This window comes from Haemaphysalis longicornis, unplaced genomic scaffold, assembly GCF_048455015.1.
Source record: "Haemaphysalis longicornis isolate Haplotype H1 unplaced genomic scaffold, Haemaphysalis longicornis Haplotype H1 scaffold_4, whole genome shotgun sequence".
NCBI classification, from domain to species: Eukaryota; Metazoa; Arthropoda; class Arachnida; order Ixodida; family Ixodidae; genus Haemaphysalis; species Haemaphysalis longicornis.
This window is the reverse complement of record NW_027526361.1, coordinates 146,631,728-146,703,816: the sequence shown is the minus strand read 5'-3', so window position 1 is coordinate 146,703,816 and position 72,089 is coordinate 146,631,728.

The window sequence follows — 72,089 nt, the reverse complement described above, 5'->3', positions numbered from 1 at the left end:
GTGACCATTAAAGGGAGAAGGTACTTTTTCGTGAATTTTTTCACAGGCGTACGTTTGCTCTAAACCCTAGAGATAAAAGGGCCGCTAGAAAAGGAGCAAAAATTTTTTGGACAAAAATACTTTCAGGGAGCATTGTGGGCCTTGCGAGGATGACCCACAATTTTTACTGAGCAATTTTTACCGTGATGGTCGATTTTACCGCTGGGACGTTTGGCATGGAATGACCCTGTTAGCTGAGCTAAGCCGCAGCCATTTTTTTTAGTCTTCTAGAGGCCTTCGTTTAGGTCATTGCGATTGCTTCGCATGAGAGTGTGTATGTCTTTTTGGGTTCATGCAACCGATTTACACCCTTCGTTTATTGACATATCAGACCTTTGAACCCCGCCATATCAAGCCGTGCTTTATTATTTCTTTTATTCGGCGTAAAAGAAAGAGCGCCCTCGGTCTGTTTCTCGGCATGTTAATGATATCTTGAATAATGCTCACATCGCTTGTGGTGTGTTGTGTACCTGAGAGCGCAAATGAGAGCCATCCAGAAATGGATATTCAACGCAAACATCCGCAGAGAAGGTCGCCACATTCCTCGATGCACTCATGTCCGTCTACGTTCTTTAAAGGTGGAAGCATTGCGAAATGTATTACAACTCGTTTACTGCTGCATCACATTTGCGCCTCTTTCTCCTCTTTTCTTTCTTCTCTTGTTGGCGCGGAAAACTTCGACACGCATCTTTACTGCTACGCGCCTTATTCCTCAAATCTGTCTAGTCACCTTACGGCACGAAAATGCCATCAAGCAGAATTACACACACCACAGCTCCACTAGAATCAGGGCTGTGTACTGCTCGCGCTCAGACGTTACACTCACGTGCTCTAATTTCACGAGGCACGCGGTACGCGCTCTTAAATAGTCTTTAAGTTTCCCATTCATACTACTTATGGGAAGCTGGTGCATGAGCTACTTAAATCTCCCAATTCTTGTCCAATCTACGACTGGGTATGTGAAAGCACCAACAAGAAAGTACCAAGAACCAGGGAGAATTATCACTGTTTTGTTGACTGCAGAGATGCTGTCTTTCCTGGGACATTTTTCAGGGAACGCTCTCAAAAAATACAAATATCAGGCCTTTTTATTTGGTTTTTTTCCGGTCGGTTGTCCTGATGAGCCACCCTATGACAGGTGTGTTCTAATTGCTTTTTACAGTCTGTGGCGGTGTCGAGTATGTGCTAGGTGGGCACACCAACCTAAGTGAACAAAGTCGTATTTCTGAGAAACTGAGGCGTTTGTACATAGTGCATATATATTCTTTACACCTGCCACCCGAATATACCCTGTTTCGAATGATTGTGTGTGTGTGTCTGAATTTCGGTGTATCTTTCCTTGCCCTAATGATAGAGAGAGAGAAAGAGAGAGAGAGAGAGAGAGAGAGAGAGAGAGAGAGAGAGAGAGAGAGAGAGAGAGAGAGAGAGAGAGAGAGAGAGAGAGAGAGAGAAAGCTCTTTATTAGAGGAAAGCAGAGAGGTTTGCCGGCATGTTAACGCCGACTTGCTAGTCTGCGGGGTACGGGAAAAGGGGAAAAGTTGCGATAGAAGAAAAGGTGGAAGGGAGAGAAGAAAGAAGAAAAAAAAAGTGAAAAAAAAGGAGGAAGCGTGTGCGTTGGGGACCGTCAGTGCGACACGTGAAAAGTCTATGGACGGTTGTTTAGGATGGCGTCGCTGAGCTGATATAGGACCAAACCATCCTAATGATAGTTTACTCTTTGCTGTCTATGCAGTGTACTTGTACTGTTGTTATGTTTCAGCGGATTGTTCGATACAAAGAAAAAAACTGGCAAAGCTTGAACTAAGTCGTGCAAACCTTGAACCATAGCGAAGCTGCACGATTTGGTCAATTGCACATCACGCATTTCTGCAAGTTTGAAATTGTTTGTTTACACGTTCCGTCGTCGCTTTGTACTGTGCTAGTAGTAGTTATTGACCTATGCATCGGTAACTTAGTGTTTCTTATGCGAAGCATTACATGGGCTGTAGCGCTTGACGACAGCTGGGGCGCAGCGGCAGCCCGTACGTGCACGAAGCATGCGCGGTGGTGTTTGTGGAGTTGTGTCCAGGTTCTGTGGAGCAGGTGTGGCGCCAGCTGCGGCGTTGTTGGTTGTTAGGCAACGCCATACGCTCCTCGGAGTTGTCACCAGTTCTTTTTTTAGCTACAGCCAGTGTGCGAGCCGGGGACGATCGTCGGTCGCTGCGAGGCACGAGCTCACGGGCACGCTCGGCATTTTCTTGGTAACTTTAACGCGTTAGGCATTACGCGATACGTACACACACTAGTGCTAGCTACAACAGCTCCGCTATGAAAAAAGCGCACATAACAGTGTTCTAGCGCATCGGGATACTGCTACGCATAGATGAGTTAAAATCCCTTAGGATCACACATGTGTATTTATGCACTCTTTACAGCACGCGCCACTTTAGAACAGCAGAGCTGCTTATGCTTTTAGTTCCGCCGTCGTACGTTATCAGAAAACTGAACCCGGTCAAGTGCATGTGAGCATGAGCCTCGTAAGGAGCGCCCGGCATCGTCCAGGCTTGAACATATCCTTGCGTCAAGTCAGGAGCTGCCGAGAAAGAATTAAAGAAAAATACCCAAACACCGAGAGCGCCTGAGCATGCGCTTCGTGTGGAGTGCCCGCCTTTGGCCAACTCTAACTCTAGAACGATCTACAGTGGCGTGATCTCTCACTCGCTCTTCTCCTGGCCATTAGGGGCGTTCGCGCCTGATGCGAGGAGCACGGACGCTGAGTTCGCGCTACAGACGCCGAGTTCGCGAAGCCGGTTGCCGACGGTTCTAGCGCGTGCTAAGGCGGTCGTCTTGAAGACAGAAGTAAAAGCCTGCGAACAAAATTATCCGGACCTGCCAGTCATGGAAAACTCTTAGCGACAGGTTCGGAAATTTATGTGATGTGCAAAAGCCGCGTCTCCAACGAAGGGAGACGGCTAGCCAGATCTGCTGTTTCTCCAACGTTGCACCACTAGTGCAAGGTGCGCCAATTTGTCTGAGCAAAGAACTACTACTACTACAACAAAAGCGACGCTTTTTCACTGAATGTGGCACCTAAGGCTTTTGCCTCATTAACACAATACGAACTTTTGGCATACATATACTCTTACCTGCAGCAATGTTATCGCTGTTTCTCCTGCACCGTCCATGCTTCTAGGTGCGAAATAAAAACCCCACAGCGCTCCTGCAAGGGAAGCATAAACAACACAACCTTTGTAGCATTCGGCACTCTAAAGCTACACCAGGGATTTTTGGAGCACCGTGAGCGAGAAATAATAATAAAGCTAAGAATAAAAGTAAAATCTTCGCCTCTAAAACACGTGGTAAAATACAAAAAGAAATCAGCCATTGCGAAAAGTACAAGCCCTCGCTATATAAACACCGGCGCCTTGCTTCGGCCCCCCGTCCGGTTTCCTCCGCTTCAACCTCTACCATTTCGCATTACTTCTCCCTCAGTGAATTCTCCGCTTCTTTCTCTGCTCGAATGAGCATTGGGCCATGCTTCCCAAGCTATACAATACTGTGCACTAATGGTGTCTGATACCGTAAAAATGAAGCCGCATTTATTCGTCTAAGCGCGAGAACCCACCATAACATACCTTGAGCTAAAATTATTGACTTATTTTATTCATTTCCAGTCCTTCTGCGGAACCAGTGATCTCTTCTACGATGAAAATACGTACCACTCATAAGCGTGCCATTTATCACTCTTTCTTTTGCCAACCTTTTTTACCGAATGAAGTCGTTTATTGTGGGTTTTTTAAGCAACAAATATACGGTGCTTTATGAGCCATATAACCCGCAGATTTTATGGTCCCAAGAAATAGATATCCTTGCGCCACACAGTGCAAGACGTTTGCACAGGCAATGTTTTAAAACATCGAGTAAATATTTCTTACTTTCTGACAACGGTTTCTTTTGCTTAGGTGAACAATTTTTGCAGTTTTGTATTTTTGGTGCTTTTGAGGTGTCAGGATGGTTGCACAATTTCTGTGTGCTTTTGACTCACACACGGATTTTTCGAAAAGCGATTATGGCATCGGCTGTTCAGACATTCTTCGAGGAGGTAGCAGAGTCAATTCCGCTGCATGTTGTTGAGGGCACTGTCGGAAAGTGTTCCCCGCAACGGCATCCCTGAGCACGCACTTTCTCCACATAGAAGTAATTGGTTTTAAAAAATATGCGAGAAATAATTAAAGAATACGAAATCGAGAGACCTGGCAGTAAATGTGTAAGCCGGGCGTCAATCGCGTTGTCCATAAAAGCGATAGAAACCCTGTCGAACTTGGGCTGTACTTCGGGCGTGACTTCGTTTTGTGTCTATTTAAGATTGCACCAAGTGCGGGAACACGTTGTTAATATTGAGGTGTGATAGCAGATGATTATACGTCTATTTTCTGTTGTTTCTTTACTGGTGTTCACGTGAAGAGTGCGTATAAAAGGTTCAAGGTTTATCGTAATAAATTTAGTTGGAAGTCAGCGCTCGGCCAGTGATCTTTCTGTGTTCTTTTTTCTATTCGCGCTGTAGCAATTATGTTTAAATGAACTACCACCTAGCCCTACCGTACACTTTGATAAGAGTAACTGAGCTCGAGAAGTATCAGTATAAAATTATTCCCTTCGAGAGGGACGTCCAAAAGGGACTGGGAAAACAGAGGCATAAGAAACAAGAACCTAATTAGGTAAGGTGTACATTAGGAATGCACAATGGCCGTCCGCGTCCGTGCGCATAGCATATACAATCGCAAAAAATCACGCAGGCACCAGTAGGATTCTAGCCTGTGTCTGGTACACCAGACAGAGTTAGTGTCAGTCGCCTTACCCATTAGGCTATGACACTTTTTTTCGTCTTTTTGTTTAGTGCATGGAAAACTGCACTTATTACAGCCTACAAAAGTAATGAGTCGTACAAGAAGATGCACATCACTGCAGCTAAAATAAGCCGTCCGTCAAACCTCCGGCAAGCAGACGCACGCGTCCAACAGATGCAGCCATTCTGGTGGGTCATTTTGCGCCTCATAAATGCTCCGCACCAACGCAGCTTGCTCCCGAAAAATGGACTTCGTTGGGCGAGGGGGTTCCACGTGCCTGTCCGCCATGCGGCACTTCCACAAGCTATACATTCCCATCACAACAAATATATCATAGGGCACTCCAGTAACATCTCGAAAAGACAAGAACCGAATTGTATAAGGGATTAATGTCCATGTCCCTTTTTAAGAGTTCTTTGTAACACATCCCAGAAAAACACCGCATCCCGGCACAAAATAAAACAATGATCAATGGTTTCAGGTTGACTGCAAAAACGACACTTGTCACACCAAGGAATAGACATTCCTTTCTCACGCAACAATGTTTTCACAAGGAGTGTTGATGTATGCAGCTCTAAGAAAAAACGTTTTTGCATTTGGAGGAAGACGCATGCGTGTGACACGCTTCAAAACACTGTCCTTATGGTGGCCAATGTAAGTCTGGCGATAAACCGGCACTGGAAACCGGCTCTCTAATAAAGTGTTCGTCAAAGCCTTCCTGGAAAGGGTAAACAGATGTTGCTGGGAAAACATCGCAGTAAGAAAATGAAAGGTGTAGACCGCCTCCTTTAAAAACCACATGGCGGCTTCGTACTAACTTCACCAGTGGAGTCAAGCAAAAACGGTAAACGAAAACCAATGCGCTATTGAATAACCTTCGCAGGAAGTGGATGATGCGCCACCATATAGAAGAACAGCTGAGATACAAGCCGGTGTACAAACAAATGTGTCAGCCCAGCACCCTAGCACACTAACGGAGAAAACAAATTGTCCCTACGCGTGGGTTTCTATTGAGACCACCACAAAAATGTTGCGAAAACTCTATGTACAGCTTGTACGCTCTACCGCGCCGTAACGCGCTCTAGCTCTATGTACAACGCGCACACTGAAGTACTTGCAGCACATAAACAAGCTTTGCGACAAGGAATACATTACAAACCTGCGCACGCTCAAACACTGAAAGTTGTCGCCACATTCATGCCTGAGAGGCTCGCTTGATGTTTTGGAGTGCCAATGACCAATGCCGCCCGGTGTTTTATATTTCGTGCAAAGGTACACTTAGGTATTGAAGTGCGTCCTTACCCCAAGTAATGCCAGCAAATAAGGAGGGCTTCACACCGCATTCACCAAACCAAAATTCCTTTGTTTTTTTAAATATTCACAGCCGCTCCACACGCGGCACAAAACTGCCTCGTCAGATTAGGAGCTTCTTGAACGCTTTTTTATCATCAGAAAAATAGGCAATGTCATCCGCGTAAGCAAGGACCTTACCCTCGAAGGATATTGAGGAAACACCTCGTACTCTTTGGCTCTGCTGAATACTAAGGCACAGAGGGTCGAGGTATAAGGCAAACAACAAGGTTGAAAATGGGCAGCCCTGTCTAACAGACGACTGAATCGAAACTGGCTTAGACAGAACGTGGTTGACAACCAGTTGTGTGGTGCACTGTTTGTGACAAAGCTGAATGCCTTTTAGCAATATATCCCCTCAATTGGCCGCTGCCAATAGTGAGAATATAAAATTATTAGAAACGTGATCAAACGCATTTGAAAGGTCAATTTGGATGAGGGCCACCTGCTGTGCTAAATCATACACACACTTCAATATAGAGCAAGCAACATGCATGTTTGCTTGAATGCTCTTACCTCGAATACCGCAAGCTTGGTGAGGTCCTACTACACTAGTGACGACAAGTTGAATGCGCTTAGATAAAATGTTTGACAAAATTTTATAACCTACATTGCAGTAACATATTGGCCGATAGCCGCCAACCCACCCTGAGTTAGTACCCGAAAGTCAAACGGCTTACTCCCTCGCCTCTAACGGTGCGGAGTACCTTAGGACCTCCCAATGTCCATCCGCGTTCATCCGTGAGCACACCACCATCAAGCGAAAATCAAGCGCAATTTGATTTGAGCCCTGAGTTGCAGTTTCATTTAGGGAATAATCGAGGTGCAACTCACGGCTCAAATCAAATGAAGGTCGGGGCGCCAATCAGATGTCACTCTGGGCGCAACTTGTATGTCATTTCAAGTCCCCGTACTCCGCACCATCGCCATCGTCCACGGAGTGGAGATGCTGCCATTTTATAAAACGTTTTTTAGAAAATACCCCTGGCATTTTTTTTCTTTATATATTTCAAAGGACGAGCCGTAGAAGAAGAAATTTGTTCGGCATAAAGTAATTCATTGTTTTGAATAGTTTGAAATATTTATCTCAGACTGTGATGCTTTGTTGAGACGAAATAGGTGTTAATTAATATAATTTTATATTATTTTTTACATAGAATGTCAGTAGAAGCTCCCTAGGAGTTTACACTCATTGTGTAGGTAACCATTATAAAAAGGTAAACCGCAATAATCAGGAAATCTTACTTCAGAAGTATAAAAAAGACAGTAATCACGCACATTTGAAGCATCGCCGCAGCGTCACCGGCAACCTCTGCCACTATATGCCGGTAAGGTTGAGGAAAAGCGCTTTTTGACGGAACCTTGGGCCTGTTTTGTTGTAATCCAAACTGGTAGTACTTGTACTTTATTAAAATTAACGCGATTACGAAGTACGTACGATAAAACCCGTTCGTTAGGTTTGAAGAATAGATGGCCAAGTTTAACTAAAGTCACCAGCCTTCTACAAACTCAAGGTCATAGAAACGACTTCAAATATTCCATCAAGCTGTAATCTATCCGTAATTTAAAACGGAGCAATACGCCTGAGGTCAGGCTAGGGAGAAAGGGCTGAATATACAGCTTGAATGATGAGTTGTACTATTAAATATCTGTCTTAGTTTTCCTACTCTTCAATATTGGTGGACATGCTATCTCCGAAATTTCAGAACTACTAGAAAGTAAAGACGCTGGCATATTTCTAGGTATTAGTTTTACGCTACCTTACCTAACTCTAGAGCATGCAGGGGAAGCTGTTACTGGGATTTTTCATGCATTGTACTTAAAACATATCACATGAAATGCCCCCCGTACGCACAGTAACGCTTTACAAGAACGATGAGCATAATATCTGGGATAATCACATTCGTAGTGCCAAACCTCGTGCAAGAACTAGAGTGACGGATAAAGTTATTTAACCCCGGGAAGTGCCCAAGCCAATTCAGACCACTGTAAACTATTGAGAGTCACGTTTATTTCTTAACAAATGAACTTTGAAATAATTACAGGCGTGTCTTTAACGGTCTGAAGATGAAAGCAAGACACCACTATACTCAGGGATTACCTAAACTTCACTCGTCACTGAAATTTGCTTCTGAAATGCTCGTAAGGTATCTTTAACCAAATGCTCCCTCCTGCCCTGATTTTATCTCTATGTCTATACTTCGGCTTAATAAATAGACAATGCGCGTGTGCTATAATGTCGATTCTTAAAGAACCTTCATTACAATTTGTTTGCTCAAATATTTTTATCGTAGAGCGCTTGGATCGAACAACATTTAGTCTCGTACAATGACGCGCAATGAAATTAGAGGTTATGGAACTGTGAACTTTGCTGCCGTATTGAAGTTTACCTTAGTATTACCCACTAGTGTAAAAGGGAGCCGTATTTTTATGGCTGTTATACAAGCTCCGGAAGTTTCTTAGTGGCTAAGGCGTTGTACTGCCGAGCACAATGTCGCGGGCTCTAATCCCGCCGCGATGCTGCTTTTCTGGTAGGGGCTAAAAGGGAACACGCCCGTGCGTCGAAATTTTGGCGCACGTTAAAGATCCTCAGGTGGGCAGAAATGAATCCGCCGCCCTCCAATAAAGCGCGCCTCAGCATTAAACCCCGAAGTAATCAATAAGGTCAGTAACTATGAACCTCGTCGGAGTGGCTTCTAATTGAACTGGTGGCTATCCTACAGTAACTACCAGTGCTTAGACGACTGAGAGAGGAGGGAAGGAGGTTTGGACCTTACCCTTAATAGACTAGTTCGAATCTCAATAAATGTGATAGTTGATATTGCCGCGAACCATGCATTGGGTTCGTTTATTTGTGTTTTGTTTTACCGCCCGGCTGCGCCGATTCTGCGCCCGCCTGCGCCGCCCGGCTGCGCCGATGCCGGGGTATCCGATTCTGCGACGCTCGCTGACGCACATCACTGTGTTGACTGCTGCTTCGCCGCCTGTGTACTTTTGAGTTGTTAGGGGAGCACAAGTTCGCTCCAAACAACGTGTTTTTCCTTCAAGAAGACTGCCAAATCTTTGGCTCCGTGACAATATATTTAACCGTAGTACAAGACCAGCGTGCCTATTTCTTCGCGTTCACAGAACTCCTACTGCGAATTGTATAGCGCACGAAGAGAAACATGCCTGAAGTAACAGCATCTTCAATTTGCGCAAAGCTTCTGAATCTTTCACTGCGATATTTTCCCTAGCTATTGCATTGACGCTGTATACATACGGGCAACGCCGCCTGTATTAACATTGCCTGACGCGTCGCGCGCTTTTCAATGGGAAGGCTAAGAACGCTTAGTTCAGGCACTGATCCTCTATGTGGCGCGTGCCGGCGGACATTTCGCCTTACGTCACTGCTCGCGAGTCGCGAACGCTGCACCCACTTCTACGACGTGTGTCTGTCAGCTTGCCTGTTGGGCTTCAAGGGCCGTTTCCCTTACATCATAGCCGCGACGGGGTGCTAGTTCTGTGGCGCACTGGGGATCTCGTTCAACGTGTCGCTCGCTTCATACTTGCTGCATTTTTCCAAAGATAAAGACGGAGGCGGACTGAAATAGTCTAAGAACATACTGATTGTCGGGTAGACATATAGCTAACAGAAAAACGATTTTTTCGGATGGGGCAGCCATTATTTTACTGATATTTTTCTTTCTGGAGTATTTACAGAAGAAAAAATTGCGTGCACGTTTTTTGTTCAGGCACGTACTTCTACGATTACTTTCCAATAATATCACGTGCTTGTAAACTTCAGAAAATTATAGGAAACAAAAGGATAAGCAGCTGCGATCCCGCCACGCTGTCCGGGCGCTTCTACAGTATAGTCCTCAATTTCAGAAGTGCGTACCGATGCGGAGTGCGAACAGGGGGGGTCAAAACAATACCTAAATGCGGAGGGGATAGAGGGGGGATGCCCCACTCAGAAAATTTCAGGGCCTGTGATCCGAGTAGATAAGCGCGCAAAGCCGGCATCAGCCTGCGGCAGCGCAAGAGATTTTGCTTCGTGACAAAGGAAGTTTTATCAGTGACAGACCAAGACAGACAGGCATGGTGAAAAACAAGAAGGCGTAGGAGCGCCGCCTCGGGAACGCTAAACAAACTTTCCACTATTTTGCATAGTTTCCGAGAAGCGGCGCTGGCTGGCGGACACGAAAGCACGCTGGAAGGCTATGGAGCGGGGAAGGGTAGGAGAGAGCAACAGGAGAGTGGCTGTTTGGCCATTTTTCGCTCACGCGTTAGGCACTGTTTACACAGGCGGCGTTGCATACGGGTTATTACTTCATCTTAGCGCGGTATGAATCGTGATAGCTTACATCGGCTGCAGAGTATCCTGTTAAATGACTGCTTGACGACTCTTTTCATAGGACCAGAGTTTGCCCGAAGGATAACACACCAATGAAGTTAGGGTCAAGAAATTACCCACACTCTCGTTCGAGAACCCCAAAAATGATCATTTTATGCGACGCTGTATTTTTCAATTATCCTCCGTGGTGTTTTTAATTTCGGAAGACTAGTGGAATTGAGCAATAAGTTCCGAATTCGACTTGATGCCGCGGCGGCTGTTTTTATAGCGAAGGCGAAATACAGAAATACAGTCGAACACGCATATATCGAACACGGGTATATCGAATTATTGTCTATATCGAACTCATCAATTATCCCCTTTAAAATTCTGTGTAAAAGTATAGGAATTCGTACGTTTATATCGAACCGCATTTTTCCCGACATTGGGTATATCGAACGCCGCGCGAGTTGGAATGTGCTCTTCGGCGGTCGCTGCACTCCCGATTGAGGTTGAGGAGGATTAGGAGGAATGCGGGGGCATGGCGAAGACTGGCTCGCGTAACTAATCCCTCCTACCGGAACGAATTTGCGCTTGCCCAGTCGGGCCCCGCTACCGGCCGCCGTAGCGTTAGCGGACGGAGCCCGGTATGCTAAATCTCTCTAGACACAATCCCGAACGCTCGGAAAATATGACAGTGCGAGGTAGGCATCTGCCCCGACTGCACACGTCCTTTTTTTTTCGGCTACGTACGTTCCCCGGCTTGCCGAAAAAGAGTTTTTTTTCTCTCTCTCTGGATGTGTCTTCCCCCGATGTCGTCTCGGGAAAGGGAAGAGGGAACGAAGGCGCTGGCGGCCTCCTCCTTCTTTTGCATTTTGCTGCTGTTGCTGCTGTTGCTGCTGTTTGGCGAGTTGTCCCGCACCTTTCGGAGATCACTGTTTCTCTCGGAGATGACCATCGCGAGTGCTTTGTTGGAGTCCGTTCAGAGAGCCTTGGAATTGTTACCTTCAAAGTTCTTGTGGTACGTGCACGCTGTTCTTCTTTTGCGTACGTGTTGTGCATGGTGTGCGAAGGCGCAGCGTGCTGCTGGAATTTTCTAGTTGTGCAGCCTCGAGAAGATCGAGACCAGCGTCTTTAATTTCATTTCCAGGACGAAGATGCAGGCCAAGATCAGCGATTTTTTTTTCACGGAAATAAAGCGTCCTGTTGCGTCGTGAGTGCTGAATTAGTTGTCATTCTTGAATGCGACGATCATCCGCCATAGGTGAGGTCTCAGAGCCCATATTTTTTATATCGAATTTTTCATATATCGAACTAATTCGCGATCCCCTTGGAGTTCGATATATCCGTGTTCGACTGAATCACCAGATGTAGGAGTTTTTAAGTAGCCTAAATTGACACGTCCCAATTCCTACATCGTGCCTCATAAAGCCAATGTGCTTCGACAGGGGAAACTTCATATTTCTTTTTTATTTTTATCTACTCGAGGACATACCAAGATTTATAAAGCATGTGTTTTACACCTGCGTATGAAACTTGCAATATCTGACGTGACTCGGGAATTCTGAAACGTAATTTTTGCCACGCCTGTCTTTCCTGCCGTTGCTGGGTACGTCTCGAGGAAAGCAGCCAGTTACCAAAGCTCTCTCGCTTTTCACGCTAGAGCGCGATTACTTCGATGACAAGTTTCCGGCATGCGGTCAATTTATGCTTTTTGAGAAAATATGATCGTAAGTGCTCTCTTGTATTTGCCTGGTATGTCAGCGACCGTTCCTTATCCATTCAATGATTTTGTGCAGCAAGGACGCATGCGGGTTAGAACCTCTTTCCGCGGTTGCAATAGCAAATAGGGCCCACACTTTCGTCAGGGGGACTCGCTTTACAGCTTTTATCTGGCTGACGCTCTGCGCTGACGTTCTGTAGAAGTGTCACATACCCACGGCACCGCTTCACGCTCTGGGTACCATTCCGATATTCCAAAAAATATTGGTAGCCCGCCTACCCGTGAAAGAAATGTCGTTGCTGGACACGGGTGCCGGTCATGTGGAGAATATATGCTTGGGGGTTAATAGTTCGTTTTCCCATGGTCTCTGACACATCGAATTAGTTTCCGCATAGGCTGCACTGAATAACAGTAACACCTTGTGTAAATCCTACGTCTACCTTTTAAGCTGCGAGTAGTTTCTTTCCGTTTTTATTAGTGTATCGGAGAAAATTGAGTTCGATATTGCAATTGTAATTAAAACATAAATTCCGGACCGCTGAATTTTCATATTAGACGTATAATGGCGTTACCACCGCTAACATTTGATTCCGAAATTTTCGTTAGAACCCATTATACCAAAGAATGTTCCCTGAATTATTCCACACAGCAATATTGGTTCTTAAGAGTGAGGATAGTTTGGAAAGTCGAAACTTTATTTTCGCAAATACTAGGCAAATTTCACAAATAACAAAAAAACGGGACATCCCCCCTAACGTGAAAGCTTGCACCATGCAATGTATAGTGTATTTTTGGCACTTTGGCGTTTTTGCCCACGGAGAATAAGTCGTTTGGGGTAGGGGCATACAGCTTTGCTGTAAAAGCGTCGTGTCTTTGAAGCACGAAGCGTTCCAGCGTGAGACGTTGGGAAACGAGTGCCCCGGTGTGCTCTTTTAGTACGCGTTTTCCCTGCGGATAGGAAACATGCTGGCGCGAGGCGTTGCAAAACGGCTTCCCCGTGCTTCCTTTTAGTATGCGTTACTTTTTAGCGCGAAGTATTGGAAAACGAGCGTCCCGATGTTTGAGTACCGTGACTAGATGAAACGCCGACGATGACAGGAGACCCCGACAGCCCGAGCACCTACGGGGCTTGGCCCCTAGAAAAGAAATTTGGGGCAGCTTCGTACGAGTGGCACGAAAACTAGGAAAGTGCGAATCCGGCGACCACAATTAGGTTATCCTTGGTTCGTCCAAGTTTATGAGTGGTTATGCTTTCAGACTCGGTCACGTTTTCTGCGTGGTTATGCATCAGGGCTCGCTCATGGTTTCGGCGTGCATGGTGTCATTGTTAGCCCCGAAAAGAGCAATGAACACCCGTCATTAAATTATGTACAACGTACGCATGTCCACCTGCTTTGCGGGGAAGCTCCAAGAGTAGCGGACGGCGCAGGACGGACAAGCGTTTCGCAAAAATGTGCGAACTCGTTCGGTGGCCACCGTTTGGCTTGTGTGGTTTCACGTGTGGGACGCTAATTAAGAAGTTGATTATCGTTATCGCATCTTGGCACTTTGTCTTCCTAAATTTTGGTATTGTTCCGTCAGTTTGCACCGTGAAACCTACACCATTTGTCGCAAGAGGAGCCCGCAACGCGATTTCAAACTTGCTATTGCACCAAGGGTACCGTGATTCTATCGCCGCCGTACAGGGTGGAGACACGCTTTCAACGGTCCCGGGCCGCCGCTGTTGGGTGAAACGGCTCAAGTTTCCCCCAAGACCCAGCAACGCTAAAAATAAAAGATGATTAAAACTTCGCGAGTAAACCGCGTTGCATGGAAGATTAAAGCACGTCTTGCTACAGTGACTTGCTGCGGTGACGAGCGAGTGAGCAAAAATGGTGGCGCAACGTATGCGTATCTGCACCCTATATGGCGGACATGCGTGAATCCGGGTACCCTAATCTACCAGCTGTATCGCATTACCCCGCCACGCGTTTCCAAAGCCCTGCTTGTACCAGTTGTAGCCCGCCTCCGACAGGTGGCGACACGACTCTCGCCCGAGCGCGAGGAAGCAAAGCACCGGTACGGCTTGCTGTTCCGGCGCGCGCCATGACATCACCACTCGGCGAGGTTTCCCTGCGTACTTTCGCGGCCCCAACACCAGCTTAAGCAGTATCGCTGTGAAAACTGATTCTTTGTGGTTTTCCCGCTTTGTGTTTTCGCGATATATTTTCAAAATACTTCATTTTTCCTGGCGTTTTTTTTTCGGTGATCTAATGCATTGGAAATGTGACTTATTCTTGAAAATTATCCTCTTCCTTTGGTTTACTTCAAGGCTACGCCTTTGTAGTAGCTACCAACTTTTGCTGATATTAAATAGACACACTCGTTTTATGCCTCAACAATGTCGTCAAGATATAGTGCCCTTACAAGGTGAGAACAATTCCTTACTATGGAAGAATATTCACCACAGTGCACAGAAGGCTCCCAATTGTCTGTATTTTTCTCAGTCCTCTTGAGCCTTCCCAAGCTGCGGATACTCCACATTCAAGTTTGCAGATTAAAAATACGGAGTTCCCTAGTCTCGACCTGCTTGATTCAGATTTATTTTAAATGCAGAGCATTTCAGTAACTCACGATGTCACCCGCGTTGACATCCGTAGTCGTAGTCCGCACCCCTCCCCCTACACTATATAAAAAAAAATACTATCCGGCGCCTGGTTTCGATCCCTCGACACTGCGGGCGGAACGCAATGTACATGGTGCTCTACCCACTGCGCCACAAAGCCGATACAGAATGGGAGGCTACGAGCGCGCCTTATATCCTTGACTCATTCAAACTACGTCAAGAAGCTGCTGATACAACGCATTCACTACCACCAACTCCCCAAACACTAAACGTTAACGCAATACACCCACTCCCTATGCGACGCATTTACTCGAGTCTCCCTCGTGGGGAGATGGGCCTAATTTTTCCTCATGCGTTTACCCGATCACGAAAGATTTCTCGGCTGAAAAGGCCGCAACTTTCATGAGAATGGGCTAGACGCTCGCAACTTACAACATACTCCTTAGTCGCGCACGGCACGTACAACACGATTCTAAATTGTGATTTTTAACATGCACCCAGAATAATACCCGCCTGAAAGACGATGTGGTTCCGCTATATGCGCAACCATGGTCTCTTCTACGTTCAGCTCCCGCAAGAGAAAGAAGGGAAGATCCCATTCACGTGTTCGAATCGACGTAACGCGAAGCTTTCGTCTTGGTATACCACGGATGAAATGAATTGATGTGAGGCATTTCTTCTATTAGTGTGCTTGACGTTGCTGCAAATTTTCGAGAACGGTGAGCTATGGTGCGTCCGTGAAAAAAACCCAAAATGCCAAAAAAAACCTGAACTTTTTAATGCTGCTTAGTTCAACGACAGTCAATTGTACACCCTCGTCCGCTGAAAGTAACAAATAAAATGCACTGAAGTTTTTCACCTAAATCCCAACGTTGCACAATAACGAATATCCACTCGTAAACGTCACTGCCCCAAATTCAAAAGTAATGCGGCCCTTCAAGCCTGCTATATTTGTAGTGCTTGTACTTTGGCACGCCAAATGCTGCTCCGGGTGATGCATTGCGGACCACTGGCTCACTGGTTAAAATAAAAAGCCAGTAAGTGCTGTTGAAAAATTTTCAGTTTTAAGGAAAAAGCCGTTATGTTTTAAGCAGGTCATTTTAGTGAAAACAAGGTTGTAGAAAAAAGTGAGAACGAGCCAGAGATCGCACCACGCAAAAGGGATACAGCAGCGTCAATGGAGGTGCTGCATTGGGGGAGGCGTCCCAGCACCGGGCCCCGTCACCTACGTCATGCGTGTGGTAGTGTGGTGGTGAGCGGCCAGCAAATGTTTCTGCCTTGAAGATGACGACACGAAGCCGAAAGCAAACGACTGGTTTACTGAGTAGCAAGAGATGAGCCAAAGCAATACAGGAACAATGCCTTGACGGGCGAGCTTACACTACAGGACTCGAGCAGAGTGACTGCACTGATTCGCTGCTCTAAAATGATTGCACTTCTGCGCTTGGAGCCTCGTATTTATACCCAAAGCGCTAAAGGTCAAACAAGGCATCCCCCTTCTTTTTGGACACGGCGCGACATTATACAGACACACACAACGTTCTTTCTAGAGTTTCTGAGGGGTCTGTAGTAGCGGCATACGCTTAGTCTGAGAGAGACAGAAAGGAGGTCCCCGCATCCTTCGGGCGTGGATTCAGAGGTGGCGTTTGCCGCCGCCGAAGTTTGAATCCCGCCAACATCGAGGTGACCATGATCCGGACGTTTCCAGGCACGTTGAAGCATGTTGGGATCTTTTTTTTTAGTCGCTGCAAGCTTCAGTCGCCGACAGAAAGGCACCCACGCAGAAGGCGCACGTAGTAGTGGCTCTGTCGTGACTCTGTCATAAAGCAGAAGAGCCCTGCACGAAGCCTGCAGAACCACGACGCGCTGAATTATAACAAATCATAGGCCACTGCCTCACACGCAAAAAGAGCGACCTTGAGAAGTGTAGCCATTTGAGGCAATAACCGCGATTTGAACAGGAAGCATTTGATGATTGCGAGGGAGAGGTACGAGCTGCAAATGAAGTTTTCCAGTAGGCTCGTCAACTGGTGACGGTCGCGGATCGACAGAAAGTTCAACAGCAGTGTAACACAACGTCCTCCTACGGCTTCGCAATCACATTCTAAAAAGTTCTAACCATTCACCATAATGTTTTATGAGTCCCCTAGGAATTCATTCCACCACCACAAGAGGCGATGCTTAAATTTAGGCACCTTGTTGTTACATTCTTCGTTCTGCTGATGCACTAAAATATTTAGGCATTGATGACACTCAGCGGAACATATGCAGCATTACTGGACCTGGGCGAAACAGTTTGCAGTATAAAAATGTAGCCCACGGCGTGTATTCAAACTGCGCCCTTTTTGCAGCCCGCCCCCAAGACGTTATACCATTTCCCACATTTACAATAATTGGAAACACATTGGCACTGAAAGGTTCAAAAAATTATCTTGCGTTGAGCTGTAGCGCTAAATTTTTCCATTTCGAGTTTGTATCCGGATCAATGTATTTACCATTTTGACAAATGGTAGGGTTGAGATAAACTTCTCCCACAACAAGCTTTCTCCGCAAGATAGCTCAGCCCACCAGCGCAATTTATCACAACACTGGCACTTCTTCGGGGAAATGATATATCTGGCACAGTGCGTCACGTTCTTTCCTATCAGTTTCTTCTAGCCTTCACAGCCGCACGTGCGGCTGCTTCGGGTCTCGCTACTTTCCGAACCAGCGGAATATTTGCATGCGGAGCGTTGCAATGTCGCGAAAGCATTTCTGGATATTCTGCTGCGCTTTGCAGCACCATCAATCATACTTCTCTTCCCGCAGACCGCGTTTACGACGTTTAGCTTTCAGTACGTTGATTTATTAGAAACAGACCTGAACAAATTCATAGTAAACACTATCTCACATCCAAGAAAATGGGGCGCCGCAGTGACTCAGGTAATAACTTTTATCAGCGGTCGCTGAAACCTTCCTCAGGATTTACTTATTGATTTAAACTGTTCACTGGAATATTCGCCAGGTAAAGGACACTCCTGGAACGCACTCCGCCGGATATGGGTGTTGACCGAACAGCCTCATTGCACTCAACCTGAAAAGCAAATGACGTAAATAACGTGTGCATGTTAAACGTCATAAATTATTATGTACAAATCCTCACCTGGCTATTTTAAAAAAAACGAAAAAAACAAATTATTGTTTTACCGCGCAAAACAGAGGACACCTAACAGCAAATGACACACTTACATGGAATGCCTATGTTTTGGTGTCCCTATTTAAGTAAGGACCCCTCCGCTCTCACTTAGTATGTGTTGATGTTAACATGTGAAATACTACCCACAGATATGGTAATAAGTGGGCGCTGTAGAAACTGATCCAAAACCCTAATACGAATCGAAACACTTGAGTTTCGTCCGAGTGAACACTAATCTGAACTGGCACGATTTCACAAAACTGAGAGGGTACCAGAATCGAACCCTCCTTGAAAATAATGTTTTTTGGCACGTAGTCAATTCAGCGATAATATTAAAATTGCCAGATTTCAGAAGCCACAGTGAGAAATTCGTTTTTTTTCTCGCGTTGGAATGCGTTTTTATAGTTACCAGAATACACGTCACACGGAGATCTACTGATGACCCAGGATCACATATTCCAGTGTCCAAGCATAAAAGATGGCGTTCCTCAGCATTATTGCAGGTTCAAGGGATGATTTCTTTCGAACAGCCGTTGCGGGAAAAACAATTCTTCTTATCGATTTATTCTTGCCAGCCAAAACAGGGTGCAATCCTTGTGGGCACATTTTCGAGCCTAAAACGCATTAATTTTCCCTGGAGGCGTCATAGGAATTGCGGGGGGTGCTTACATTAGCCTTTTTAAATGATGAAGTTATCGCTGCATTATCAGCTGGTGTCCCACAAATGTCCCAATAATTTACTTATCAGAAATGTACTGATGTGAATGGATGGTATGGTTGTTTACAAAACTGTTACTTTGGAAGGTTTTAAGGAGTGCAACGGGAATTTCCACGAAAACCAGTTAAAGGAATAGGCCATGCTGTGAACTCACCTCGCATTTCAGGCACCTGGATGGAATATTTGCAGTGCTTACCGCGGCTTCTGTGTGGGTAAAATATTATGTACGATTATTTACATTCATTCATGCTTGCAGGAGCCCTTGTGTATACGAGTGATAAACACCCCGAAAAAACAAAAAAAAAGTATTACATGTGGTCGCGGAGAGATTGAATTTTATGTCGGGATTGCTTGCTAGGTATTACTTTGACCGCTTCTGTCGAGCCAGAAAAGTACAGGTATTTATTGAAGAGGTACGTAATTATAGCAAGTAAGATTTTTGTAAGAAAGTTTTATTGGGTAACAAACTGTATTTTCTGAAGCTTTCGTGTTTCCAGATGTTGCCAAAGGCTTCAATTTTTTATCTTCGACAGCGCATGTATAGGGCTTGGCATTGTTTTTAATGAAGCTCGTAATATTTTAACTCAAACACTGAGTTTAGTATTATAGATTGTTTTTTTCTGACGAGATGACGAATTCATTCTTGGGACGTCTTTTCAGCATTTAACTGTATTTTCCAAGAAGGGATCCCATGTTGATATGCAACACATCATCAGGGCCTATAGCGGCACTTCTTGTGGCGGGCCCATGCAATACATACATCATATTATAGCAACTCACTTTTAAACTAATTCAATATGGATAACAAAAGAAAGCGGTTGCAACAACCGTAATACACACATGCATATCAATGTACTTAAACATAGCAAATATACAATCATCCATGCACACACATACATCTAAACATTCGTACATATACATACTCACTCGAAGGAGAAACAATGGCAAAAAAATTACACCACCTTCCCGTGGGGAACCCTGATGAGGATGCGAAGCGACATGGGGGTTCCGTGTGGTTCCATTGTGTTGCCGTTATGTTGAGTAATCTGGTGGTTAGTATCGCCAGAAGGAATTCCGGGTCCGGGTCCACACCGGTGGCAAAGGCACGCAAGTACTGTGGTCTTACTGTGAGTAGACGGTGGTTCTCGAGGCGCTGAAAGTCGTATATCATGTTCTCGTCGATGTTGTCATCTTTGTTGTAAAATCGGTAGTCTCCGTCAGCGTTAGTAAGGTTAAAGGTTTTTGACGTTGGTGCGCAAGCATTGAGCGACGTACACGCCCTCCTCATCTCAGCTTTGTCTTCTTTTCCTTCTTCTTCTTCAGCGGCTCCCCTGTGGGAAGATGACGATGGTGGTTGAACGCGAAGCTATCTCGTCATGAATTATTTGGTTGGCCAATCCCTAGGGGCTTCCTGCCGGAATCATCATCAGAGGTGCAGCGGACGGGGCACGGAGGAAGGACATGCCCCCAAGCAAGAGATGCTTCGCATGTAAATCTATCGTTTAATTACACTGTAACATTTGTCCCGGACCAAGCATTTAGGTAGAGAAAATGCAGATTTTACACGCTGAAGTCATAGTTATATAGAGATCAAGCCAGTGATTCAAAATAATTGCCTTTGATGTAGTTTTTGTATTCTCGGGAAAAATTGGAGCTTTCTTTAACGTCAACTCAAAAACCGTTCTATATCTTAGTACCAAAGTATTGTAGTGTACTTCTGCCATACCCGTAGTGTACATGGGGAGTGCTAAAATTTATGTTTGTGTCACTTCGTGTGGCTCGACATGACCTAATGGAAATATCTGATTGCCAAGGGCTGTTTCCTGACAAAATATTATGAGTTACGCAGGCTATTTTGTCATCTAGGGCGCCCAAAAAAGGCATTATTCTACTTTGATGAATCTAGGGGCTGTGTTGTCGGTATATTTTCAAAAGGGTATAATACGCAGTGCTCGTTTTTGTGATTCTGTGTATGCGGAAAGGTGCAATAAATATGTGGTGCCACATGGTTCAAAGCAGTATATTCAGTGACAGTGAAAGAAAGCACAGTACATTCTTTTGTGTTGGCAAACAGAAATTCTGGCGTGCCTTGTATAAAGTGAATAAGGCGAAACATTTTCTATACAGGTCACTGATGTGCTGCCTGTAATTCATGGCGGCGTGATGATGATGATGATGATTTGTATTGGTTTCCCCTTTGAAGCGGGGTGATGACATGCCATCTTACCAAAAAGGACTAATATAACCATGTTTTACACTATTGGTTTAATACTAGCGCTGCTTAGTGCAGGCACTAAAGCTTATTAGGCACGAAATACTTTTTTTCCCTGTTACAGGTGGTAACTGTCCTAGGCAATATTCCCCTCTCTGCTTTTCGTCCACCAGCATTCTAATCTTCTTTTCGTCCCCTCGACAGCCTTGAAGTTAACTTTCCTTGTGATACCCTTAAATCCTAGTCCTTCTGGAAGCCCAATATTCCCTTCATGTAGATTTGGATGGATACCCTCACATTCCAACACTATGTGCCGCATAGTTTGTTTCTTTTCCGCAGACCACGCACACCCCATCATTTTGTGAATACTTCCCCACAAAACTCTTAGTTCGCAGGCAACCTGCTCTAGCCTCAAAAAGCAAAGCACTGCCCTGGGAATTATCGTTGAAATTTTCCTTTCTGGCGTTTAATTTCTCAGCCCTGTACATCTCTAACGACGTTTTAGCCTCCATTTTTTCACTCCATTTATTCGTTTCAATCTGCCTTTTCTCTTTTTTGGTTACCTTGGCTGTTTTTCATTCTCCACTGTTCTTTCCGTATTTCAGCGTTAGCCTTCTAGTCTTCCTTAGCCACTGCGTGTCCACGCTTTTGAAGTATAGGTACCTAAAAACCTTAGCTGCCCACCTTCATTGATTCATTGCCATCAACCTCACCTCAAAGCATATTTACTCTGAGGTTCTCTAACTTCAAACGACGCCCAGCCCACATCTCCCTGAACTGCTTCGTTAGTTGTTTTTCCATGCGCGCCTAAGGCCAAACGTCCTACCGTTCTCTGGTTTACTTCAGGGCCTGATAGCACGTCTGATTTTAAGCAGAGTACAGCATTCACAAACGTGAGACCCGAAACCATTACTCCTTCCACATTCCTCTTACTACTTAATATTTGTTATGCCCCCACAGAGCTCTATGCTTCATTATAGCTGCTATGCTGAACTATGCCGAAGAACTATGCCCAAATGCACTGCACCAATGCACTTAAAAAAAACTCGGCCAGTACAGTTACTTATGCTAACGAAGAATTTGTAGCTTTTTCAGATTTTCTAGCGAGGTCTTATGATGTCCTAATGCATGCGATTCAATCACTGTTTGCTGAGAGCAAAATTCCGGAATTTCAAATTTTTGATCATCTAGTAACATCTTCGGCAACCCTGACTCTAATTTTAAGTAACATCTTCGGCAACCCTGACAATACGTCGGCTCTCGTACACGGCTCTACATTTCTCAACGGCTGCATTTATAAAACTACTTAGGAGTAAACACAGAAAGCCTAAGCACACCTTCTGCCACTTAGGACCTGCGTCTCATGTGCGCGTAGGCGGGGCCACGAGCACTTTGCGTTCTGCGTGAAACCTAATCCCTTCCCGCACAGACTCCCGCTGCGATGGTGGTATTGCACCGGACGTACTCGCTTTAGAAAAATGGCTCTAAATGTTGAGTCCAGTAACCGCACAAGCCTCTAAGGTGTGCATAACAGAAATTGACATTTTGCAACTATGCAGTCCCGTCACAAAGGAAGAGTATACAGGTATTTTCTCCCTGTGTATTGTACGGCAAAATAAATGGGCTTGGTCTCCGCAACATTTTACGGACTAAGTGCGTTTCGTTATAGCAAGCTTCTATATTACACTTTCATAAGGTTCTTGAACTTCACTGTCATACTGATGAATACTTGAGTAAGGAGGAACTCGTTCTGCGTGTCTTGAATCTCTATTTAGGCTATGTGAATGCAAAGATAATGGTTGTCGGAGAGGCATCATGCTGTCGAACAATTGGTAATGATGGAAAAAAAGGGGCAAATATTATGCAGTGTTCTACCGCTGGGGAGGTTTGCGCAGGAGGTATTTCGTATAATTAAGCGAACGCATTTGAACCGGCAGGAATGCATCCCTTCATTGCTAACGATGCTGAGGGCGTTGTCTAGTAGGACTTAGTGCTACTTCCAAATTACGAAAATGTATTCACTTTTTTGTTGTGTTACGTATCGTAGCTCACGCAAGCAAAATCTCGTCCCTGAGGATAAAGAGCGTAATTTTATGCGAATATACCTAAAAGAATCGCCAGAGTAAATACCATGTTGTTTTGTGAAATCAAGACCAGTGTTTTGCAACAGTAAGAGCAGAGCAGACGTTTCAATGATAATCTTCGTGGAAGGATTGCATGTCGTAGTTTTTACTCTAGGCTTTTCCCAATAATTCTTTGCTGCAACAATAAGCTAGCCGCCTACAAGGAGCGACAATTTATTCGACACAAAAGGGAAGAATGGCGGCCGCAGCGGAAATTACCCGATGAACACTGTACTATCAAATATACTTATCTTGGAATGCTTCTTTGGCCCTTTAACGAGGTATATTTCTACTTGGCGTATTTGCACTGGTGTCTAAAGCACTCCAGCGCCGATAAAAATTGTCAGAGAGATGCCCTATTATATTTTACAATTCGATAGTATTAGATGCAACTGTTGGGAACTGGGGTATATTGTTTCATCAAGGGATGAAGATGAGGTTAGTGGAACATGGTGCTATGGATCCAACCTCCGAGGAATGAAGCGTAACCGCGTAACCAGTGAAACCGTGTAACCAGGCACGCTCGGTCATGACCGAGATGTAAATACTCTGGATACATTGTTCGTCCATTTCGTGTTTCATGTGCTTTGTCCTGCGGTCTTGAAGCAATAGTGTTCCAGCTTCCATGCTATTTGCATTGTTTGGTGCGTCCGAAAAAGGCACAACTTACCTAGTAAGTTTGCATTTTTACAGGTCCCGAACGTAAAGTTTCAAAGTATTGTTTTTTGGAACTTATATTTGTACTTCTCCGCATGTCCAAATTTCTACGGAGGTAGGGCGTGAATTTTTGCTTAGCAACTCACATAAATTACCAGGCTGTTTTTTTCCCTTCGGCACAGTTGTTTGTACGTAGAAAAGAGGTTACAAATCTTTGCGCAGCAGCCATGTTTTTTAGTGCCTGTGTACATACTTTCCTGAACTTGAGCCATCACGATGACGTATGACTGTTACTGTTTTATGCAGTTGTCGGTGACTATTTCCGCCAACATGGGTTTGTGCCGTGTCACATCAAACTGATTCGGTAGAAAACAATCGTAATGAGGCCCAATTTGTTTTTACGTTGATTTTGTTGTATTTTTCTGGGCGCCATAATGCATATAAAAAGCTAACACGGCATTCTTTGAATTCAAGCGAACCTATTATCACCTTTGCAGACCTTTCGGGTAGTTGCGTTGCGTGAGGCTGCAGTTGTATTATACAAAACAACTGCCATAAAGGATTTCTTGTTGGCATTTTCCGGCCAGCCTTCTTTAATATTCGCACAGATCTAATCACGCCAAACGCGTTGTCAGCAAGACGTTGTGAAATTCACAGTCTAGGACCTGTATTATTCATATTTAATGTTCTATAGGTTCTTCGGTGTTCTGTAGGATGCAAATTTGAAACGCGAATGCATTAATAGGCACCAGCCTTATGTTCCCCATGAGGTAGAAAACCCAGCGTTTAATTGAGAAAAGCGAAGGAACATTGCGCGTGCATGCCTGAAACACGGCTGTCGAAGGAAAAGGTGTCGAAGAAGATGTCAAACACAAACGTAAAATAGCAGAATTATTTTGTGTAGGGTTGTGCGGATATCACGTTTTCGAATACGAATCGAATACGAATATCTAGCTCCTAATATCCAATTGAATATCGAATAATTATCGGCAAGGCTTTCGAAATCAACATTTTTATTCCTTTATAGATTTGGATGAAAACTCCCACATCAACTGGAAATGCTTCTATGATATCTTTATAGAAACTTGAAAGTAATATTTGGACATTTCTTGATTTTTAAAATTTTCGACCTGTTCATCTTTTACCGTGTTCGAGTGGCCTATAAAACAACAAATTTTTCTTAGTGCTTTGAATTCTCAAATATATGAAAAAGGTCGTGACACTGAGTTGTCTTTATTACAACATAATATTATTTAGTTTCAGTTTTTGAGGTGAATGTACAACAGGCATAAGACCATTAACGACTATTTGAATAAAAATAACAAATAATAAATCTGAAAAACCAGGATTTTCACGACCTGAACTGTTCGTTAAGGAGTGTAATGAAAAGAACGGAATCATAATAGACCTTGTGGTCATTAGGAAATCACAGGAACAAGCGACGTAAGTGGCAAAAAAAAACCTGTTTTGAAAAAACGACTTCCGAAGTTGCAACATCGATTTCACTCATCAAAGGTCAGTACGGTTGTAACCTTTCGTGACCTTTTGAACATGGTATTTCTGGAAAGCCTTGCCTTGTAATTGGAGTGCGCTTCCAGCCTTTGTCTTTCCCTAAAACATGCTTTTCGGCTCTTCTGTGAAAAGTACGTAGCCCAGTTTGCGGACCGAACGGGGGAAGATGGCGTTCAATGCAAAGTGGCTTTGTTGGTTGCCATAGTTGCACTGAACAACTTCCCTATTGTGTGTTGTGGCCATGGCAAAAACTGAAGCACTATTTTTTTACTAATTTACAAACTGAGTATTGAATTTTTTTATGCTTTATATCCTTGCCTGGAGCAGCAACTTTAAACTCGTACGTTCAGGTGTTCATTGCCCAAAGTATACACACCACAAGGATACAAATTAGCTACTTTGAAGGTTTGTTTAACATTCTTCATAACTAGAGCTTCAATGCATGCACATTTTTAGTACTCTTGAAATTCAGGGCATCCAATATTTTTCGAAGCACAGCCAATATCCTCTTAACTATAGATGCATGCATTGATATTAATATTTTCCCCCAAAAATAATTTTTGGTAATTCCTACGACAGTAAGGTGCATTTTTAAGGCCGTCAACACTTTTCCAGTCCTAACTCAGACAGGTTTGCATGCTTACTAGAAACCCGCCGCGGTGGGTCAGGGGATAAGGCGTTGCGCTGCTTGGAACGAGGACACGGATTCGATACCCCGTTCCTGCGGACGCTTTTCTGATGGAGGCGAGAAGCAACAACGCCCGTGTGTACAAGATTTCGGCGCAAGTTAAAAATTCCCAGTGGGTAAAAATTATTCCGGAGCCCTCCACTACAGCTCGCCTCATCGCCTGCTTTGCGTCACCGCGTTAAAACTTACAAGCAATAAATCAATGATTAGTGAAGTGCACGGGAAACGTTGCGCAAGAAAGGCATATGGTGCGCCCGCATCGCGGCACTCGTATTCCGCCACATGTAATATTTTTATTATCCCTGACAAGGCCCGTCAGGTAACATTTGGAATGAAATCTCACGTCACACATATTAATTACAACTACCGGCGTTCGACCGTCCCCGTTTGCGCCATCAGGCGATTCTTCAACGCTCAACGGCTATGCCATGCGCGCCGCAGCTTTTGACGCGTAGTTCGTTTTATTCTCAAAGATAGCGAGCGTACTGTCAAGCATAGCAATAACTAAGTGTGTAAGCATCGCAAAATGCACGAAAACTTCCATTCATGAACCGCTATCAGAAGCGCTCCGCTCTGGACACCCACACTGACTGGTAATTCCGGCAATATTGTTAGGAGTCGGTGACTACCTTCCGAACCAGTGTTTGAGTTAGAGCCAAGGAGATGGCTGCCCATTTTGCTGCTGTCATGTCTTGGGTCTTAAGAGGCACACGCAAGGAGGTTGGTTATGGAGGTAGCCACGATGATGGCGTACTGCTGTCCTCGATGTTGGGAGGCGTCTGTGTAGATAAGTGCATGATCCCCGCCGAGGATGGTGTTGAACGCTTGAGCCCGTGCTTGTCGGCGACCCTTGTCGTGTGACGGGTTCATATTTCTAAGCAAAGGGAGCCTCTTTAGTTCTCGTCGGCAAGAATCCGGGAGTACAGTCAAATGCGATTTGAAGGTACTCGCGCGAGCTTCGAACGTGGAAGACGATAACGCCCCCGCGCGGCATTTTTCGACGTGCCTGGGACCTAGTTTATGCACTCTCATCTACTCGGTTGCTGTTCCTCCAAGCAGTTATCACTCCCGTGGCTAGTAAGCCACCCTTTCCGCTTGGTGTGGGTTTTTTTGTGGTTGTAATCACGTGTGCGCTTTCCCCTTCGTTATCGTGAGTGTAGCCCCGATTGTTATAAATGCCCAGTATTTCCCAACGCATGTGTTTGTGCGCACCTTTTTGATGACTGCTGTCAGGTACAAGTTGGACGTCGTCGCTATGTGCGCATTAAAAAAAGAGAAGGCGTTACTGGTTTTGGCGCGGGAGTGATGGCTGCTGGAATAAACAGCGACCAAAGGAGAGAAGAATGCGTTAGCTAGGAACCAGGCGCAGTAAAACATGCCGAGCGGGGGCGTTGTCGACGTGGTCGGTCGACGATCGCGCGATTATCTTCAAATCGCACGCAACCGTACATCACGCGGTGTGACGTTCTGTGCTGCCGAACCAATCTGGTGAAGAATACGCCGACCCCCTGCAGGACTGCTCAATCGGAGGTTCTGGTTACAAAGATGGCCCTCTAGCAGCTCTTCTACCGTGCTGTGGAGACCCATCCTAAGCAGCGTATCAGTGGACGTACTCATGGAAATATCAATCGCCTGCACAACAGCCTTTGTAATCATTATATCACGCATCTTTATGTCCTCCTTGCCGAGAAGAAGACAGAAGGGTGACGTAAGTTATTCTCGAGAGGAAAAAAGCTCGAATAAATCCAAAGGTATCGTCTTCCTTGGGGCCTCGCTTCTTGATGAAAACTCGGCTGATTATGTGTATGATTTGATTGGTGCTGTGTTTGAGGCGCTGCAAGGATACGTCTCTCTTGGTGTTGGCCTGGAGCTGGCCTGGCCCATGATCTTGATGGAGGGGCTTGGAATGATGGCCTGGCAATCAAAGAGTATTTGAATGCCTTCCTTGATGTGGCGTTTGGCATGAGGGCCGAGGACAAGGATCTCTGATTTTTGTGGTGAACACTGGAAGCCACAAGCTTAACCACATTTGCGTACTAGAAGTGAGATGCATGCGTTGGTGTTAGCTTCCTTTGATTTTTGCAGCTCCTTGCGCCTGCGCAAGGCGCTCACACGGCGCGAATGGTCGCATTACGTTAGCACGTGGCATTCAGCTAGAATGCAGGGGTGAACCCGCAGATGTTGCTCGTGAGTGCACCTCCTGTCTTCCCAGTTTCCGCGTGGGATCGTAGCTCAATCGGTAAGACAACGGGCTCTCGCTTGGTTACTCGTTTATTTGCAGGTTAAATTCCTGGCGGTGCCAGTATCCTCTTTTATTTGTTCGCGTGAGTTTTCTGTTGACACCAACTGTCGCGAAAGAACCCTTGCGGGTTAGAGGTAAAAAGCTTAGCTTTAAAATGAACTCAGAAACGCGCACTCTGCAGTTCAGGCGGCCGTCACCTTGCATTGCCACAGCGATGCCGAATCAGAAAGGCCGTTCCAGCGCGCGCTGACCAAAAGGCCAATCGCGCACCAGCATCTATTTCTGGCTTCGTTTGTACGTCTTTCGTTTTTTGCCGTTCGTGCGTTTGTAAATCAACTAAGATGAAAGAGACGGCCAGCACAGAAAAGAGTATTACTCGGACGATCCAATGGTAGCAAAACGGCCGCGCCCGGTGACGCCGCTGCGAAGATACAGCTCTCTGAAAATGGCCGTTTCTCTTGCCATTATGGACTAATATTTTGTCACCGCGGCTCAAAAAAGTATTTTTATATGCCACTTTGTGACAGTTTTCGGCGTAAAATCTTTGAAAAGGCACAGAATAGAAAACATAGAAACCGAATATGAGCCTTTCAAAAAACGACGTTTTTGTAATTTTTTTCAAATTTGAAAGCCGCGTGCTCCCCATAAACTAATCAATCCAAATATTCGATAATTGCCGATTATTCGCACCTTTTATAATATTCTGAATTTCTCGAATACATAGTTTTTGAAGGGAATACGAATATAACGTATTACTGTTTCGAGTAATATTCGAAATTTGCTAATATACGCACACCCGTAAGTTTGTGGCATCACGACCATGCGCGACCCATGCCACCTTTGCGTGCTAGGGGAAGAGTCAGCATGGTAAGGAAGCACAATGAATCAATCAAGCAAAATAAATAAAAAATTACAGAGAATGCACAATGACAGTTGGTCTCAAGAAATCCGTGCGACGGCTGGAATTAGTGCGTAAAGTTGGGCAAGTTGGTGCTGGGAAAATTAGGACATGTTTTCTACCGCGAAAAAGAAACAGGAACTTAGAGAAGAATGCGGACGCGTAGCCGTTGTTGTGTATCGAACCATATTTTCCAATCAGGAATGACTAGTGATATCAGAGAATATTTTAGGCTTGGCGAAAACAAGCCGTGTGTTGTATTTTATATGCGAATCATTACACTTTTTGCCCCGAACAATTTACAGCGTTGGTTTTTTTGGCGTTGCCTTTGTGGTGTTGTTTCTTTCTTCAATTCTTTTGGTGCATTTATTGTAATCCTTGCCAGGCACGATCTTTCATTGCGTCACTGAAACAAACCAAGCCTACGCCCATCATGAGAACTGTCACTTACGTGTTCGTAAGGTTATCTTTAGTATTGGTTATTTGCGCTTAAGCATTCCTTTCCCGTCTCAGTATTCTCGTTCCGAGCTTTTCGGTGGCACGGCATAGCTGGCGTTTTCTGTTCCGTCCGTGTATACTTTTGTAAGATTTTTTGCTTGGAAACTTCGGGTAAGAAGATCATTAAGATTACAACCACATCTTGGAAAATGCCTAATAAATCAGTCGATGGTACGAAATGATTGAACCGTGAGTACCGAACCCTAGGCTCTTTCTCTGCATGTGCACAGCCTTAATGATCCAGCACTGTGGGGACATGAATGTTTGTTCCAGCGATAATTACAACTGTGTTGCCACCTAATTTTCTGCGACATTTATGAACAACAATGGTAAAGAAGACTCGTTGAAGCGATGGCTTGAAAATTGCGTTTTTGCATCTAAAACACCTCCTCGGACAGCGGAACCCCATAGCACTCATCTGCGTTGTCATCGTTGCCTGAGGGCACAACTACTATGCAACCCGCTTCCATAATCAAAACCACCCCCGCTTCATGAACCAACCCAGGAAGTCATCTAGTAGTACCCATGGCTAAGGAAACTTCCACCACATAGGAAAACATTAGGCGTCTTTTAAAAACAGTGAGAAGGAAGACACTATAACAGATTTCATTGATTGTAAGGTTTAACGCGCCGATGGTACACAGGCGATGAGGCGCGGCGTAGTGGAGGGCTGCGGAATAATTTCACGCCCTGGTAATCTTTAAACTGCGCCGAAAACTGTACCAAAAGAGCGTTTTTTGCTTTTCGCCTCCCTCGAAAAAGCGGCCGCCGTGGCCGGAAGTCGAACCCTCGTTCTTGTGCACAGCAGTACAGCGACACAGACACCACACCAGAGAGGAGAACACACAGACAGGCGCAGACTGGCAACTAACTTTTATTCCACGCAGAAACACATAAATTAAGTCGGGGCGCAGCACTGCGCACACGCAAAAGAAAACACAACTCTACAATCACTGGTGTCGCAAATATTCACAAACGCTCTTATTGGTGTGCAGAAATGTGTTTCTGCGGGGAATAAAAGTTAGTTGCAAGCCTGCTCCTGTCATTCTCTTTTTCTTTCTGATTGTTTGATTATGAAGTGTAACGAGCCGACGCTTTACAGGGGATGAGGCGCGCTGTAGTGAGAGGCTTCGGAGTAACTTTGACCACGCGGCGATCTTTAACCTGAGCCGAAATCTCGAACACACCAGCATTTTAGCTTTTCGCCTCCATCCGTGTTCTTGTTTCCGTGGAGTGTCTTCGCGAAGTTTACACGCTTTGATAATACGCACCAACTGGCCCAACAACAAGTCCTTCTAGAATGCGCTTCCAAAAATAATGTAGCAGTCACCGAATCAGCTTTATCCAGGAGACAAAACGCGACTGTGACTTTCTATATCGGCCCCTTACGGCACCTATAAGGTCGAGCTTTTGGCATTTCAGAGGGATGGCGTGGGTTCTCTGAAGCCCGCAAACGGCTGGTAGAGGTTATACTTCGTAAATAGCAACCTAAGTGATGTTTAGATGTTGAAGAAGACAAAAAAGCGTAAAGTAAGTTATCGCTGGCGACAACGCCTCGTCAGTACTGGGAGGTTGCTCATTTAGGAAAAGGCAGTAACATTGAACCTCAGCAATGTAAAGTGTTACGCTTTGAATGCACAGCGCACCACAAGCACGACCCCTTTTAAGCGCCAGCAGGGCGTAATGCGGAATTCGTGAAGTGACCACGGGCGAATAAAATGGCACAAGCTCATCGCTAATTCCACTATTCCTGAACACTAACGCATAGCTCATTCTAGACAGGCAGTGCATGACTGCGTCCATTGTCGGCGTCGAAAGCTGCTTTTTTGTTCTTAAAGTCCTTACGCCCCCTAAAATTGCAGGGGAGACAGTTCAAGGGTAAGCAACATGTCTTTGGCGGGTCAACGCTTTTTCTACTCACTGCCTCCATGACATTTTTTTGCAGGCGCCACTAGCTTTGTACTGGACCAACTGCGCTTCCGAGTCGGGATATTACTATACTGACAGAGTAACCATTACTCCACTAGTTCACGCCGGCTACTGTGCAGAACCCAAGCAAACGTTAGTGTTCCAAGAGGCTGCAGCTGCTTAAAATGCCGCTTGTTGTAACCGCCGCAGGGAGAAAGTAGCTAGAACTGAGCCTGCGGCCGCGGCCCGGGGAGACCAGATTAAAATTTAAACAAAGTTCAACAGCGACCCCACCGAATGTCCAAGCTGTGCTACACATTCTTGCGAAGTTTGTAGGGACGCAGGCCCTACGAGCGCGCGCGCAGGGTGATTACGGTGAAGGGCGCGCGTCGAACAGCGATAGTGGCGTCAGTGCGTCATGAGCCCGTGCGCGCGTGTGTGAGGAACAGTGAGACGGGACAAATACGTGTGGTGCGCATACAACCCGTAACATGCGCACAACCAACGGAGTGGCGTAACAGCGGCTCTCACAGGAGCGCCAGGGGGGAGTGCGCACCGGGGCACACGCAACAGCGGCTGCTTTCCCGGTCTGCGGACGGGACCGACGGGCGGCCAGCCAGCAATGACGCCCGGACAGGGAGGAGCAACCAGCGTCCGCGCGGACGCTCTTTACCCGTCGTCGGCCCACGTGACTGAAGACGTCGTCGTGAGTGTACAGCACCATGCTGTAACTTTCTGGCCAAGCAAAGCGTCAACCGCCGCAATGTTTTTTTACGCGCTTTTCGTGCTTGCTTGCTGTACTCTTTTTATATTGCTCCCAACTTGCTTTGTTTGTTTTTTCCTACCTTGGTTTTCCCGGAATAAACCGGTGATTTGTTCTCATGCGAATCGGCGGTACTTCGTCGGGCGGGTTGGGCTCGCGAACCCTTTATGCTCGAAGGGGGATCCTTCACTGGCGCCCAACGTGATTTCTTTCTTTTTTTTCCTGTTCTCGTCTTCGAGCCTTTACTCGCCCCGCGAGCTACACTGCCGCCTCCATGTGGGAATACTTGCAGAATGCCTGCGAAGTGTGTATGCTTTGTTCGGGCCACTAACCTTTTTTCACGTAGAAGTGACCGGCGGATTAAGCGCCCCAAAAGCCGGCCGTGCCTACTTTGCGAGCATCACTTGGCAAGCGGAGGATGCTTCCAATCGTCGACCACAAGCCAACGCTCAACGACAAAGCTGGCGTGAAAAAAAGAGCGGCCAAAAGCTGCACACCAAATCCTGTGAGTGACTCGCCACAGAATTCGCGTTTATCGACAAAGTGTAACCGCTGATTGTCCATGCGTGCCCACTTCGAAGCCATCTCATTTCTGCGCCGGTCAGAAAGGCTGTATTTCAGGCAGGGTTGACAGTATTTCACAGCTACAACTATGTCGGCGGACGAGAATGCTGTTCTTCGGTTAGGCGAAAATGTCTCCGCACTTGTCTTGGGTAGTACTGCACAGAATGACCCGCTATCAGACAACACAAAGACAATTCTTGACTTGATGGCCCAACTGATAGCATCGAAGGCAGAGTTTGAAAAGCAACTGTTGTCGCTTCAGGCTAGCAAGCTTAACACTGAGGCATTATGCAGTCATCGGGCGCCACAAGATAATCAATGCAACTGTCACTGCAATGCGTCGTTGCGGTTAAACTTAGCCGTGCCAACGTACATAGGCTACACAGACAAGAAGTCTGTTTTCGACTTTCTTTATGAATTGTCGGACTACCAACAAGTCATGGCAATTTCCGATAGCGTGCTGATAAGCAGGATATTGCCGCCAGTTGCTTTGCGGTCGGCAGTCGGTGTTTGGAGACGTCACCAGAAGCCATTTGAGCATATGATGGACTTCAAGGAGTGCTTTAAGCTGGAGTTTCTGCCTCCCGGGTATGAGTAGCGCAACAAAGAGGAATTTCGCGCACGGACACAGGGAGACGGTAAAAGCCTTCGCGAATATGTGCGTTGTATGCTGGACCTGTGCCAGCGAGTGGAACCGGCGGCACCCGAGGCGGAAAAGGTTTTCCCGGTCGTCCGACAGTGCCACCCGAGGTTCCAGCCGTACTTGCGATCCCGGCGCTTTTTCGACTTCGATGACCTGGCAAAGGAGGCCACAGCCATACAAGCTTCGCTGATGGCCTCGGAATCCTACGAACCACCACCGCCTAAAGATGCGTGCTTAGAGCCTTCCTGTGCGTGCATACTGCAGGCCCCCTCCGGGCGAGACCAGCCGAGATCATACTGGAAGAGAGCAACGCAGCGAGCCAGGAAGGCAGCGCTGTTCGCAGGCGTGGGGTCCGACAACCGGCGACAACGAGGGAATGACCAGACGCAAACAGCCGAGAGCAGCCACGGCGGGGAGGGCTGCAGCGCTGACTCACCCCAGCGGTGCAGCGCCACCGTGGGAAGCTGTTGCAGCGCTCACTCACCCCAGCGGTGTGGCGCCACCATGGGAGATGGTTGCAGTGCCAACTCACCCCAGCGGTGCGGCGCCACCGTGGGAGATGGTTGCAGCGCCAACATACCAAGCGGTGCGGCGCCACCGTGGGAGATGGTTGCAGCGCCAACTCACCCCGGCGGTGCAGCGCCACCGTGGGAGATGGTTGCAGCGCCAACTCACCCCGGCGGTGCAGGGCCACTGTGGGAGATGGTTGCAGCGCCAACTCACCCCGGCGGTGCAGCGCCACCGTGGGAGATGGCTCCAGTGCTGACTCACCCCGGCGGTGCAGCGCCACCGTGGGAGATGGCTGCAGCGCTGACTCATCCCGGCGGTGCCGCGCCCCCGTGGGAGATGGTTTTCAAGCAACGACTCACCCCAGCGGTGAGGCGCCGTCGTTGGAGCGCCCGTTCGGCCGGAATGACCACAGGCAAGTACCTTGCAGTAGGGAGACATTTCCTAACCATCAGAAATATATCTGTGCAGACATCAGCAAGGAGGTCATGCCCAAATCGCCCGAGTCGAGCAACAAGGAAAGGCGGCAAGCGGCTTTCCACCAGACCGTGTACTCAAGCTCTGTGAGCTCGGAGGCGCCACCCCGCCCGGACACAGTGCAGCTGACCGGTGAAAGGATAATGCACTGGTATTCTGGTGGTCCTACCACCCAGCGGCACTCTGTGCACACCCCCTCGCGCAACCAATCGATATACGCCACTCTAAACTGCGGCGAGACTCGCTGCATTGCGCAGGCCGCAGTGCAAAGACCCAGTGCCGCCAAAGCGGCCAAAACGGCCGCCGAAAGCTCGGCGCGGACGGCAGGTGCAGGAGCAGAGCCACCATTCTACACCAACTGTCTTCGAGCATGCCGCACCCTACATGAACGACATGGAAGGCGGGAACTTGGTGCAAAAGGCACACGAAGGGCCTCAAGCGAGCAACAATCAGCGTATGGTGAGCTGTTGGCCCTTGGACCTTGGCGGACAGGCTGCAAGCGTAGACAATGCACCTTTCATTGCAGTCAAGGTAGCCGGCCTGATTATACCTGCCCTACTGGACACTAGAGCAATGGTTTCTGTGTTTGGAGACGCTGTCGGGGAATGGTGCTCTCCGAGGAAGATCAAATTCCGGCACGTAAGCACCATTATCAGAACAGCTTCAGACCACGTTGTGCCGATTACAGTGGCAGCGAGACTGACGGCAATCGTTGATGGCCGCAAACACAGGCAGCGGTTTTGTACCTTCCCGGTCTTTTCTGTCCAGCCATTCTGGGCCGTGATTTTATGGCCAGAACAGGGCTAGTGCTTGACGTGAAGGGCGGGAACTACCACTATGGGCCTGGAATGCGACTAAACAGCTTGGCGGCAGGACCGTCAGAATCGCTGTCAGGGTTGCTGACAGCGGAGACCACTTCGGGAAAGGTTGAAACTGGTTTGGGAACAATCGTGATGTCGGACGCAGGACCACCAAAGGAACAATCACGGCTCACAGCAGTACTACAACCCTTCGCAGCGATGTTCACGGAAGCTCCGAGTACTGTCAACATTTTGGAGCACCACATCGAGACGGTAGATGCACGTCCACTACGGTTCAACCCGAGGCCCTTGAGCGTCCACAACCAACCACAGCTTGACGGAGCCCTGCAGGAGATTGTAAATACTGGAGCGGTGAGGCCATCAAAAAGCTCGTGGGCATTTCCGATTGTGCTGGCAGATAAGAAAGATGGTAGTGTCCGCATGTGCGTAGACTACAGACGCCTAAACGCGATAACCACGAGAGATTCGTATCCCTTTCCATCCATCGATGCGGTTATGTATGCGCTAGGTTCAGCAAAGGTTTTTACCACGCTTGACTGTAGTAGAGGTTTCCTACAGATCCCTGTAACGGAAAAGGATATCGAGAAAACAGCGTTCACTTGTACCAGAGGGTTGTTGAATTCGTGAGGCTGCCTTTCGGTTTGTCGAATTTCCCAGCAACTTTCCTGCGTGTGATGGACATCGTGCTGGGGGGCGCGAAGTTAAACTACGCGATGGCGTACATGGATGATGTGGTTGTATTTTCAGACAACCTGGAGGATCATGTTGTTAATTTGCAGACTGTGTTGGAGCGCATGCAGAACGCAGGCCTCACAGTAAACCCCCGCCAGGTACAACTGGCTGTCAGCAGGATCGAGCTCCTGGGCTTCGTTGTGGACCAAGGTTCAGTCCGTCCAAACGAGGAGAAGCTCAAGGTGATCTTGCACTTCCCGAAACCAGAGAACGTCAAAAGCCTCCCGCGCTTCCAGGGTATGGTCGGCTTCTACAGGCACTTCATTCCGAACTGTGCGGACTTGGCACGGCCCCTCCATCAGCTGCTAAGGAAGGGCGCCAGGTGGTCATGGACGGCTTCAGACGTGCAGGCGTTTCAGGCACTTTCAACAGTCATCACCGACACCACAAGCCTGCGGTTGCCAGATCTCAACCGCCCCTTTGTTGTCCCAAGCGATGCAATTGAATACGGCATAGGGGCTGTTTTGCTACAGGAGCATAGCGGCGAACTGTACCCTCTGGCATTCGCCAGCCACACTCTCTCCGTGGCCGAACAGAACTATTCAGTGACAGAAAAAGAGTGTCTTGCCATAGTGTTTGCCCTCAAAAAGTTTAACATGTACTTGGATGGCGTAGATTTCACGATACAGACTGACGACCAAGCACTGTCATGGTTGTCACGGCTTCAGAACCCTACGGGTCGCCTCGCACGCTGGGCGCTAAACCTGCAGAAGTACCACTACAAGGTGGAATACAAGGGCACAGGGAACAAAGCCACGGACGCCTTGTCTCGCGCACCCCTACCAGCACAACAGCAACCAGAACCCCAGGTCTTCGCGGTTAGAATGCCTGCCGAAGCCTGGGGAACCCTGGTAAGTCGCCAGAAGATGCTTGAAGCGCAGCAAGCCGACGAACAGTGCAAGCGCATTCGGGAGTCCATTACGGCCGCGGAGAACGACGATACTACGGCGGCACGGGCCCCGGACTACGACTACTACGTCCAAAGCCAGGACGGCTTGCCACTGCGGTACATCCCAAGTGCAGATACGGACAGTGGCGAGTATCTCTTTCGGGTATTCGTACCAAAGCGCCTAAGGCGGTCTTTTCTGGAATATTACCACGACACCGCCCTCACAGGTCATAGTGACGTACAGAAAACATACGAAAAGCTATGCCGCCTTGCAACATGGCCTTGCATGAGAAAGGAGCCAAAACAGACGACTGGGCGAGTTGGTACATTGTCTTGCTTGGTAACAGCGCAAATAAAACAGGTCACAAAAGGAAGAAGGAACGGACACAGCGCGGTTACCAAGCAAGACAATGAGAAAGGAGGTAATGAAGTACTCCCAGACATGCCCAGTTTGCCAGTCTGTAAAGCCAAGAGGAGGTAAACCACCTGGCCTCATGAAGTCGGTCGAGAGCCGCTTCCCTTGGCAGATCGCGGCTTGCGACGTGATGGGTCCATACCCAAGATCGGTAAAGGGCAATCGCTACCTCCTTGTGCTCACAGATCATTTCTCCAAGAGGGACGAGCTTTTCGCGTAACGTAAACGTGATTCAAAGTTGATCTTGGACAAGTTGTTGGATACGTTCACCCGCTTTGAATTTCCTGAACAACTCATAACGGACAATGCGACGTACTTCAACAGCAAGAACTTCGTAGACACTTGTTCGGTTCTGGCCGTAGTACATAAGAACCCTACTCCGTACCATCCACAAGCCAACATTACGGAACGTGTCAGCAGAAACTTGAAGATGATGTTGGTGGGCTTCACTGAACGCCATAAAGACTGGGATGCTCCCCTCTCGGAAATGGTGTTTGCAACTAGGACTACGGTCAATCGCTCGACCGGCTTTACACCAGCAGCCCTGATGTTTGGCCGCGAACTGTGTTTTCCTGTTGAACCTTCATTCAGCGACCAGGTCGAGGGGCGCCCTCGCACTTATGTTAAGTAACGCAGGATCTTTGCACCAGCCTGAAGGAGACCATCCAGGAGGCCAGGCAACACCTGGATTTGGCACGACTCGAAAACAGCCGGAAGTACAACAAGGGACAGCGCCGGGTTGAGTTTTCTGTCGGGCACCTGGTACTGCGCCGCACACATCCGTTGAGCAATGCAGCAAAAGGGTTTGCTGCTTCCGTGGCTGGCCGATGGTAAGGTCCTTATAAGGTAACAAAGCGCCAATCTCGGCTGGCTTATCGCCTTCGCAACCTAAACGGAGGACAGCATATGGGTCCCGTACACATTAACGACCTTAAGAGATATTACGAATGGCACTCGGAAGAACAAATATAATCTTGTTCATATTATTCCAGGATGCCCTACCCGCCGAACGATACAGCAACATAGCTCGAGCGGGGAGACCCTCCTAAACCCGCATTCATCTCAAACCCAGTAGAGAAGACTTCCTCTACGGCAGCCCCAGCGCTTCTCAGACAACTCGGCATTTGTCCGGTCTTGGGGAAGGGGGAGTGTAGGGACGCAGGCCTTACGAGCGCCCGCGCAGGGTGATTACGGTGAAGTGCGCGCGTCGAACAGCGATAGTGGCGTCAGTGCATCATGGGCCCGTGCGCGCGTGTGTGATGAACAGTGAGACGGGACAAATACGTGTAGTGCGCATACAACCCGGAACATGCGCACAACCAATGGAGTGGCGTAACAGCGGCGCTCACAGGAGTGCCAGGGGGGAGTGCGCACCGGGGCACACGTGAGAGCGGTTGCTTCCGCGGGCTGCGGATGGTACCGACGGGCGGCCAGCCACAGCAATGACGCCCGGACAGCGAGGAGCAACCAGCGTCCGCGGTGGACGCTCTTTACCCGTCGTCGGCCCAAGTGACTGAAGACGTCGTCGTGAGTGTACAGCACCATGCTTTAACTTTCTGGACAAGCAGGGCGTCAACCGCCGCAATGTTTTCTTTACGCGCTTTTTGTGCTTGCTTGCTGTACTCTTTTTATATTGCTCCCAACTTGCTCTGTTTGGTTATTCCTACCTTGGTTTTCCCGGAATAAACCGGTGATTTGCTCTCATGCGGATCGGCGTTACTTCGTCGGGCTGGTTCGGGCTCGCGAACCCTTTGTGTTCGAAGGGGTATCCTTCAAGTTCTATGCAATCCCCGTGATCTCCGTTTGAGCCATGGGCGTTTTTGTCGGCCGTCCGCCGAACGTTTTTTGTGTCATGTCTTGTTCAAGACGTAATATTCTAGACAAAAGTGAAATGTACTGCTTTTGCAATATATCAGGTATTACGGTGATTATTTCAATTATGACATTGTTATTGCAAGAAAAAAAAGATTAGACAAAGCACAAAAGATGAATACCAGGACTGGCCGAAAACATTTCATTAAAAAACATGAGAAGCAGCAAGCAAACACCGAAACAAAGAGGATGTGAGCGACGAAAGGCGTACATACGCATACGTACAAGCATACATTATTTAAAAAAGAGTAAAGAATGGAAGCTGGGTATCGCTCTTCTGGCAAACAGTGCACAATAAAGGGGCGTCGCTCCGTTATGAAACACTAAGAAAAACGTCAACGACAGCTGCTTAAGGTTTCCTTTTATTTATGCAGACGTTCACAACACGCGTCTGATGTCATTACGAGTGATGAGCGCACAAGGATTAGGAAGCGTGGGCCTCATTTGTTATGAGGGGATAGTAAAGCGTCAAATAAAGCACAAACACGTTCGTACTCCTTTCGACAGTCGTCTACCTCTGGAACGCTGATTGACTGTGATATCAGTGATTGCAGAAAACGGGGAATTAGTACTGCTGCCCTCACAGGAACTGGCACCCCAGGAATCCGGGTAGAGAGCTCCCACCAGGCTGTTAACGATCACGAGAAAAACGATAACTGCGACAGCAAATCACCTAGCCCGTCAAAGTAAGAATCTCCTCACAAGACTTGCCCTTTAGGCCATTTTTAGACCCAACCAGTGACTACCACTCGCTGATCAGCTGACGTTTATTAAGTAGAACAGAAAGTGGCAGTTCGGGATTTCAGCAGCGATGAAGGGTGCATGAACTACTTGCAACGTCGCAGAAGAAGGGTATTTGGGCGGTTGTGTTCATTTGTTTATGTGACTTTTTCAATTGCCGAAGTTTTTGCGAAGCTTGGAGTAGAGACATAGATCTTTCATCGTCGTGTAGAGGTGAAGGGAACAATGTCTGCGTGTCGAGAATCTGTAAAAAGTAATTGTAATATTACGGCTTTCTGTGTGTTGATATATCCATCACATGTACAGGGGAGACTAAAAGAAATACGAACAAAGGAGCGCACAGCCTCCGACCCATGCTGCGCCGTCTGGCTCCAAAGTCCGTAAACTGTACGCATGCGCTCTTATTCGAGAGCGCGTGAGAGTGGGGCGTACATTTATGGGAAATGCTTGATCAAGAAGCGACCACGGTCGTTTATATACAGACGCCTTTTCACGTTGCGCCTCCACTGAGCGGGATGATCGTTGAATGGCATAACACTAGCTACAATCAGCCTGCTGCAAGCTTGGATCCACAATGTAGAAGATAACGGTATACTCAGAGAAGACCGAGCATAGAAAGGCGCCTCAAATAAATTACCGGCGTCGCTTCCATATCAAGCATTTCTCTAACAGTAGGACACTCTCAAACGCTGTTAAAGAACTACGCGTGCGCCCAGTTTCCTGACAGTGCGTAGGAGTCTGTGTGCTCCGCTGTTCGTATTTCTTTTAAGCCCACTTGTACCTGGTGGGGGGGGGGGGGGGAGAAGGCGCCGGCTATACGCCTCGAGCGCGGCCTGTAGGGGCGCCACTGAAATCCCCCTAGCGGCCCGTTTCGAAAGCAGGAGCGGGAGTCCCCGGCCCGCTCCCCCCTGTCGCCGTTGCTTTTGGGGCTCGTTCAAGACAGCGATTTACCGTTTGTCCCCGTTCGAAATACCGAATAACGTGGAGCAGGCACTCTGTTTGCAAGCCTGGTGGGTTCACGAGAGTATAAACGTTTATGACGCTATCTTAGAAAGATCTATAAGAGCGCCGGGCGTGTGTCACAGGCCAGCGTCCCGAAGCGAGCATTTGCATGCAGCTGATTGCAATTCCGCTGCCCTGAAATTTAGTGGCAGTGTCTCTGTAAGCAGTGTTTCCTCCGATGGTCATGTTGCGGCCATACACACTATATGATGTAAATCGACTTTGTGCACTACAAAATCTAGCGGAGCACTCATACCTGACGGCACGCAAGTTACGCCTGCCAATATCACATATCAGATATTGCTCAGTACCCTGAACAAGCCAATGCGGCATAAATTTCGCAAACATTGTACCAAAAAAGTACGATGGATAATGCAAAATTACACTCCGGAGTCAGCACACGACGACAAATTTAATGCTGGGTCGTCTTGTCCCGAGGTGAGCGCTCGCAAAGATTCATCTGTTACATTTATCCTCCACGAGAAGCGCGAAGATGGGCTTATAGAGTAATCCGCGACCGCGACCAAACGCTTCTTCGAAACATCGTCGTATGACACAGGGAGACTGCAGAATCTAGCATAAACCGAAATCAGAGACCCTTATCATATACGACACTCTTCAAACGAGCCCGTGTGTACGAGATTTCGGCGCACGTTAAGGATCTTCAGGTGGTCAAAATTAATCCGGAGCCCTCCACTACGGCGTGCCTCATCGTCTCCGTTGCGTCGGCGTGTTAAACCCTGCAATCAATCAATCAACTCTTTCAACGACACCTCGTATTTCTTGTGAACTGCCTACCCTGTATTCTTCGAAAAATGCGTCCGCCGAGTGATCAGCCGATCGTTGAAGGCGAAAAACAGACGAAAAGTGAACACGCAGCTTGTTCATTCGTTGATTTCGCTCCGCATTTGTAAACAAACGATAGTTGAGCGCCCTCCTCCTCCTCCTCCTCCCCCCCCCCCCCATGTCTAGCGAAATATCAGTGCATTTCGCATCTAGTTGGTCTGGTAAATTCTACCTTGCTCAAACAAACGTCTTTAGCATTTCAGAAGCTGCTCTCGGTTTTTTTTTTTTTTCCATTCCCGTACGACTATTCTATTTATTCCTGACTTGCAGACCATTCATTTTCCCGTCGTTTCATTAACATATACCTTGGTTCTTACTATACTGCATGAGTGGGCACATATCTGACAATGCACAGCCTTTCAGTGTACTTAACATTTTCGCGTGGCTTATATTCCCATAAAAGGCACAAGTTTTTGTCATCTATTGGGTTATCACATCCCCGAAATATATTTTTCTACGACGTACATATTCGAAGCAAAGCCGCATATGTTGTTTGCGCTGCAAAACGAACCAACCTCTTACAGTGCCAATGTCAGGTCTAAACGAGGTGACAATAAATAGAATTCACTTGTGCTGACGTGTTCGAAGGCGACAGCGGTGATATGCTGCTGCCGTCGCCGACGACCGCAAGAGCGGCCAAGAAGCGCGCAGAACCGCCTCCCCGGGTAGCTCTTGTTGGCGTTCGAGCGCTCTACCAAGACGCAGCTGTTTTTTTAAGCGCCCTAAACGTTCAGTTAGCTTACAGACGTCACCATAACAAGTTATTTAGTGCGCGGAAAGGCAAAGAGAAGCGAAAGAGAACCAAAACACTGCATGACCACCTATCAGCCACGCAGCGCTAATCCCGCAAACGCCGCGGAGAAGCGGCGGCAGGCGGCGCAGCGATCGCGAATCTCGAGGCGTATAGTACGCTTGGGGTACTTCCTCGCAAAAATTTCTCTCTCTCTCTTTCTCTCTTTCTCTCTCTCTGTCTGTATGTCTGTCCCTGTCCGTCCGTCCGTACATCCGTCCCTCGATTCAGCCGACCGGCCAAAATGTAACTAAATTCTTGAACGACAAGTTGTGATAGGCGCTACTTTTTTACACTACCAAATCTGGAAACACAATTCACACTTGCAAACACTTTTCATCAACAAAGAATTATTGAGCATTTTTAATGAAAACATAAACACATCGGTGGTATTTGTAATGCTCATGCAATGAGAAGTATGTGGCTGCCTAATTCTTGCATACCAATAAAAGTACCCATTGGAAACAATGTTTTGACCACAAAAATGCAAAAGCGATGCGCCCGAGCCTACGACCATGTGTTGACATTCCAAGAAGTCCAACAGTAACCAGCAGTTCCAGCATATTGTGCGCGAGCAGTGAAGCACACGGAAATTGAATTGACCTAAGGAAGCTTACGTTGTTTATCATGGGAAGAGCCATACGAGAGGGAAAGAGTGTGAGCGAAGAGAACCATTTATATGTGGCAAGGCGGAAGAAGACTGCATCCTTACTACGACGTTTGCACACAAGTGAGTAGGTACATGGCGAACTTTTCTTATCGTCCTCACTGATGGCGTTGTACGCTAATACGCCCTGCAGGAAAACTAACTTTATCTGACGATGATGATGAATGATCGTGGGTGAAGTGAACGAGCGAAGCGCTTCCCGTGGCCGGAATCGAACCTGGTTCCCTCGCCTTATGGAGCCGTCGTGTCTGTGAGGGACCTTTTTCGACATGGTCAAAGCGAACGCCAAGTATGAGGTACCGATTGGCGCCGTACACCCTAAACCAAAACGTTAGGCCTAGGTAGTGCCCACCCGAGAGTTGCTGTGGGGATTGTAGAAAAGTGGTGCGCACCTCTTGAGTAGCACGTACTCACACGAAGTGTAGGATTGGCCAACTAAAGAACCCATCACGAGAAATCTTCGCGTTCAATCATTTTCGTGTTTACACGGAGAGGTGTATGCTTTTTTGTATGTACAATAAGTGGAGCCGTGTTTTTTCGGTGATGCTGTAGTAAAAGGTCTGCTCCAGTCACTATGAAAAACAACCGTGGGACGGTGAGTCAAACACGCAATTTGAATTTCACACGTGCTGTGCATTGTACAGTGCACCGGTACTGGGACAACTTTGTACGCTTCTGTAATAGAAATCTGAGGTAATAACGCTGTCAGAGAACGTTCCAACTGGCACATTAAGTTCTCACTTCAGATTGGCGGGGGATGGTAGTTTCAGTAGGTACAAACACGCTCCTTGTATTCTCATATTTCTTGAAATTTTGCCTAAGTGTGCAAATCGCTCCGAGGCAATACACATTGTCAATAGACAATACACAAATGGAGTTGCTCGATTGTTTTTTTTTTTGCAATAATGGATTAGTCAAAATTTTTCAACATGGGCACTTGTTTAAATCAGGCGAGGTTCTATGCCAAGCTGTATGGCTTGTTGGTGCCAGCAGTTCAATATGTAGACTACAAAATGTTCTTTTAAAATATAAAGACCGTCGAGGTGATTTCGCTACTTTTTGTGTCCGCTGTCTAAGACAGCTATACAAATGTGGGGTATTTAAAGTTGTCACTATCTCTGCTTCGTCTTTTGTTATGTACCTAGAGAATCAGACCAAAACATACTTGCTCACCGGGTCATTCTTACACCGTCTCTGTCCGCGAAAAGCGCGTCAATCTTCATACTTGAAAGCACACGGTGGTAAAACGAATGTATGATCGTAGGGATAGGCAGCCCACGCGCTGGGAATTTTAATGACGAAAAGAAAAAGAACGCCGTGCCGCGAGATTTCCACCCTCGTAAATACCACGACTGGATCACGCTATTCTGCAGCCCTCCACTATAGTGGTCCTCATAGCCTACACTATACTGTGAACTCGTAAAATCCCCATCTTTCATCTGTCACCGCATGAGGCGCGTGATCAAAACATTTTTGGCTCTAGACACGTTAGAGCACAATGTCGCAATAAGGAACATCCCTAATTTAAACGATGATTTAACCCCCACGTCCTTGTGCGTGTGTAATCGAATGTGTGTTGGGAGCTTTCGACCTCGAGGTCACGGAAAGATACAATGGAATATTCAAGGCTTATGCAGAACCGGTTAAGTGCAGGCAAATTGATGCAAGCGATTGTACACTTACCTCTGGCTTAAAAAAGAAGACCTAACTGTAGGAATTATAATATTGGATGATTACAGATGAGGTGGCGCAGCAAATAAAACTTTGGTTTATTTGGTTTTTGTTCGGTATTTTCTTTTTGCTTGACTTTCTTGAGCTATTTCTTATTTCAGCAGTAGTGGAAGTTACACCAACGCCTTAATCGTAAACGCGGTCCTCGCACAAAATCCAAACCGTATATGTACCTAATTGCTCTGGTCGATGTCGATTGTAATTCTATTCTCATATGATGCAAACTAGCAAACCTTTCCTCCATCTTTTAACTGACCTTTATCTTTGAGTTTGATATTACAAATCAGTTATTATTGGGGGAGAAAGTTTACAAACGAATGCCTCAAAAGCAATCAGAGTTTTCACCGCTTAATGGACCTGTAGGTTGTCGCACATTTCTGTAGCAGAAATTCGTTTAAATAGTTAAAACTCGATCTAACCAACTTACCAGGAACCGCTAATTACTGCGTTATATCGAGACATGCGTAGAATTGCGACTGTCGTAATACAACCAGCTGATTCCATAAAAGAGCTGTCTGAAGACCGCTGCATCCAAGCATCTACGATGACATCGTATTTGCGGTGGCAGCAGCGCTCACCTTCGAATAATATAAAATTTGCTAAAAGTCTACGGCGAAAATAAGCCAGCCAAGGCTTTCCCTCAAGTAGTCGCACCCCAGCAGGCGGGAAGTACACGGTGCTTCTTATTGCATCACTTTTCCGCTGATCGGCTCTCATATCCTTGGGTCTTGGCTCTTATATCTTGGCTCTCATATGCTTCATCTACGTCAACAGAGCTTCCTCCTACTTGTCGTGCGAGGTTGTCTTGATGTTATTTTTCTGCGACGCAGATTTAGAAGAAGTGGCATAAATTATGACGTCCTTATCCTCCAAGACTGGGGAAAGCGTGCCGGCGTCGTTTTGCTTCTGGCGTGGCGCAACAATATTCGTGGCGCTCTGGCGAAAAACATACGAAATTGCTCCTTCTCAAATGTGTCTGTTTCTCGAAATACTTCGTGAGACCAAGAATGGCATTGAATACATCTTGTTCCTCCTAGTTCATGAAAGCATTGCGCCGTATAGGCACCTGCGCGGAAATCCGAGTTTGTTGCTGAGATCGGGAAATGCATAAGATTGGGTTTTGTTAGATGAAGTTTTGACAGCAACATTTGCCTCGTTTTCGTATACGATACAGTCAGTTCCAAGTCTGAAAGTTCCTCTCACACGAGATACATGTTTCAAGATTTTATATCTTTAGGTTAAATACCTGTGTTTAGAACCAGTATTATTGTATCAGGACAAAAAAGTAAATCTGAATGTTTTATGCTTCTCAGCGAGGTTTTTGGGATGCATACTTTGTTTAGTGTGCCCGGTCCTGTTTTGTGTCGGTTTTTTTGTTTTGATAATACGAATAAACGCTTATCTGTATCTTTCACATGCATTTCTACCTGTGTAGTAAAAAATCGAAAATCTCAAAACTTTTTATTGGTCTTGATTTACTCCGCCATGGCAACAAGTTATTGTTATCTACTGAAAGTACCGCGGGTTCAGTACTACAGATCTTCGTTATTACATAGCCCTTTCCACAAGGGGCCGCTAGGTGGCGCAGTTCAGGTTTCTTGGCCCATATCATTCTCCGGTTTTCTTTGCCCCTGCTTTTGCGGAGGGCCTTGCTCTCCCAAGCAGTTATTATCCATCATTTCACGAAGGCATCAGGATCATGTAGCCACCATCGGGGTCCCGGTCCGACGACGTGGTGCCCTTTCAAAGATCAAAGTGGCGGGTCACCTCGCTAAGCCTACAGCGTCGCCCTGGCACTCCTGCAATGCAAGACATTACCAGGCCTCTACAGCCGATCACCACCGATGATTCGCCGCTCTTGTACCCTCCTGCCTCCCATGTTGCCGCACCTTCTCCCATCACACTCATTGCTATGGCCGTCCCCGCAAGCCAAAATCCTGAAGTCGCCTCTCGAAATACCGCGATGCCTGCTCCGACCGCACTCCACGCTGTGAGTGGCACCGAAAGCATAGCGCCGAGCTGCCCCACTGCCTGCGCTGATTTACCGCACTGCCTACTCTACTGCCCGGCGGCTCAGCTATCCGACTCGTATCCCTCATCTTCGCAGCGCACAGATCACGGGAGAAAGAAGAGAATAACACAGTTGGCCAATGTTGGCCAAACGGGCCGCTGCCTAAATGTTCGGTTGCGAGAGCATGACAATTCACACAAAGGGGTTCCTTCAGGACATTTTTCCACCCACTGCAAAAACTGTGGTTGTACTCCTTTCCTATATAATGCAATAGTACTGTTCCGGCACGCTGACCAAAAAACGAGGGAATTAGTGGAAGCGTATAAGATACGAACAATGTCTGACTCGTGTGTTAGCGCTCCGTCTTTGTCGCTTTTAGATGCAGAATTTGCATATCTCGATGAAAGTGGTACATGAGATCGTACGCCTGCACGGTAGCTTTTATGGGTTCATGTATGCGCATTGCCTCGAGCCATCCCGTTGTGGAATGGTCTTCCCGATAACTTTGTATCAGACCCTAACCCAATTTCCTTCCGCAACCAATTGGTCTTGCACTTCAGTTGATAACTTAAGGTCTTAGTACTTTGTTCTTGATTGTATACGGCCTTTTTTGTGCTCTGCGAAAGTTCTTTTGCTTATAATTCTGGCGACTGGTCTTTCTTGGTTCATTTTTGTTTGTAAAACCCTATCTCAACAATCTGTTCAGATTTCCTGTAAGCGATTTTATGACATTTCTTGTTTGTTATGCTACATTGTTTTTTCAAGGCCAGTTACAGATATTGTATAGTTTTTGTGCCGTCAGTTGACGTTCATGTGGTTCGGTGATTATATGTCACGTTCACTTATAGATATTTAGTTCTAGTTTCCATGTTACGTAGCGCGCTTGCTTCCTGGCTGCTTTTACGCATTTACTTGTGGTATTTGTTAAACTTGTACTCATGCTTTTGTTAGCCCCCTTTACCCAATGCCCTCGCCAAGGGCCTGTAATGTATCTGTAAATAAATAAATGAATGCCATGTTTCTATCAAGTGTTTATCTTTGTTTGGTACCTTCAATGGCTTTATATTTGTGTTTTTTCAATACAAAATGTTAGTTTTGTTCCAGCGCTTGTCATGTGTTATTCTCCCCTTAGTCCCGTGATCTGTGCGCTGCGAAGATGAATCTGTGCCAACTAGCCCGGTTTTCTACGTTACTTCGTATCCCTCCCCGTCCGTTTCCATCACCACCTGAACCGAGTGGCTTAGCTCTGGAGGAGAAGAACGTGCTCGGCCTGTAGCTTCGTCAGAATAAAGGTCTTTTCTTCTCTACCACCTAACCACATCTCAGTTGAGAAAGCATATTAAGTCGAACCAATTAGACGCCTTGCTTTGATGTAGCCTTGTCGGCGGGCTGTTTTTGACGCTTGGGAAACTTACTTTTTAGACCTGTGTACTGCTTTTAAAGATGTTTGAACTGCCTCTTTGCACGTAGGTGTTTGTTCCTGCCACCGAGTGATAAAAGAGCTAACAAAATGGGGGATGTAAATGCTTATCTATTTGCTCCTTCGGCAGCGTTCTTCTGAGCTCTCCATCGCCGGCGTACTGCTGTGCGAGAGAACCTCTCCATATTGTCGAGATTCACGTTGCGCTGTGGAACGCCTCGTGCTTAGGAACGCTATCGAACGAGGCACCCCTCATTACTTGGAAGATCGGGCTTGCGCTAAAGACCGCCTCGCGATATGAAACGACTCGTGGTAAGAAACAGTTTCGAAGGAGCCCTCTCTTAGCGGACGCCAAGCAATAGCTTTTCTTTGAAGCTTATTGTCAGGTACAATCTCTGGGAACGCCCCGTAGCGGTAATCGTACTTTTGAGCTCAGGAAAAATCAAGCAAACGCCTTGTACGTCTTCATGGTGCCGACGGCAGCGCCACCGAACACGCTCCGGCCACCGATCCAACTTATTTGGGTGCCAACGGAACCGCCACGAACTGCACTTTCGGTCGGTGGTCTGACCAATTTGTGGCGCCTACGGCAGGGTTGCTGACAGCGCTTCAGTGACCGATTGAAAACGGAACACAGTGATTGCAGGTGGCGTGAAAACAGCGGGCTGGCCAGGTATTCGAGGCCATTGGAGACAAGCAGCGTGCTAAGCACACTAGCAGAAGCGACAATAAAAAAAAATGTTGCGTCAGCTTCTCAGAGCCACCCGTCTGGTTTTTCGGCCCAACGAAATACGTCGAAGATTTTGAGAAATGATTTCGGAACGATATGCAACTGAAGCTTCTTTTTATGGTGATTTGATACTGTGCGTGGCACTCGTATTTTTTTTCCATAAGTGGCCTGTCTTCCACGTGCCTTTGAAGCGTTCTTTTGGGGGGGCTTTTATTCCCATGGGGCAAACTCGGCAGCGGGGAAAAATAGCTGCCTACGTCAGTACACCAAAGTTGAGGTAGGTAAGCGGAAGAAGCAATGAAGCGATGGAGGAGACAGGAGGAGAAAAATAACCATCGTCGTTTGCTTTCGCCCTACATGACGGCAGGGACACGCAGTGATACGACACGTGGGACACGCACCTAACACAGTAGAAAGAGTTAGGCTGAGGGAAATCGCGAAGAAAATCGTCTGTAACAGCAAGAGGGCGGAAGCACATCGTCTTAGACGTTCAGTGGGCACTCATTCCTTCATAGTCACAGCCGTTAGAAGAGATTTGGTGTCCTGAATGTGTTTTGCGGATGATACTATTCTATAGGGAGATAAGAGTTTATGCTATAAATACCCATTTACATGAGACATCAACAATTTTGGTCACCTGTGTGAAGATTTGTAGAAAAAATAAATGTACTAAAGTGTGGGTTTCTCTAAAACTACCTAACTACAGATTTGTTACTTCCTATTAGAGTTATTGCATGAAAGGAGCTTGTAGGAACGGCAAATACGGCCTGATGCGAGTGTTCGTCTTATACCGTTAAATGGACCTTATCCTCTACCAGTGCTAGTAAACTGACCAAGAATAAAAGTAATTCTGTTGATATTTTCTCCTAAACATGTCCTGCTCCGGCTCTGTCTCTGGAAAGGAGAATAGAATTGCATTGTGCATACATTTAAATTGTCATTCACATTGTACCAGCCTGACCCATTACGAAGTTGTTCTTGTGCATGCAGCATTATATTTTTACATTGCTCTATCAGCCGATCTAAGCTTCTCAGTTACCAGAAATAAAGAATGATCTTGTTTGCATTTACGCACGGCAGAAAGCTAATCTATATCTGTACTATTTGCATTGACCAATGGCAAAAACGCACGGAGGAAATTGTTTGCAGGTACGTTCACTGAAAAGAGAATGGCAGTGCTATGTACAAATTACCTTTGGGCGAAGAACAATATTTTTGTTGTAAAAAAAAGATTAAGCCACAAAGTAGAGAAAAACGTTGGCGTCTATAAGGGGCGATAAAAACAAACGCAAGTTTTTGTAGATTATCAGCGTACATAAGGTCTCCAAGCGACCCTGTTCCCCGCACTTTGTACATTGATAAGTGGTTGACGCCCACGGGACAAACATATTTGATGCCTGTTACATGAGAATATTCTCTATAAGTTAGTACTGCGCGAGTTCCGAGAAATAATTCGCGTTTTAAACGAAATGCATACTTTCCATTACACAGTAATTCTCTTTCGCTCCGGACATTACAAATGGCTACTAGAATTCTGCTGTTCTTGTTCGTCGTTGAATAGCGATGAATTCTAGAATCTGCATGATTCCAAACTACGATTTCACTGATAAGATAAGCAATATAGAATTGTTCCGTGTTTTGGTATATTCAAAAAATACTGCTAAGCTATATTTACCGGAACTATTTTCAAAACACTGCAACCTAAACGATGATCAGGACCTAAACGCAAACCTTCGTGATTTTAGTTCGATTATTAAAAATAAAAAGCTTTTTTCTTTCTTACAGAAAGTCCTCGTACGTCATTCCTTTTAGTCGCAATGCAGTATAAAGCTTGAAATATCAGTTGAATGGTTATAAACTAATGGTTATTCACCTAATGACCGAAGAGAAAAATACTCTCTCAAATACAACGACACCCTTGTTCACTACAAAAAAACATCACATATTTCCTACTCCGCCCCCAAGACTGGAAAATGTCTGAACCTGGGCCCCAATCCGGAGATTGGGAACAAATTGGTATTCCCAGAGTATTCCGCTCCATGCAATTTACAACATTACATAGTTAATGCCCATTTGTGGGTACACTGTACGCCTTTGTACGATATCCCTTACTTTAGGGCATCCATCGGTGACAGTATGCAAAAGCCCTAGACATCGATCTCAGCTATCGCCTTCGTACGATAATCGGACGAATCAGATATATAGCACCAGCCCTGTGACACAGCAAAGCGTTGTACAAAGCGCGCAGGTAGCCAGCCGAAGCCGGAGAATCCTAGACACTAGGGTAGCCACCCACCAGCCCACTGCCCCCACATCACGCCCCAAGGGCTCTTAAAAGATCAATCAATCAATATTTCAAGCAAACAATCTACCCTTATATCAAATATTAAGTCAATCTAATATTCACTCAATCAAACAACCAATCAATCGATTTAGAATTTATTCTATTAAACAACCGATCATTCAAATAACGGACAAAAGTATTTGAAGAAATGCAATCAACTCACTTGGCCTTTTTTATGCTCGGAAAGGGCATTTAGGGGTAATTTGATTAGTGCGCCGCACTTAACCGTCCGCTACTGTGGTTTTGCGGTGTCGCCGGCTCTGTAACCGAGCGAACGAAGGGAACGCAGAAGACTGAAGTAAAGCGCAGTAGGAAAGGGCGGCGAAAGCGTGACGGAGAGGGCGGTAGGCCGAGGCTGCCCCAAGGAAGCCCAGCACACCCTGTGTTCTGCACTTACTTGGGTACTTCAGCGTACTCCTCGCTGCATGGCTCATTCGAGCCACGTGAAATTTGCGCGGGAAGTTCAAAAATAACAACAACATGCCCGGCATCGGTGACTCGCTGAGACATAGCGGCACAGTAGCACGCGGCGCCATGCGTTCTATGAGCACGTAATAAGTTCTTGAGACGCAGAAGTAATGAGCCGTGACCGAGAAGACTAAAGTTCGCACTGCGCACGAACTACGCATTAGAGAGTAAATATCCAACGTATCTTTTCTCTGACAATCGAAACCTAAGGGCTTTCTAACTTTCGTGTAAGGTATTTTTCACTTAGTGTAATTTGTATACTTTTCCTTTCATGACTACATTAAATAAAAAAATTGCCCACATTTTTTAGCATTCTCAATTCAGGAGCCTTTCGCGTAAAGAAGCTAATTTTGTGTCGAATTTTGTGTAACGTTTTTTTTGTGAGCCGACCCATATGTGCAGGATTTTTGTTTTTGATTGCCACGCATAAATTCTTTTCTATATTCTTTCTTTTGTAAAGCGGCAGAAAGACGTACGTTTTAGTGGGTTTAAGGAAAAGGTGATTGAAAGAGCACAAAATTCAATCCCCAACAAGGTGATCTTGCGTAAAAAAGCGTTTCATTGTGCGCTATTTGCAATAAAAACCTTATCCGGACAACTTTCATTTTCCAAGTCCTGGTAAAAACAAATCGCCTGGTGCTTCTATCCCGAAACCCATGGATATATATAGGGCGCGCAGGTATGCTTGTTCAGCTGTTTTGACCCCCTCCAAAAGTGGTTGGCTTTTGGAGTTGGTTGAGTAGGCAATATGGTTGTAGGTAGGATGATGTCGGCTCAAAATACACTTCCCTGGCGTGAATTTTGTTTTTTTCTTTGGACACGCCACATTAATATATGGTAATTTATATTAATATAGTTTTTATAATGTTTTATTATAACAGCAGTTTTTTGTGTGCCCTTTCCGGACAGAAACATGGAAGGTAGGGCTGGGCAATTTATCGATTAACCTTCCGAAGGATCGACCAATGCTTAAGACGCGATTACTTTTTTTTATAATCGGCAAATCGGCTGAAGTACCGTTAGCGAAGTGACACGAGGGTGCCACGTATAAATTATGGGCACGCGTATTAAGAATCACATTCGTGTTCAAACAACTCATCACAAAAAAGAGGCAAGTAGGTTGTGAGATGACCGTGAATAAAACTGCAGGCTGATAGCCAAAACAAACGGTAGAATGTTTACTAAATATACGCGTACACATGGTAGAAAAAACGGCGAGCGGGCGTTACCATGGTTTTATCGTAGTGCAACCCAGCTCTGGTGTAAGAACACCACAACAATTTGCGTACACTGAAGCTACGGCGCATGGCGATGGTTCTGATGTTAGAAATAGTGCGAGTGATAAATGTGGTTATAAGCGTCCCACTCAGTATCAATGCTATAATAATGATCACTCAACTCATCTGGGACGTCTGTGATGTTCTTGTCTGACCTAGACTGATCTTTTATTCTTTCCTCTTTTGTTCTCTATGTCGTTAACACTCTGCTCTACCGTTTGACCCCCCTCTACTCACTTCTTTGCACTTGGTTGTACGCAGATGAGGTCCCTGCGCAGCTCTGCACATTTGCACTTGGTTGTATGCAGATGAGGTCCCTGCGCAGCTCTGCACTTGTCCTGGCTACGAACCCGAACGTACCACGGCTAAGCTTTCTCTGGGCCTGCCCGCGTTCACCCACATTCCTCCGGATCACTGGACTTGTGAGGGTGCTATGAACTATCAGAGAAATCACTAGATCGCCTGATTTTGTGTGTCCTTTTCGTGTGCGTCTGTGTGTTTGAGTGTTCATGTGTAAGTGAGAGTTCTCAATATTTTCATCACACCTTCACCCCCAGTTGGTGTAGCAAGTCGGGCGCCCAGCCTGGCTGACCTCGCTTGCCCATCAAAGATGTTTCTCTCTCTATCTCTGTATAAAAAACTACAAAATTTTTATCGTTGAACAGAAGAGTCAATTCCACTTAATTTCCTCAATACTCCAAAATTTTTGACAAATAAATGGAGAAACATTTTGTCTAAAAGGCTTGCTAATTCAGATCGTATGATCAATTGGTTTGATACCCGATACAGCAATGAACGACTCTCCCGAGACGATACGTGTTAAGTCGCCTAACAATTTTTATTGCGTAAATCGCCATTTTAAAAGAGCTGAGATCATTCAGTGGCCAAAGAATTCTGTGTAACAAAAAGATATCAACCTCACCCGACATTACAAGAACAACAACACCCCTTTTGCGTGTTGCACCATTGTGCCCAAACGTGTTTACACGTTGGAGATACTGCGAATTCTCTAGACGAAATCAACGTCGTCAGTGAGAAAATGATGCACGACAACCAGGTGGACATAATGATTCATAACGAACCACCGTTTATGGAGTGCAAGAGTGACACTTTTTTAAAATTTTAAAATATTTCTCACTGCAGTCCCTGTACAACTATTACACCGCCACTCTCGAGAGCACCGCCGCAATGGCGTAGAAACGAAATAAAAAGTTTCGTACTTAAAATGCTGTTGTTTATGACAAAAGTGCGCTTAAAAGGCTTACGTTCTGCATTCACTCTGGACCTTCGACGGGTTGCCGATAGCAATTAGCTCCAACTTGCATGCTAATTTTTTCCCTGCAGAGGCTCCATGCATAGCCATTTGTAGAGCCTCCTCAACTAACCCAATGACTGTCATAAGTTGCCACAAGTATATAGAATATATAGACAGGCACATGCTTCCAGGTTAACAGATTCATTTTCTATCTCCGAGCAGTGACAGGCACTTTCCAGAGTACAGTCGACTCCACTTATAGCGATACCGTTTATAACAATATATCGGATATACCAATGAACAGCTATGGCATCGTCCGCTTTTGTATGCTTTCTATTGAAATTAAACCGCTTATCAAAATGCTCCAGTGCCGCGATATCGGATATAACGATTGAATAGGTTTACAGCAAGCACTGAAAATACGAGGTGCCGCCGACTCTCCACGCCAACAACACCGACACCATGCATCGCTATGCGCCTCGCATCCTGTCCACCCCTCAGGTAGCCTCTTCAACTACCTCCGTTTTTTTGCGGACCAGACTTCAGAGCCGGTGTTTTGCAAACGTCTGGGCGGCCGCTTTTCTGATGGAGGCGAAAAGCAAAAACGCCCGTGTGTACGAGATTTCGGCGCACGTTAAAGATCCCCAGGTGGTCAAAATTAATCCGGAGCCCTCCACTACGGCGCGCCTCATCGCCTGCGTTGCGTCGGCGCGTTAAACCCCCACAATCAATCAATCAATTTGCAAACGTCTGAGTGCCTCACTGAACAGGCAATCGTTGCGTGGATACGTGCTGCGGACAGCGGCGTCAGTGACAAGTCTGACGACGCGGTTGCACAGCCTACTCGGGCAGCACCTTCGCCGGAGGCCAAACGCATGATAGTCTCTCAGGGACTCCGCTTCCACCAAGGACCCTTCGCTGAGCTAGTGGAAGCACCTATAGATGCTCTTGAAAAAGATATGCGCCAGCTTCATGATCAGCAAACGAAGCTGACCGAGTACGGCTTCTTTTCCACAAATAGGTCAAAGTACAACCTCGCTTGCCTGCAAATAAAATGTTTTGAGCCCTGCTACGTATTTTTATTTACAAACCCGCATATAACAATCGTGGGTTATAAAGATGAGATTTTCGTGGCACTTGGATATTGTTATAACTGGACTAGACTGTATAATAGATTTTAGGTGATTGATTGTAGGGTTCAACGCGCCGACGCAACGTTGGCGATTAGGCGCGCCGTAGTGGAGGGCTCAGGGTTAATTTTGGCCACCTGGGGATTTTTAACGTGCGCCCAAATCTTGTACACACAGGCGTTCTTGCTTTTCGCCTCCATCAGAAAAGTGTCCTCCGTGGCCGCGAATCGAACCCGCGAAGTCGTTCTCAGCCGCGCTACGCCTTAGCCAATGAGCCCCGGGGCGGGTATATTTCCGCTTCATTTCTACCTTAGCAATTCCTGCTTTTTATTTCTTCGGAATTACTCCTGTTGCAGTGATGCGGTAATGACATTCAGTATCACTTTCCCTTCTTTTGGACCGGCGTCACGCTCTTTGTCCACGCAGAAATCTCCCATGGCGCTGACAGAAGTGGCATCGTCTCTCTCCGCGACACTGACTGACAAATCACAAATAAATTACGTTACGTCAACTCCTCCGTGCTGTCTCGTTTCGACTGTAATTTAATCATTAACGGTTTTTTTGTGACCGGTGATGTTCCCACAATGGATTATCAAGTAGTTATTTCTATCTGGAAATGTATTTCTAGAATATATATTATGCGAATCCAATCGCTGATGTGCATGAGTGCCTAATGCAAAGTTGTGACACTCGGCGGGGAGTGGCAGATTTAATTTTTGGTGGTGGAGACGCTTTTAAGACGGTAGAAAAAAGCAAACATATCGAGGTTGTAAAATGTTGACGGGTGTCCTGTTATGCCTTACCCCGCGACTGCCTTCTTCAGGAAGTATTTTCGTTTTTGTGGGAATACAACATCTGGTAGAGTTCAGCTTGTGCTTAGTGAATGCTTAAGAGTTGAAATGGGTCATTTCCATCAAGTTGGCACTTGTAAGAAAAAAATCAAACTCAATGGTTTAATGCGCATTGGAAATGTTGCAGTGCGAGCTGCGAGGGGGCGTATATTAGCGGATTGTGCGGATATGCATCTTGGGCGTTGAAAAAAACGGACGCTTCAGCAAAACAACCAAAAAAGCCCTTAGCACTTTATCATACATATAATATTGGAAATTATATGCTGCTAGCGTTTCTAACAGCTGCAAAAAGAAAATGTATGCCCGAACGTAGCCAGATTTGTGCCCGAACTTTTATGCAGAGTTTAAAGGGCAAGAAAAATACGAAAATCACAGATTGCAATTTAAGGGAAGAGCACTCCAGTGTAGCCCTTCCTTTTTACAGAACATGATTCAACGCATCCAACAAGCCACGAGTGGGTGCTACAAATACAAGACTACCGTGTGGTCAATCTGTTACTACATATGCACAAATGTTCCCTCTAATGTGGGATTATTTGGCTCCCGGCAATTCGGGGAGCCTGTCCGTAAAATGTCTACGCCGGAAGTAATAAACCGTTCTACATACCGTTTATGCGTTTCTTGCCTATTCCAGCCATTTAATACCCCATTAGCAGGCGTAATGCACACTTGCAGAGATGCTGATTTTTACAACTATAGTTTAATCTCCTACCTTCACGTGTACACTAATGGTGTGCTGAAGGCTACCACTGATGCTCTAAACTATGTTTACAACCAGGAAATAACCTGTCAGTTAATTTAGCCTTTTTTTGAAGCATTTTGCGGAGTTATTTTTCAGCCATTGTTGGTAAGAATAACTCACCTCTATCTAACCTTTCCGGCAGGATGTAGACAACCATGAAACGAAAACGTTCGTTCCCAAAAAAGTTCTATTTTGGGGGGGGGGGGGGGGACATCAAATTCTGTGTTTTCCCCACAGCTAACTGGGAAAGAAAGTGTTGGCGTGTGAGAGTATCCCGGAAACGCGCTCCTAATTTACACGTTGTTTGCTTCAAATGTATCAGCGGAAACTTCGGAAACTCAGGCCCCATAAAGGCGTGTGTGTAATTATGGGTTGTAGCAAAAGGAAAAGAAAAGGTGATGAAACCCAAACTGCACGCGCAAGACCACGTTATGGAAACTAACACGCTATTACTCGATCAAGCACATGGGGTGGAATAATTTTCTCGTTTCGAACGTACGCATCTCTCGCATGCGGTAGGTAACCACATGAAGCTATGCCCCGAAAATTTGTCATATGAGGTGTGCGAAGACGCAAGTGCGCGAGGGGAGGTGGGATAACTTTATTTACGGACGAATTCCGAGTAGTCAGAAAAAAAGCAATCTGCCTACTCTGGCCAACTACAGAGAAAGAAAGCTGCCGACGCATCAAAATTTAAACCTGCGCGCTGTTCCTCAAATAGGAAAACATAAATTGTCCAACAAGGTAAACGTAATTACCAGACAACAAGAAATGAAGAAAGGATTTGGGCGTGAAAGGCCACAACGCATGTACTTCGTATTTAAAGTACATGAAACTAAACATAGTGATTTTTAATTTTTATGCTGACACGTAGAAGAGGAGGGCGAAGAAGAGTTTTCCCCGGATCGCTGCTGACCGGCATCTCTGGTACCACGTCTTGCCTGTGGCTCCGCACGCCTTGTAAATAAAGCCTTCAACCATTTGTTACGTCCGTAGAATCTGGTAGAGGTGCTGGGTAATTCGTCGTCCTGGACGAGGCGGAACCACCCTATTTTCTACGCAGCAGGCGTGTTGCCGGGCTACCTCCGGAAGAAGTGACAATGCCAACGGGGCCGACGGGTGCCACATCCTCTGGAAGGGTCGGTGTCTGGCCTCACCAGAGAGAACCACGCAATTTAACGGAACTATTGAGGAAGACGCCGAGGACTGGCTCAAGCACTACCAGCGAGTCAGCAAGTATAACAGGTGGGACGCTCGCGAACAGCTCGAGAACGTGGTCTTCTCCTTGGACCTTACTGCATTAGTGTGGTACGACAATCATGAGCACAGATTTGATACCTGGGACAGTTTCGTCAATGAATTTCGGGCGAGCTTCGGCGACACGGCTGCCCAACATAAGAAGGAAGAGCAGACTCTTGCGCAGAGAGCTCAAGTTCCGGGCGAAACTTGCACCACATATATTGAAGAAGTCCTCAAACTGTGCAGCCTCGTTAATCCTTCGATGCCAGACGAGGACAAAGTAGGTCATCTGCTTAAAGGTATCGCTGAGGATGTTTATAACTACCTCATAACTAACGAAAACCTGGCGTCAGCTCTGGATGTTATTCGCCATTGCCGCGCGTTCCAAACCCTGAAAATGCGACGTATCACCCCCATGTTTGGACGCCTGGCAAACGTGACTAGTGTTGCCAGCGTGGACGTCGGCTCGACCCCTTCCTAGGACATAGCTTCGGTGGTGCGTCGCATCATTAGAGAAGAACTCGCACAGCAAGGTTTGTGCCGTGACAAAAGCTTTCACCAATGCGCTCTTCCTGACCCAGTATTTCGCCAATGCACAGTGCACGCCGTCCAGAGTCACTCTCAAGTGCCTTGGGTTCGAGCAGGGAATAGGAATGAGCGTACCGCTTACAATGAAGACCATACCAAGCGTGCAGCTTTCAGTCCTCCACCTCGGGAGTATGAAAATTACATCGAGGAGCCAATCTGTTACGCACCTGTCGGCTACTCCCGACCACGCCGTTCCTTATGTCAACCGGTCGCATTCCGTGAACAGCGCACCTGCTACAACTGTGGTATCCGGGGCCACATTTCCCGCTTTTGCCGTCGGCCTCCCCAGCATTACAAACATCCACCTCGACGGCCATACACAGATAACCAGACCAACGCACCCTTCCAGCGGTCGTTCCAGCCAACTACAATGCGCAATAATTCCCCGGGTTCCGACAGGAGCTTCACTCCTCCGCCGTCCGCTCGACGGCCGTGATCTCCAATGCCACGCCGCCGAATGAGCCCACCACCCGAGGGAAACTAGATGCTGCGGCCGACGGGGGTGAGGTCGCGGGCCGGTCATTTTCGCCAATTCCCCTGCCCGTCGTTATGTCAAAGAACAAAGTGACTGTTTCTGTAGATGGTGTGAACACGGAAGCTTTGGTAGACACTGGAGCTGCGGTTTCAGTCATGAGTTTCGCTTTCAAAACCCGTCTTGGACCAAAAGTTATGTTTTTTTGTGACCGAAAGATTCAGTATCGTGGAGTCGGAGGCGAGCGTTTGTTTCCAGTTGGAATCTGTTCAGCGACGGTTTTTCTTGGCGAAGACAGCTTTCGAACGGAGTTCATTGTTTTAGCCCAGGCAACTCAAGACGTTATATTGGGGATCGACTTTTACGTGATTGCGGTGCGATGTTGGACTGCGGAACTGGCGAAATTTCGTTCCGAAACAAAACTCTACCTACTTATGTTGAAGAAGGGTGTAATGACACTAAAGGCCTGTTTTCTGTCACCGATGAAGTCCTGCTATTTCCCATGACGGCTATGTTTGTCTCTGTAAAGTCCGAAACATTTCTTCGAGGGAGCTACGAAGTTCTGGAGGAGGCGGATGCAACAAACGCAGTTAAGAAGAATGTGCTGATACCCTGTGCTTTGGTTGATGTCGTTGATGGGTGCAGCTGCGTTTGGACGGTGAACGCTTCCAGTGAACCCGTACTTTTGCACCGTGGACCTAAACTCGCTCGTTCCGACGAAGCCGTTGCCGTAACCATTCATGCGGTGAATAGGACGCAAGACGCGGCTACCAACAACACCACCCAGCTCAAGCGCATGATAAATACCTCGCTTCCTTCTCATAAGCAGCAGGTGTTACTTGAGGTGCTTACCCGACATGCTGCGGTATTTGATTTTGCTCAGGATGACCACGAAACTTCACTGCCGGCGTCACAGATGCAACATCGGATTATCACTGAGAATACGGCACCGATTCATCAAAAGCCATACCGTGTGTCCCCTTCTGAGCGCAAGGTAATAACTGAACAGACGCAGGAGATGCTGAAAAAAGGGGTCATCCGGGAGTCTTCAAGTCCGTGGGCAGCTCCTGTGATTCTTGTAAAGAAGAAAGATAAATCTTGGCGCTTTTGTGTGGATTATCGTCGACTCAATGCTGTGACAAAAAAAAGATGTGTATCCGCTTCCGCGCATTGATGACGCCGTCGACTGCTTACATTCAGTGTCGTACTCTTCTTCGGTCGACCTCCGGTCGGGCTACTGGCAAATTCCAGTGCACCCATCCGACAAAGAGAAGACGGCCTTCGCGACGCCTGATGGGCTCTTTGAGTTCAATGTGATGCCTTTTGGATTATGTAATGCGCCCGCTACATTTGAGCGCTTTATGGGCACCATTCTACGTGGCTTAAAATGGGACATCTACATGTGCTACCTCGAAGATGTCATTATTTTCGGGAGGCCATTTGAAGAGCACAATAGCAGGCTTGTCATTGTCCTAGACCGCATAGAGGAAGCGGGATTGGTGCTGAACTAAAAAAAATGTCATTTCGGGGAGCGCCAAGCCCTCGTACTGGGCTTCCTCGTAGATAAGGAAGGCATCAGGCCGGATCCCAAGAAGATCTCCGCCGTGCGCGATTTCCAAGCCCCACGATCCCTGAAAGAGCTGAGAAGCTTCTTGGGTCTGTGCTCCTATTTCCGACGATTTATTCAAGGCTTCGCGCAAATTGCCCATCCCCTGACGTCCATACTCTGTAAAGACAGCCCTTTTTTTGGACGTCAGACTGTGAGTCCTCTTTTAAGCAGCTTAAATTTTTGTTAACTTATGGCCCAATTTTGCGCCACTTTGATCAACGGCACCAACTGAGCTCCACTCTGATGCGAGTGGCGTGGGCGTTGGAGCTGTTGTCGTCCAGCTACACGAAAGGGCACAACACGTCGTCGCTTACCCCAGCCGTACCCTGTCAAGAGCCGAGCGCAACTACACCATCACAGAATTGGAATGCCTCACCGTTGTGTTCGCTGTACAAAAGTTTCGCTGCTATCTGTATGGACGCCACTTCACTTTGGTCACGGACCACCACTCGTTACGCTGGCTTGTCGGACTGAGCGACCCCTCCGGTCGCTTAGTTCGATGGGCCTTACGCTTACAAGAATACGACTTCACAGTCTCTTACAAGAGTGGGCGCCGTCATACCGATGCGGACTGTTTGTCCCGCTTACCTCAACCGGGCACATCGATGGACGACGACACCTTCGAGGACTGTCTGCCTTCCGTGTCACCAGAATTCCCAGAAGCTCCACTTTTTCGGGCCGAATAACGGAAATATCCAATGCTGCGCAGGCTTTTTGCAACCGCGGAGGACACAATGTCGACACCCTTTATTGTCCGCGACGGCGTTCTGTTCAAGAAGAATTACTCTGCTGATGGCGCGCGTTTGCTTCTTGTCGTCCCCACTACGCTCCGACATCTGGTTCTCCGCGCTATGCATGACGACGTAATATCAGGTCACTTTGGCCTTTCCCGCACCCTACATCGGCTTCGGGAACGCTTCTACTGGCCTCGTATGCAGACAGCAGCGCAGAAATATGTCGCCAGCTGACCTCAATGCCAGCGTTACAAGCGTCCTATGTCTCCGTCTCCGGGCACTTTGCAAACGGTGAATCCTCCCATGTCGTCTTTTGACAAAGTCGGTATTGATCTGGTGGGGCCCCTACCGAAGTCCAAGGCAGGTAACCGTTGTATCATCGTCTGTGTGGATTTTTTAAGTGCGAATGCACTTCTTAAGCGAGCCTGAATCGTCCGCCGCCGTCGTCCGCATAGCAACAGCTGCGGGTGCGCGCGCTCCTCGTCTTCCACCTCGTTTTCTCTATCAACGGGGGGAGATGGGCGCGCGCTACTCTCCTCCTCCTCTCTCCGCTCAGTGACTGCGGGTGTTGGGCTCCTCCTCTCCACTTCGGGCGGGAGAGCTCTCGCTCGCGTAGCGGGCGCTCTGCATTCCGACGCGTGAGGTCGCTCGTGTAGCCCTCGCCGTAACGGCGGGCGCTACTCTCCTCCTCCTCTCTCCGCTCAGTGACTGCGGGTGTTGGGCACCTCCTCTCCACTCCAAGATCACGATCCAAGATCCACTCCAAGATCACTTTGTGCCTCGCAGAAGAAGCCCGGCGACTGGCTCGACTGCACACCCTGAGCTCCCAGCGGCGAACCAAAGCACGCTACGATCAGCGCCACCCACCAATCTCCTACTACCCGGGCGAACTCGTTTGGTTGTGGACTCCAATTCGCCAACGAGGCCGCTACCAAAAGTTTTTGCCTACGTACTCTGGCCCCTTTGTAGTGCTGTCTCAGCTGAGTGCCGTGAACTATGTTATCGCAAAAGATACTGCTCGGGACCGTCGCTCCCGCAAAACCCAGGTCGTGCATATAGCTCGGCTGAAGCGTTGTCATAGCCGCACTCCTTAACTCGCTCGGTGCGCTTCGTCTCCACGGGGGGAAATTGTTACAGTGTCAGGTACAGGACAATCACTAGGTTGTCTGTTACGTTAGTCGGCAGTCAATCGCCTGAGTAGGGTATGTCCCAGTGGAACGCGATCCAGGGGGTATGCTGGCATGTAGAAGAGGAGGGCGAAGAAGAGTTTTCCCCGGCTCGCTGCTGAGCGGCTTCTGTGGTACCACGTCTTGCCTGTGGCTCCGCACGCCTTGTAAATAAAGCCTTCATTCATTTGTTACGTCCGTAGCAATAAGATTATATCCTGTTTTAAAATTTTTATTAAAAGCTACGTCCTCAACACTAGTCGAGGTTAATTGAATGTTGTTAATTTTTGGCTTTGAACTGTATGGTAACTTTATTGGTGATTGATATAACCAGTTACTGATAAACTATTTTTGGTTCTCGACCGCGAATACAAAAAAAGAGTGCTCAAAGTTTCTAATTTAGTAAACAAGGAATTTTTCCTTCACATGAATGCAGCAAGTATTTTAAAAGCTAATGACAATAAAGCCAAGCACTGACATGTACAAAAATGTAATATGTCACGGCAACATAGATGGAAATTCCTGGTACGAAAACGAATTACTGGTTTTCAAATATATAATTATCGAACGAATGATAAATTTAGTTTTCACTGCAACAAAAAAGTAATAAATAAAGGTTACGTGTCTGATACGCACTGCAACAAAATTTTGTCCGAAATTATTGATCTCTTGTTACACAACTGGGTCTCTAGCACGAAAGAGCTTTGTCGGTCTGTTATCATCTCTTTTGGGTGTTTTTCTGATCAGTGCTTTAGAATTTGGACCTGTAATTTTGATTACGCTCTCAATTGCGCTAATTGTACAAAACTTTTCCTCCTCGAAAAAGAGATGCCTTTCCCAAATGTCTGACCGAGATGCAAAATTCCGCTCCTTCACATGCCTCGTGCGCCGTTCTTACATATCATAATGTCACTAGATCGCAAAATCCCCTATCCACGTGTCTTGCAAAGCATATCCGGAGTTCGTTAGTTTTGGAGCCTATGCTGGAACAGGTGAACAGAGAAAAGAGAAATGGCAGAAGGAAGGCTACATAAAAACCCAGAAAGGAGTGGAAAATGTCATCTGCGATGGTCCGGCAGAAAGAAATAGAGCACGTGAACGTAAGTATAACTTAAAACTTGCTCATGCAACTGTGTTTTGGTGGCACGTGGCAGCGCGTCAAAAAAAGACGATGTTTCTGTTTTCTTATATGAGAGATCCGTTGTGCCGGACGCGTGGGAAGAAGATTGCGAGGAGAGGCTCTGAGCTTACACACGTTAAGAAAGAAAAGGAAAAATCAGTGGCAAGGAAGTAATACCAACTTATGGGTCTGAAAGCGCAGCGAATGGGAAGAAAGGAAGCGAAACTGAGCGACGAGAAGGTTTTTTGTTACATGGGAAGGTTACACGTGTTCCTTTGGGGGCAGCTTATCTGTGTTCAGTATAGCGCAATACAGGTTCTTTGAACTTGTTGGTCCCTTGGAAAGTAGGCGGCGATAAGGTTATCGGCTCTACCGCCCAAACCATAGAAATATAAGTGCGCTAAATTATGACTGTAGAAAGGTTCACCGCTGCTGGATATACAACACTGTAAAAAAGAAATCCTGATTGAGTAGCGCCACTGGTTTGCTTTGTTTCGGTGCAACATTTTTTTTTTTAATTTGCGCATAGCAACCTGTGAATAAGATATTGTTTACTTCTATAGTCGTGTCACGTTGCCAGAAAATGCTAATAGTTAAGCTTCAATATGGACCTTACAAGTTTTTTTCGGTATGGAGTACAAATTTACCTTTTCCACCTTGAATCCCGGCCGAAAGCGTTCTGGTGCATGTGTTTTGTAGTTCACTGCTGTAGTTGCTCAGTAAGCGGTAGTAGTGAGGTTGGAGCATTGTGATTAGCCTGAAATCTACGTCTTTCAACACAGGTAGCTCACTAGCCGTAAATCTAGCGTCGCGTCAGTTAAGCCGTGACTGATATTTCGTGACTGACAATGAACGTCCACTACTGTGAATTGTCGGGACAGTTTCGTACATGCGGTACCTTCTTTGTTAAGTGTTGTGCGCAGTCCGGCTTCAACTGCAAGATTTTACCTTTAGATGCGCAGGTTTGTGTTTAACAAGTGTACTGCTTTGGTACGAAAATATTTCCCTTTCAAAAATAATTTCTCCGGAATAGACGCTGCGTTGTAATTGAAAAAAAAAATGTGGTTGATACCTCTTTTATAGGAATCGAGAAAACATGAAAGTGAAAGTTGCCTTCACAGGAGCAGTTATAATGTTAAAGGAACATCCATCATTTACGAAGGGTTCGCGAGCCTGACCCTGCCAGACGAAGTGACGCCAGCCCCCCAAAACCAAAAAATTACCGCGTTAATACGGGCAACAAAACCCAAAATTACATGCACAAAAACAGCAGCTTGAAACACAGCGGTAATGGGAAGAATGCCCCAGCGGAGGAGCGTCCCTCAAATTACGCGCGTCACCCGTACACGAAGGCCCTGACATCGAGACGCCAACTGTCGGCACTCATTACCGTCATGATGCTCTACTTTGTTCGCCTCTCCTTGAGGGCAGCACCATCTCAATGCGTCATAGGGAAGGACGTAAGGTGCGTTCGTAGAGCTGCTCAAGTTTCTGTTCGAGCGCAGTCGGTAGAGCACCATGCACCTCCCGCTGCGGCTCGACGGCTCGAGAGGACATGGACTCGAAACCAGGCGCCGCAGCGTCAAATGAACTATTTGTGGCGACGGTAAAACCATCACGTAAGCGTAATCTTGTAGTACCCGGGCATGAAACACTTTCGTTTAAATGTGCTTTTTAACCTGGTAGTTTGATGTCTCGTATTCAGCACAGCGTGTTCCTTTTTAAATATCATCGCAAGAATGACAAGTCAATTTTTCGCTTATTTGGACGCGTCGACACCATCCATGGAAACTCAAACGCATCACATGTCTTACCCTTGCATTTGCCTAAGCATTTCTTCCTCTTACCATAATACACTGGAATAATCTACCATCGCAAATTGTTACTGAACGCAATTTTATGAAATTTACTATTGCTTTAGGCGAAACTATAATAAATATTATACCTTTCACAGACTCCTCTTACTCACTTCCAGCGCTATTAAATGACGTGTGGTAACATTTTGTATGGTTATGCTCGCGTAGTTCGGTTTAGTACCAACAGCTGTTCTTATCGCTCTGCTGAATTCTTTTCTTTTTTTAAACTCTAGCAATGTAACCTAATTTTGTCATTTCAGTTCTTGTGTTTATTTTCTTTTACTTACAGTTTTGGTACAGTAGTGTAACCCCCCTTACCCTATGTAAACCCCCCCCCCCCAAAAGGGCGTTCAGCGTTCTTAGAAATAAAATTAAAACAAAATAAAAATAAATAAAGGTGGTGTACAAGAACGTTTCAGATGCAGAAGAGCCTTATCAGACACCGGCACATGAATGTTAAATGGGCACTGCCACAGAAAAATTGCATCATAGTTTTTTTTTTCTTGCGAGAAATACTTATGACCTATATATCCCGTGTGGAAACGTGTTTTGCTTTAGCGCGCGACGCTTGTTTAGTAAATACGTGTTTAATGCGTCCAAGTGGGAGTTTAGGTTACAGCGGGTGCCCCAAAAGGATGCATTTGGTATAAAAAAGCTGTCCACGTAGCTGTCCGACGGATATGGCACAGCAGAGCTGCCGTAGCTCTCTCAAGTCCGCGTCGGCGGCAGTTTCAGCAGATGCCCCTACGTACTGATCTCGTCAGCCATTTAATTAAAAAGCGACTGTGGAGGCGTGTTGCCAACTATAAGGTTTTCGCCCTGCATGTAGGGCGGCTTTTTTATTTCTTCTGTAATCGTAAGGCCGTAGGGCCGTAAAGCCGTTTTTTCTACAGGCGTAGGTCGATTTTCGCTTTTCTGGTTTGGCATGCAACTCTAAGCTAAATAAAGCCGCAAAAGTATAAAATTACTTCTTTATCAAGCGGATAGTAATGCAAAGTTTGGCTGCTGGACTGCGTTTTTGCAGCTCGATTATCCAGCAGAAAGCGATGGAAAATCAGACAAGTGAGATAATGGCAGAGCGCGAACGGAATGCGTGTCGAGAGGGACGATGCCTCAACTATCATTACCAGAAGCATGTAGGAAATACCGCCGTAGAGTTCCACAGCAACATACAAGGTATACTAATCGACTTACTTTCTAGATTACCACTCTTGGATCGCCTGCCAACTGCCGCTGACGTGACCAGGTCCTCAATTTTCCCATGTATTCCCGTGGGACTTGCAGCCCGAGAGCATTCCAAGCACTGCACTCGAACCGTATAGTACTGGTAAATCAAGGAGGCTCATTATAAACTCTATAACTGCCGGTTGTATGGCAGTATAGCTTCCAGCAGCTCCAATGAAACACGCAGTGAGTATCTGCTTATCAATAACATGGGAATGACATAGCTAGTGATTTGGAAGCCGACGGCGAATGAATAAAAATTCGGTGGACTTTTACTTTGTGCAGGAGGATGACCAGCGAATCGCGGCGCAGTGCAAGAACTAAAAAAAAAAACAAGACAAGTTTATTTGTAATTTTCGATTTAGCGCATTTTTAGTCAACGGCATGATTGAGACTTTGGAGGACTTTAGTCCGCTGACCGTAGCAGCGGAGAAACCCGAGGAGGCCCACTTTACCCTCCTAGAACACAATAAATTGACACCAAAGGAGAATTTCACAATAGTTACAACTTCTCTGTAAACAACTTAATTTTAAAAAAAATGAAACTATGAAGCGTTTTAGAGTGGCCTCAGAAGATAATTGCCATATAATTTGTTTAGGGTTACTTTTGAATAAACAAGAGTATCGGCTGTTTTCGTGGCCATTCTATTAGCATTGTTTTGTATCGGTAAGTGCGTGAAACATGGCTGCGCGTGCAAGCCCCCTCCACCCCCCTCCCGCACGGCTACCGGTGCTACGTGCGTGCTTCGATGGGACAGACACTGGTAAAAACATCGCTCCGGAAGTCATTCAAGGCACGTGTGTCTGGACTGCAAAAACACCGGCCAAAACGCAACTCCTGGAACCATTCAAGCCAACACAGCACACTAGCTGTGAAGACAAAGAAATTAGCTCTGCGATTATTTCTTCTCGCACGCCATGTTGCGCAACTGAAACATGTAAAGCTTGGCCTTAAAAGTAATGAAATCGTAATTTAAAATGACAAAAGTCTTAAACACACATAAAAATTGGAAATTAATTTACATATATGCTGCGAAACAGTCATTTTAAAGCGTAGGGCGGGGTAGGGCCTCCAACAATATTGGGTAGGCCGGTCGTGCGCTTTCAGGCGCGGTGTAGGGCGTTGTGGTCAAACTTGGTTGGCAACACTGCCGTGGAAGTTATGCGGGCGCTGCAGCAGGACGCTCGAGGCAGTGAGTAGGGGAGAAGCGCCCTGGGAGCAGCCGGCACGTCTTCCTCGAGGTTCTCCTACAGATTTTGGATTTAATACTGCGCCGGATATTCGACTGTTTCTCTCGTAACCGGTGCAAATGATGATTTGTTTTTAATGCGATATGCCACCCAATCATTACCTCGTTCATCGTATCTCCAGCTTTGTTTGCACCATGAGTGCCATTTAGTGGAGCGGTAACAAGCTATCACAAGAGCTACCTGCGCCTGCCTGCGCCACTTTGCGCCTGCGCATGGACCGCGCTGTGGTATACGCGCATCCTTCTGTTCGGCTGTCGTGTGGCCAGCGCGTTTTTGCGTCCTGTGTAATAAAAAGGAATAAAACTGTAGCGCCTGGATTCGTTGTAGAACTTAGGTCGCGGCCCGATGAGCTAACGAAATCCCGGCGCCTCCGCCGGCAACGGCTGGTTGCTCTATCGCAACAGTTCCGACCTCCGATCGGAGCGGTAAGCCGGAGAGCAGTGTGGAAGCGGCAAACACAGATTCGTGACGTGTTTCGGTGTTGTTTATTTACTCCACACCCAGGGAATGTCGATTGCCGGAGGTCCTTCTCTGGCTGCTCAGTAGCGTTTTCCACACTTTAAACTTGATTTTAAATATGTTCTAGGCTGTATATGCCGCTGATATTTGCAGATGATGTATATGTGTTCCCACCAATCTATTGCACAAGATATCTCCCCTTCAAAAGTTTGTACGATTACTTCTTTAACCTTATTAAACTCAATGTGGTGTTCAATAATACGTCATATTTCATACAATAGGACAGGACCTAATTGTTGCCTAAAGGTGGGATGTTAGAGGAATTAAAAGATGCTTGCATGACTTTCGCTATGCAAGATGTAAGTAGATACCGCGGGCAATGGTGTGTGTTAGTGTGTGAGTTACGACCAGTTTTAAATGCAGAGCATTTCAGTAACTCACGATGTCACCCGCGTTGGCGTCCGTAGTCCGCACGCTCACTGCGCATGCGCGTCGAGTCGAGGCGAAAGCGAACACTCTCTCGCGAGGGGCATTGGATTGGATTCGAACACTCTCTCGCGAGGGGCATTGGATTGGCTTGGATTGGATTGGCTTGGATTGGCTTGGATTGGATTTGGATTGGATTGGATTGGATTGGATTAAAGTGGATTGTGTTGGATTGTGTTGCGTCATAGCCGCGGCACGTTGCGTCATAGCCGCGGCAGACGCGCTTGGGCCGGCGCATGTGCAGTACTCTCTCTTCCGCGGTTTCCTCTCCTTAGGGCGCGCTGCGCATATAACCGGTGTGCCGTTCTCCGGCCAAGCAACATCCGCGGTTGGCTCAAACACCTAGAGTCCACGCCGCTTTACAAGTACGCCAACGTCGTCGACTGGGACCGGCTTACGCAGTCCCCTCAACGTATATAAGCGGCGGAGCGCGCGTTCGGAATTCAGTCAAGGGCGTCTTTGCATGGCTTACGCTTGACGTGACGCTTTGCTTGACTCGAGTAGATGCGACGCATTTACTCGAGTTCCCCCCGTGGGAAGATGCGGGCGGCTTTTTGCGTCTGTTTTTAGTGAACACGGCGTGTTGTTTAATGGACGTTTTTCAATGTGCCTGTCCCGATTAGAGCTGGTTTAACCAATGTGTTTACTGTTCTGCTTTGCATATGTTTTTGTCAACTCTTTATTATGTTAATGCAATATTGCAGTCCCTGTTTCACCAAACCTCTCGCTGTGGTTTCCATTTTCTCTGCGCGGCAATACACGGCAGTCCATAGGACGCAGGTAAATAAATTGGCTTGAATCCATGATGTGAAGGTGGTTGGAAAGCAAAGCCTTAAAGGACACCCACAACAATTGCCCACGCGTCGTCACTTGAATTCACAAACGTGGTTCCACAAAGAGAGCAACCAGACATTCTGTCAGCCGCTACCTGGAATTCACCAGGGCGCCAGCAGCGTCGGCAAAGGCCGGGCTACAGCGGCGGACGCCGCTGCTGTAGCCCGGCTGTGAGCCAGGAGAAAGAAAACGGCGAGGAGCGTCTTTCTAAGGGTGAGACAGCGGAACCTAGTCATCCTCATGGGCTAGTTCGGGGCTACACCAACGCTCGACAGAAACGCAGCCACCAAAACCATTTGGCAAGTGAGCTTAGTTATTACCATTTGTACCGATGTAAACTAGTTAATTTAGTAAGTTTGAGAATTCCCAGAAAGCTGAGGAAACTTTTCCAATCGCCATTTATGAGATCCAGTTGCTTCTTGCGCATGTTGTTATACCGTTTAAAAGACAACCGAACTGGTATTCACCAATTTAGAAAACGCAGTCCCATTCGTGGTGAGCAGTGCGCAAAGGTGGCGTTTCTATAGCGCCCAGATGCCTGTATGTGGTCTTTACATTTTTTCCGCCGTGCAAACCAATCTTTAACGTATGTTTGACGTACACGCACTTAATTCCTTCTTATCTGGCTTACCCAGCAGGCATTGTCGAAAAAGGTAATGAATCGATGGGAAGAAAGTGCGCAATGGACACGAAGCAGCACCAAAGCAGTCCGTACACAACTGTTGCTAAAGCAGACGACAAAGCAGACGGGCAGGCTGACCGGCCCGCCCGTGCGAGCAGTCACCCGCGTGCGGGTAACCTTGGGTAATAGCGCTCTATCGCCGCGCCATCTACATTATGCTCCCTGAGTGAAAAGTGCCCTCCCAATCCCCAGCCTTGTTGGGAGTTTCTTGTCCCCCACGCCACTAAACGACCGTTGCAATTATAGATAGAAAGCTTTGCTTTAAAAAGGCCTACAAGCAGCTACTTTTCATAACCGAGCGTATCGAATAATAATATTTCTAGCGCAGTCATACACTTGTGACAGTGCAAAGTGGAGGGTAAGTAGAACGCACGACCACCGTAGAAGTGTCCGGTAATGTTTTTCGACTCACTTCTTCGCAAAAGTTTGTACCCACACTCTCAGACGAGCCAGATGTTAGCCCACAGGCAGTGTTTAATAATAAGTACAGGCTTCGCGCTGTTCCCATGCTTTGCATCAAGGACACTGCCACCTAGCCAAGAGCAAAGCAAGAATATGGAGTAATGAAAGTTTGCCTAATGCAGCTTGTGCTTGTAAATGAATTACAAAAAAAGTACAAGCGCCAGGGAAGCAGTCCAGCTTCCAAAAGTCGGGCGGAATGCCATATGTTTGGTACCCTTGTGTTTATATAGCAGCGTAGTCCTTTTAAGAAACACAGCCCGTCCCTGACATTTTGCGCCCTTTCCAAAAGCTAGTTCAGGCAGCTTGTCCTTGTCAATATGCTTGAACACCTTGGCTTTGCTTTCTAAGATTACGGCCATGTCACCGCGTAGGCCTGGATATATAGCTACCGTAGTACTGTAGGCGCAGCAGTTTGCGAATACCCACGTTCTACAAAAGTGGACCTGGCAGCGATCCCCATCGTGTACCTCCACAGGCGTTGTTTGAATTTATTTGTTGGCGCCTTCGTATACATCTTTGCCGGTGCCAGGTTACCAGAAGACCTGTTTTTGTAGGTCTGGCAAAGGCAACGGCTTCCTAATGAGCAAAGCTACAGCGTTTGGCAGCCGAAGGCACACCTGTTTGAAACGCGCCACTTGCTTTCTGCAGGTTAAGGGGTCAGCAGGTGCTAAAACTGCTCGCTCTCTCTAAGAATAGAGATATTGCACTTCAATACGCAATGAATTTGGGG